Consider the following 70,805-nt stretch of genomic DNA (forward strand, 5'->3'; position numbering starts at 1 on the left):
TAAATGGAGGTGCTACATCTTCAATTGACGCTCATTTACCAGCATATATCTGCCGATGTAAAAGGGCTCCAACAGACATACTATAAGTCAATGGGATCTATCAGCCTTCCTTGGTATCCATGTGAAGGTGATGGATTTGTTGCTTAATAATAATAAAATGTTAAGTATTTATCTATGAAATGTCCCATTTATTTCAGCACATGAAAGCTGTTCTTATTATTATTGCTAATGCTGCGTCTACTCAACCTTCTAAAGTTTCTGGAGACACAGCTGAGACTCTATTGTCATTTGTCCTTTTGTGCCAGTTGTCTGCCATAGCACTGCTTTTTTCTCATCACAGCTGGAGCTTTGTTTCATTTACTTTGTAATTCATTCTAACATTGGGTCTTGTGTCTAATCTAGGATACTATTAAACTGCTAATTTGATGATTTTATATGTATCAATGAAAATATGAATAGAAAAAAAAATTAAGCAAATTTGTTATGTTATTCTTATAATTATAAAAAAAAATTAACAAGCAGATGCTATAGATCTTGTATTGATGTTTTTGTTTTAATGAACTGCATTATAATCACCTAATGAATAGGGGCCTGTATTTACATTGCTGCATCCAAATACAACATGTATTTACATTGCAGCATGCCGGAGGTGTCAGGGTTGAAAGCAGTACTATGTACAGTAGTTTCAGGGTAGGGCACATTGAAACTATATATTGAATCTATAGTGCAGCCATTGATATGATAAAAATTTCTATATGGAATTTTGGTGTGCTTAGCCAAGATTTTTAGAATTCAACATATGAATGGAATTTAGGATTCTTAGTCAACGTGCCCAATTGTGTCACTTTATGGTGATCAATATATTTTTAGCATGAAGTGTGACAATTTAACATGATGGATCTTTGTGTCAGAAATAACGAACTTACTCTGAAGTAACATCTAAAAATGCATCAAAATAGTGACTTGGCTTAGCATGCAGACAATATAAAAAGCATTTAAAATAAATAGGGGTGTTTAGGTTCCATCCTGTAATTTCTTGAGATATCCCTTGTGTTAGGGAGTCTTGCGATTGGTTGTTTAAATTTTAGCGTTTGTGGTGTCTTTTTTTAAATCTATTTATGCTAATAAAGTTCTGTAAACATTTGCTGCAAATTTGTCTCCAATATATGTTTAGTAGGGCTGATTTTTTTCTCTTTGTAAATGGTAGAATCAAAAGGGTGTTCCTTTGGCATACGTTTGGCTAGCATACCCCGGGACCCCGCTGCCCAATTGTATTAAAAACCACAGTCCTAAGGGAAGAACAAGTATAATGTAGGTTTGAGTTGGCATTTCCTCTTCCTTGCATGTTGCTAAACTTCAATACTGAGTGGTGGAGAAAAGGAGGCAGGCAACCTAAGTTCATATTGTAACTTCCATGGCCGCGGACCATCGGGATTACTCACCCCTCGACGGCCGCAGCCATGGTCTGTAGAGCACTGGCCTGCATCTCCTCCCCAGGAGACACCAGCGTTCACTTCCACTCCACTCTGCTGTGTCCCGTAGGGCAAGTGCGTGCACATGTAAAACATCAATAATTAGCCCATGATCACCCTGGACTATAAGAAGGCCCCTGCCCTTTTGCTCATTGCCTGAGCGTTGTTAGTATCCCCATGTTAGTCTTGCAAATGGTCCTTTAGTGTTATCCTGTTCCCGTTGTTACCCGTGCCCTGCTACCTGTATCCTGTATTCCGTGCTGTGTCCTTGTTCCTGAGCCTGTTAGTGTTTGGAGTCATGTCCTGCTGTCATCCGCCACGTCTGGCACAACCTGCTGCACCCACCACCAGCCGTGCTAACACCTCTGCCACTGTCTGGACAATTCAGGTACCCTAGTGCGGGACTTTGTATTGATTGGGTGCTCTGCTGTTCGGCCAGCCGCCTCCCCGCTACGGCGGTGCGGCCTAGTGGGTCCACATACCCACAGACCATGACACATATGATCTAAACGTTTGTAACTTTCATTTGCGGATGTCCTTCTTTATGTACATAGTGTATTTGTGCCTCTATTTAATTTTCTTACATATGTATAAAATATATTGTATTGAATTACAAAATGAAGCCTGTAATGGGTGCATTGTACTGTTCCTTTACTTTTCCACAAAAAATAATCACAATTAAATTTAAAAAAAGGAGGAGTACTAAGTGTAAGATGCTTATCAATAGATGAGCCACTGAGTTTATCATATACTCCTGTACTCCTGAATAGCTGGCCACTTCAGATGGTTGTTTTCCGAGTTGAAATCCTAAATCTCTTCCTTGATCTGTGGCCTGGTCTGGGCCATTGGTGGGATGCAGATCTGTTTGCCATAAATTACTTTCTAAGGACTGTACTAGACAACGACTGAAAAATCTTATATATCTTCCTTCAGTGGGCATCTTTCACGCTCATTCATGTAACGATAAGGTGCCAACAGATGGAAGGAAGTGGTCTAAGTTGGCCTTTTCAGCCATCTCTAGTGTAAGCCCAGCTTATGTATTTGTCTAGCTATTATAGGATGCCTGCTTTTAATGACATATCTGGGTCTTTACTAGGCTACATTCAGACGAGCGTGTGCAACCTCGGACATGAAAAACGGATGTTTTTCACATCAGAGGTGCATCCATGCGGGACGCATTATCATGGATCCCTCATAGAATAGAGTCTATGGAGGGATGCATGAAAACGCAAGAAAATAAGACATGTACTATTTTTCCACTGACCCCTTACACGCTCCGTTGAAACAACGGCCGTGTGAACGGCCCCATTGAATTACATGTGTCCGTTTAACAGCCGTCATACGGCTGAGTTGCACCCTCATCTGAATGAGCATTTACTTGTGAAGAATGTAAACACTTCAACAAATCTTCCCTTCACAAAATTCTCCAGGCTGCACATATAAAAGCAATAAAACATTTCAACCAACTGTAGCCTAAAAGTCTAAGTCATCATAATGTCACTTGTATGTGTCACCGATGCTTTAGGGCCAATTCCCTTCAAAGCCATAGAAGACAGAATGCTCAGCACAGTTATCATTGCTGTTGTAATCTATCAATTTCAATGACAATAGAGAAAGCGTATGTTTGTGTTAATGTGGTGGGAAGAGTTTGTAGTCTCCAAGGGTGAGAACTTTCCAGTTAGCTCTGTTCCCAAACAGACCAAATGAGAGGTGAGATTGTTGTGAATTATAACATTAGGAGTAGGACCATAAACAATGCAACTGATGAACAACGCCATTTCTGAATAAAGTGTTAATCTACCCAAGGTCTCCAAAAGACACAAAGGGTCCTTTAACACCAGCGCATTTTGGTCGTAATATCAAGTGTCGATTAACGAGACAGCTCATTGATCGGCGCTGGTTTGCTCCTTTCACAAGGAGCTATGTATGGGGATGAGCGCTTGTTACTACCATCGCTCGTCCCCATACATTTCCAGCATGTCAGCAGCACATCTCCCTGTTTACACGCCAAGATGTGCTGCCGATAACGATAATATTTTAGGCTGCAGAAATGATACGATCAGCCGATGAACAAGCGTTTGTTTGTTCATCAGCTGATCATTGCCCTGTTTACACGGGGCAGTGATTGGGATGGAGCGTACTGTGAACGCTCGTTTGCCCGATAATTGGCCCGCGTTTGCTCATTCATTGTCTGATCGTTGCCCCATTTACACAAGGTAATGATTGAGAATGAGCTTACTGTGAACGCGCATTTGCCTGATAATTGGCCCGTGTAAAAGGGCCCTTAAGTCCCTTTTCCACTGGCCAATTATCGGACAAACAAGCGTTCATATGAACACTCGTTCCTGATCATTGCCCTGTGTTATCAGGGCAACGATCAGCCGATGAAGGAGCAAGTGCAAATTCATCAGCTGATTGTATATTTTATGCAGCAACAAAGATTATCGCTGTTGGCAGCACATCTCCATGTGTAAACAGGAAGATGTGCTGCCGAAATTATGTAAATGGGGGCGAGCGATCGTAGCTCCTTGTGAAAGAAGCAAACGAGCGCGATTGACAAGTTGTCCTGACGATCGCCGCTCATTTTCACAACCCATAACGGACAGTGTAAAAGGACCTTTTAGGCTTGATTTGAACATTCTTACACATAACGGCAGTGTATCAGATCCCTTGCATCCTAAAAGGATCTGACCACTTAGTAGTTTTTCATAGTATATACATGGTGATTAGATAGTAAAGCCTTATTGAAGGAAATAGCAGGAATTTTTTTTTTGCTACAATATTTTTTCTTTTGCTACATTAAAACATTTAAATGTAAATATGGTTTCATTCTAGACCAATATTTCAATGTGGCAGACCTTAGGATCATCCTTCTAATGAGATATCAAAATGTCTGTGTAATTGGGACCAAAATCTAAACCCAGCCTTATCTATCTTCCTACAAAAATGTCCAATAACTGGATCTGCAAGTCTCTGCTGTACTCCCGTTGTTGCAGGGGTCTTATGGATAGCACATATAAGGACCCAGATATGATTTCATCCTCTGCACTCCAATTTCTATATTACAGTCCTTACCAACCATTTGCTTCACCACCCACAATCACCTCACAATCCGAATTTTTGAGATCACATTGTTAACCCGTTATGTCTTGAAGTAAACACTCTGGCAGTTGTTAATGATTTCACATTCACTTTTTTCTTTTACCTTCCAGTGATCTGCCATCAGCAAAACATGCGTACTTAGATAAAATGTCCTACTGGTCATATTTCCTGCTGGCTGTATGGCTATTAAAATTGCAGTGATGTGGATTAAGGGCCTTTTAGATGAGTCGATTCTCGTGCAAATAATCGTTAGATTGAGCAAAAGTGATCAATCAGCCTAGGTGTAAACACTGCAAGTGATCGAACGATTAATGATATATCCTTCGTATTTCGTCGATCGCATAGTTTTAAATGGGAGAAATCTTATTGTTCGTTGTCACTAAATGTGCAAGTTTAAACAGGTATCATTCGTCTTCCACCAAATGCAGTAATTGGTTAGTTGCCAGACAAGTGACCTAAACACTGATCGCAATAACAACTATTTCAACTATAATAGATGCAATTAAATAACGATCGTTCGCTACGGAACGTCTCGCTAACGAATCGCTAATCGTTTGATCGTTGCAATTTCTGGGCTCATCTAAAAGGCCCTTTTGTCCTCAGGCACCGTACATACACAGATAGTATTCATGCTGGAATACATACAAATAAATACATTTTACTATGTTGCCTTGTGTATATTCACCATAAAGGTAGCATAGGCAGACCTCAAATATAAATAGTAATCCAGCAGTACAACTGTTAACATGATAAATAACTGTAATAATGTAATCTCCTATAGATGTACACAGTAGTCAGAGATATGTAGTGGATCAGTGGAGGGATAATGAAGAAAGAGAGGGAAATCTGCCAGAGGGGCATGGGGGTAGTAGTAGAATTGGAGGCATATCTATAAAAAGAGTGGGAAAATGAAAGGGATGGAGATGGAGGGGCGTGTAGACAAGTGCGTGGCAAAATAAAAGAGAGGGTGGAAAGGGTGGAGAATGGGAGGGGGACGCAGGGAACAGCCAATTTCTATAGTATAAAAGAATGTAAAATGTTTAACCCTTTGCATTTCCACTTTCATCAAAGATTGTCCTAGATCAGTATCTATTGCTATAAACCTCTCTGACATTTCCCACACTTCTCTAGACAAGAGGACATGATTCCAGATAATAAGTGCAGGGGCTGAGAGACACTTGAGATGGGCAGCCCATGATAAAATAATCTACCCTGCACTATTGGGTAATTATTTGTCCTATGACCAAAGGATGACCCACAGATACTCATCTTGGTGAAGATAAGCATCTCAAATAACCATGGGACTGTATATTGCAATAATGTACTGTACTGCTCTACCCTCAAACATAATAATAATATAAATTATAAGTCTTTACTGCATCTGTTTATATACATCTAATATCTGCAGTTGTCTGAGAATATTGAGACATAGACCATTAGTTGCCAATCATAAAATAACAATCATGTTATCGAATATCAACAACTGGCCACAGACTAGACAATTTTCATCAAATATAAGAAACAATACCCAAAAAAATGTAATCGGCATAATATACATAAAATTCACAATAATCAGGTATCTCATACCCAGATAGAGATTTTGACTATATGGACAATTTTGCAAATGGGATAACGATAACATAAAATCAGTGTGTTTGGTAATACATAGCATTATCAGACAGTCCTTTCTATTAGTGATAGTCAGAACATTTGTAGATTTCCCAAGATGAGGTTATATTGACTTTCCGACTATGGAAATTGCTTCTTATTGAACATTGATATTTTCATCATATTATCATATTTTACTCACAACAGATATGGATCCCAAAGATTTAGTTGATTTACAGATATCTTGCTCCAGTTAAGGGTCCTTTTACACTGGCGAGCGAAGTTTACCGTGACAGCTCGTTGATTGGCGCTCGTTTGCCCCTTTCACAAGGAGCTATGTATGGGCATGAGTGCTTTTTCCTCCGATCACTCGTCCCCATACGGTCTCATGATTTTGGCTGCACATCTCCCTGTTTACACAGGGAGATGTGCTGCCAATACGATAATATTTTAGGCTGCAGAAACTATACGATTTCACAAGGTGCTATGATCAGTAATGTATAGGGACGAGTGATCGTTACTACGATCGCTTGTCCCCATGCACTACCATCATGTCGGCAGCATGTCTCCCTGTTAACACATGGAGAAGTGCTGCCGACAACAATAATATTTTCTGCTGCATAAATAATACGACCAGACGATGAACGAGCGTTTATATGTGAGCAAAGATCGGGAACGAGCGTTCATATGTGTTGGTGAAAGATTTACCATCTAGACCAGGGGTCGCAAGCACGCGGCACGCGGGCCGCATGCGGCCCCTGGGGCTGTCATCTGCGGCCCGTGGACACAGAGCCGCTAGTATCGGCTCTGCTCCGAGACCCTGGAATTCCCTGACATCGCTGCCCATATATGAACAGCGATGTCTGGGGCTTCCCAAGAGCCAGAGTTGCGGGCAGAGCGCTAGTACAGGCTCTGCTCCGGGACTCTGTGGAATTCCCTGACATCGCTGCCCATATATGGACAGTGTGTCAGGGTCCTCCCCAGAGCGGAGTCCCAGGCAGAGCGCTAGTACAGGCTCTGCTCCGGGACTCTGTGGAATTCCCTGACATTGCTGCCCATATATGGACAGTGTGTCAGGGTCTTCCCCAGAGCGGAGTCCCGGGCAGAGCGCTAGTATCGGCTCTGCTCCGAGACTCTGTGGAATTCCCTGACATCGCTGCCCATATATGGACAGTGTGTCAGGGTCTTCCCCAAAGCGAAGTCCCGGGCAGAGCGCTAGTATCGGCTCTGCTCCGGGACTCTGTGGAATTCCCTGACATCGCTGCCCATATATGGACAGTGTGTCAGGGTCTTCCCCAGAGCGAAGTCCCGGGCAGAGCGCTAGTATCGGCTCTGCTCCGGGACTCTGTGGAATTCCCTGACATCGCTGTCCATGTTTGGACACACGATGTCTGGATCTTCCCCAGAGCCGGAGTCCCGTGCAGAGCGCTAGTATAGGCTCTGCTCCGGGACTCTGTGGAATTCCCTGACATCGCTGTCCATATATGGACAGTGTGTCAGGGTCTTCCCCAGAGCGGAGTCCCGGCAGAGCGCTAGTATAGGCTCTGCTCTGGGGAAGCCTCTGACATCGCTGTCCATACATCGACAAGGATGTCAGGAGTCCCAGTGATGTCAGGAGCACAGCTGGAGTCCCAGGAAGAGCCTACTAGCGCTCTGCCCGGAACTCCAGCTCTGGGGTTGCCCCTGACATCTCTGTCCATATATGGACAGTGATGTCAGGAGCAGAGCTGGAATCCCAGGCTGCACTCACAACTCTACTATTATATCATGTACTTTACTCCAGTCACATCCAGAGCTGCAGTCACCACTCTACTGTAACATGTTATACTCCAGTCACATCCAGAGGTGTACTCACAACTCTACTGTAACATCATGTACTATACTCCAGAGACATCCACAGCTACACTCACAACTCTACTGCAAGATCAGTAGATGCAGAAGCAAACATCTTGTCTTATACTCCCAAAAAATCCAGAGCTCCAGTCACAACTCTACTATTATATAATGTGCTATACTCCAGTCACATCCAGAGCTGCAGTCACAACTCTACTGTAACATCATGTCTTATACTCCAGCCACATCCAGAGCTGCAGTCATAACTCTACTGTAACATCATGTCCTATACTCCAGTCACATCCAGTGCTGCAGTCACAACTGTACTGTAACATCAGGTCCCATACTCAATACAAATCCAGAGCTGCAGTCACAACTCTACTGTAGTTCGAGTGCTAGACGTGGCTCTGCTCCGGGACTCCAGCTCTGGGCAAGACCCTGACATCACTGTGGTAGCATCTGCGGAGGGCACTGTGGCCTTGTCTAGGGGTGTGTTGCATTATCTACACAGGGCACTGCGGCAGCATCCACAGAAGGCACTGCGGCAGCATCCACAGAGGGCACTGCGGCAGCATCCACCGAGGGCAATGTGGCAGCATCCACCGAGGGCACTGCGGCACTATCTAAAAAGGGGATGCCCAATCTTGACATGTATGTCTGCCAAACGCTGCTAACTGAGCCTCCGGACTGCATTTAGCGACACTTAAACTGGAAAGCTGGATTGTTGAAATAAGCACGTGGAGAAATATCTCAAATTTTAAACCTAGCGGTATTATTATAGTAATGTAGTATTGTAGTAATGTGGTATTATTATTATAGTAATATAGTGTTATTGTAGTTCAAATAATGAATTGATTAATAATAATTTTGTATTGTATCAAATTTGAAAGTAATGCGGCCCGTCAACTTCCCATTTTTTCTATATGCGGCCCACTTACCCGGCAGAGTTTGAGACCCCTGAACTAGACTGAGCTCCCTCCAGAACAAAAATGATCCAGGTTAAATGTTATTAACCCCTTCCCTCTTTAGCCACTTTTGACCTTCCTGACAGAGCCTCATTTTTCAAATCTGACATGTTTCACTTTATGTGGTAATAACGTTGAAATGCTTTCACCTATCCGGGCGATTCTGAGATTGTTTTCTCGTGACACATTGGACTTTAAGATAGTGGTAAAATTTGGTCGATACATTTAGTATTTAATTGTGAAAAACACGAAAATATTGTGAAAAATTGCAAAAATTAGCATTTTTCTCAATTTAAATGTATCTGCTTGTAAGACAGGCAGTTATAACACACAAAATTGTTGCTAATTAGCATCCCCCATGTGTCTACTTTAGATTGGCATCGTTTTTTGAACATCCTTTTATTTTTCTATGACCTCACAAGGCTTAGAACTTTAGCAGCAATTTCTCACATTTTCAAGAAAATTTCAAAAGGCCATTTTTACAGGGACCAGTTCAGTTGTGAAGTGGTTTTGAGGGCCTTATGTATTAGAAACCCCCAAAAAGTCACCCCATTTTAAAAACTTCACCCCTCAAAGTATTCAAAACAGCATTTAGAAAATGTCTTAACCCTTTACACATTTCACAGGAATTAAAGCAAAGTAGAGGTGAAATTTACAAATTTCATATTTTTTTACAGAAATAAATTTTTAATACCATTTTTTTTATAACACAGAAGGTTTTACCAGAGAAATGCAACTCAATATTTGTTGCCCAGTTTCTGTAGTTTTAGGAAATATCCCACATGTGGCCGTAGCGTGCTACTGGACTGAAGCACCGGCCTCAGAAGCAAAGGAGCACCTAGTGGATTTTGGGGCCTTATTTTTGTTAGAATATATTTTAGGCACCATGTCCGGTTTGAAGGGCTCTTGCGGTGCCAAAACAGTGAAAATCCCCCAAAAGTGACCCCATCTGGGAAACTAGACACCTCAAGGAAATTATCTAGGGGTGTAGTGAGCATTTTGACCGCACAGGTTTTTTACAGAAATTATTGGAAGTAGGCCGTGAAAATTAAAATCAACATTTCTTCAAAGAAAATGTAGGTTTAGCGATTTTTTTTCTCATTTCCACAAGGACTAAAGGAGAAAAAGCCCCGCAAAATTTGTAAAGCAATTTCTCCCGAGTAAAACACTACCCCACATGTGGCAATAAATGGATATTTGGACACACGGCAGGGCTTAGAAGGGAAAGAGCGCCGTTTGGCTTTTGGAGCTCAAATTTAGCAGGAATGGTTTGAGAGGCCATGTCACATTTACAAAGCCCCTAAGGGGACAAAACAGTGGAAACCCCCCACAAGTGACCCCATTTCGGAAACTACACCCATTGAGGAAATTATCTAGGGGTATAGTGAGCGTTTTGACCCCACAGGTTTTTTGCATAAATTATTGAAAGTAGGCTGTGAAAATGATAATCTAAATTTTTTCAAAGAAAATGTAGGTTTAGCTAATTTATTCTCATTTCCACAAGGACTGAAGGAGAAAAAGCACCGTAAAATTTGTAAAGCAATTTCTCCCGAGTAAAACAATACCCCACATGTGGTAATAAACGGCTGTTTGGACACACGGCAGGGCTTAGAAGGGAAAGAGCGCTATTTGGCTTTTGGAGTCCACATTTAGCAGGAATGGTTTGCGGAGGCCATGTCACATTTACGAAGCCCCTGAGGGGACAAAACAGTGGAAACCCCCCACAAGTGACCCCATTTTGGAGACTACACCCATTGAGGAAATTATCTAGGATTATAGTGAGCGATTTGACCCCACAGTTTTTTTGCAGAAAATATTGGAAGTAGGCCCTGAAAATAATAATCTACATTTTTTCAAAAAAAATCTAGGTTTAGCTAATTTTTTCTCATTTCCAGAAGGACTGAAGGAGAAAAAGCACCACAAAATTTGTAAAGCAATTTCTCCCGAGTAAAACAATACCCCACATGTGGTAATAAACGGCTGTTTGGACACACGGCAGGGCTTAGAAGGGAAACAGCACTATTTGGCTTTTTGAGATCACATTTAGCAGGAATGGTTTGCGGAGGCCATGCAGTGGCGGATTATCATATGGGCGTTTCGGGCGGCCGCCCGGGGCCCGAGGCTTCCAGGGGGCCCATGGCAGCCCGAAACGCACATTATCTCGTAAATCTATTCAGCGCGCTAGCGCTGCTAACGGCCGAAGATGGGGAGGAGCAGGGAATTCGCCGGGATCCAGGGGTAGGACACGCCTCCCTGACAGTGCGGGCCGCCGCCATTGAGTAACAGAACAGCGACGGACGGCTGTTCTGTTACTCCAAAGCAGCAAGAGAAGAGCCGGCGGGCGGTCACCGGCGCTGAGGTCAGTACAGGATTATCCTCCTGCCCAACTAGTTCCCGACCGCTGGCTGTATTTTTACGGCCAGCGGTCAGGGACGGGTGCTTAAAACCCGAGCCATAGACTTTTTACGGCTCGGGTTTTAACTTGCTGCCCGCGCGATCGGGCAGCTGAATGTCGGGTCTCCGGCTGTCAGTGACTGCCGGGGACCCTGAGGAGAAGACAGAAGCAGCTTTCGCTGCTTCTGTCTTCTCCGATGTCTTCTTACACAGCGTTCAATGAACGCTGTGTACAGGAATAGAGACAGCAGCAGCGGCGCTGTCTCTATTCCTCCCGGTGATCATGTGACAGGTCACATGATCGCCGGGTGCCGTTAGTGGCAGACTGTTGCTGGGTCTTACTAGACCCAGCACAGCCCTATTAGTGACAATCGTCACTGTGAGAGGGCTGATTTCCCCTGTAACTGGGGCTGCTGTGCAGCTCCAGTTACAGTGGAAAAACATGGTGTAAAACAAAGAGAAAGTAGATATAAGGTTCCCCAAAGGTCTTTTTTGACCTTTGAGGATCAGAACATAGTAATAAAAAATAGTAAAGTGCAAAAAAAAAAAATAATAATAAATACACATAAAATACCCACCCCAAAAAAAACGTTCCCCCCCCGCCAATCATTGTTGTAACGCTAGCGCTGACCCAATTACCCTAATATAGACATGTAATATATTAAAATTTACGGTAGACAATGACGATCACAGATAAAAGGTCTATTTTAGGGTAAAACAATGTTATTACCAAAAAAAAATAGCTGAAACGTAAAAAAGCTTCTTTTTTTACTATTATTTTCAAACTTTATGAATAAAAATTCTAAAATGGCAAAAAATGTGTGCATAAAAACGATAAAAAACGAAACCTGCATTGTCTACGGAAAAAAACGTCGCAAAAATAACGTCGGTTTTATTTTTTTTTAATAAAAATGTGTGTTTGGTGCAACTTTGTAATTACGTTTTATTAAAAAATATTTTCACTTTTTGAGATACAGCTGCTTTGTATCCTGTATCCGTCAGGTCAGCAGGACTGACGGGATCAGTGAAACGGGCCCTGCGCTAAATTATAATCTTAGATGTGATAGATTTGAGGTGGATCCTGCGTGTCACTGATCCCGTCAGTCCTGCTGACCTGACGGATACAGGATACAAAGCAGCCGTATCTCAAAAAGTAAAAATATTTTTTAATAAAATCAATCAATCACACTGATACACAGACATACTATATATATATATATATATATATAATTCTAATATAAAGTTTTTAAATGTGTACATAACCTTGTGGCACTATATACAAGGGGGAGCGCTGTGTGGCACTATATACAAGGGGGAGCTCTGTGTGGCACTATATACAAGGGGGAGCGCTGTGTGACACTATATACAAGGGGGAGCGCTGTGAGGCACTATATACAAGGGGGAGCGCTGTGAGGCACTATATACAAGGGTGAGCGCTGTGAGGCACTATATACAAGGGGGAGCGCTGTGAGGCACTATATACAAGGGGGAGCGCTGTGAGGCACTATATACAAGGGGGAGCGCTGTGAGGCACTATATACAAGGGGGAGTTCTGTGAGGCACTATATACAAGGGGGAGCGCTGTGAGGCAAGGGGGGGCTGTGTAGTGCTATCCACCGTGGTATGTGTGTGGCGCTCTTTATAGGGGGGGCTTTTTGGTGCTATTTACAAGAGGGGGAGGGCTGTGTGGCGCTCTCTACAGGGGGGCTGTATGGCACTATCTATAGGGGGCTGCGTGTAACGCTCTCTACGAGGGGGATGTGTGATATATAGAGGGGGCTGTGTATGGCGATATCTATGGGGGTGTGTAATATCTACAGGGGCTGTGTGTGGCACTATGTACAGGGGGCTGTGTGTATGGTGTTTTACAGTGTGTGGTATTATATTCAGGCGCGCAGTGTTTGGTGCTATTATATTTAGGGGTACACTATGTGGCACCATGATAACTTTATTTTCGTTTATAGGTGTGGAAATGTTGGAAAAGTGAGGAGACGTCTAAGTGGCAAATTCTGCAGAAATGAGTCATGGCCGGGAGAAGTCGTCATGAGCGCTGGACCGGATGGAGAAGAAAAGAGGAAAAAAACTACTAGAATCTGAGACGTCGTCACCTGTGAGTCACTAGATTTATAGAGAATCTGTCACCTCTCCTGACATGTTTATTATAGGAAATCCTTGTATTTCACAAAAAGTCTTTCTGCGGTCCAGGACTGATAGACAATTCCCCTTGTCAGAAGGTTGTGTCCCTGCACAGTGTGATCCTGTCAGTATGTAGGGACACCGCGCTGTGACAAGGGGAATCGTAACACTGTTAATGCTTGCCCAAAAAGGTAGTGTTAAAAATAGTTACGGTGAGGAAGGGGGGCCCAAGTTTGGGTAACAGCCCAGGGCCCATGGTCTACTTAATCCGCCACTGAGGCCATGTCACATTTGCAAAGCCCCTGAGGGGACAAAACAATGAAAACGCCCAAAAAGGGACTCCATTTAGGAAACTACACCTCTTGAGGAATTCATCTAGGGGCGTAGTAAGCATTTTGACCCCACAGACGTTTCATAGAATTTATTAGAATTAGGCAGTGAAAATAAAAACAGTCCTTTTTCTTCAATAAGACGTAGCTTTAGCGCAAATTTTTTCATTTTCTCAACAAATAAAGGAAAAAAAGAACCCAAAATTTGTAAAGCAATTTCTCCAGAGTACGGCAATACCCCATATGTGGTCATAAACTGCTGTTTGGGCAAACGGCAGGGCTCAGAAGGAAAGGACTGCCATTTGGAGTGCAGATGTTGCTGGATTGGTTTCTGGGCGCCTGTGGCCCCAAAACAGTGGAAACCCCCCAGAAGTGACCCCATTTTGGAAACGACACCCCTCAATGCATTTACCAAGGGGTGTAGTAAGCATTTTAACCCTGCAGGTGTTTTGTAGAAATTAGTGTGCACTCGATGTTGCAGAGTGAAAATGGGATTTTCTTCAATAGATATGCCAATATGTGGTGCCCGGCTTGTGCCACCATAACAAGACAGCTCTCTAATTATTATGCGGTGTTTCCCGGTTTTAGAAACACCCTACATGTGGCCCTAATCTTTTGCCTGGACATATGACAGGGCTCAGGAGTGAAGAGTACCATGCGGAGTGGAGGCCTAATTTGGCGTATTGGTTCACAACTGCAGAGGCTCAGATGTGAAATAATAAAAAGAAACCCCTGAGAAGTGACCCCATTATGGAAACTGCACCGCTCAAGGCATTTATTAAGAGGTGTAGTGAGGATTTTCACCCCACAGGTCTTTTCCATAAATGAATGCACTGCGGATGGTGCAAATTAAAAATTTATATTTTTCCCTAGATATGCCATTCAGTGGCAAATATGTCATGCCCAGCTTATGCCACTGGAGACACACACCCCAAAAATTGTTAAAAGGGTTCTCCCGGGTATGACGATGCCATATATGTTGAAGGAAACTGCTGTTTGGGCACGCTGTAGGGTTCAGAGCCGAGGGAGCACCATTTGGCTTTTGGAGAGCGGATTTTGCTTGGTACTAAATTTGTTTGAGTATTGCTGGTGTTTTATAATGTGGGGGTACATGTAAGCGGGGTGGAGTATATAAGGGGCATAGTCAGGTGGTATGAAAAAAATAAAATAATCCATAGATGTGTGTTACGCTGTGAAGCAATCCTTTCCGCACAGGCCAGTGTCGCACTGATAAATGGTGTAATTTCTTATCCCCCTTTTGGTCCACACTCTGCACCTTTGTAGTTTGAGGAATTTTGCTGGGAAGTGTTGTCCTGGTATAATACAGGCACCGTCGCTTCCAGCGGATATGTTTGGGCCCAACCTTTCCTGGTTCCCTAATTTTAGGTCCTTGATAAGTCGCCTCTTCAAACTGAAGAAATGTTCCCCTCGGGCACAACTGCATATTTTTTTATTTCCTGACTTATTGGAGCCATAACTAATTTTATTTTTCATAGACGTAGCGGTATGAGGGCTGGTTTGTTGCGGAACGAGCTGTAGCGATTATTGGTACCATTTTGGGGTACATGTGACTTTTTGATCACCTTTTATCCTATTTTTTGGGATGCCAGGTAAACAAAAAATGCAATTCTGGCACAGCTTTTTTCGTTTTTTTTATACAGCGTTCACCATGCGTTATAAATTACATGTTAACTTTATTCTGTGGGTCAGTACGATTCTGGCGATACCTAATTTATAGCACTTTTTTATGTTTTACAACTTTTTTCACAATAAAATTACTTTTGTAAAAAGAATGTATTTTTTTTCTGTCGCCAAGTTGTGAGAACCATAACGTTTTAATTTTTTTGTCGACGGAGCTGTACGAGGGCTTGTTTTTTGCGGGACCAGCTATAGTTTTTATAGGTACCATTTTTGGATACGTGCGACTTTTTGATCACTTTTTATTCTAATATTTGTAGGGCAAAGTGACTAAAAAACAGAAACTCTGGTAAAGTTTTTTACGTTTTTTTTTTACGCTGTTCACCGCGTGCAATAAATAATACAATATTTTGATACCTCAGGTCGTTACGGTCGTGGCAATACCAAATACATATGGTTTATTATTATTTTTATTTTTTGCACTTTTTTTTACACTTTTTTTACACTTTTTTTACACTTTTCTTCAAGTCCCACTAGGGGACTTGAAGGTCCAACGGTCAGATTTATTTTTTTCTAATACATTGCACTACCTATGTAGTGCAATGTATTAGATCTGTCAGTCATTCACTGACAGCAAGCCGATTAGGCTTTGCCTCCCGGCGGGGCCTAAATCGGCTTCCGTAATGGCAGAGCAGGAGACCATTGTGTCTCCTGTTGCCATAACAGCAGTCGCCAGTCCCGATTGCCTGTCAGGGCTTGCGATCTGCTAGTAACCGCTACGATGCAGCAATCGCATTCGATTGCTGCATCGAAGGGGTTAATGGCAGGGATCGGAGCTAGCTCCGGTTCCTGCCGTTACAGGTGGATGTCAGCTGTACAGTACAGCTGACATCCACCGCTGATGACGCCGGATCAGCCCCTGACCCGGCGCAATCTTGCCGGCAGCTACGGAAGCCGATCAGGCTCCGCCGCCGGGCGGATCTTGACCGGCTTCGGTGCTAGGCAGACCGGGAGGCCAGTATTAGGCCTCCGGTTGCCATTGCAGCCACCGGAACCCCGGCAATTTCATTGCTGGGGCTCCGATGAGCTGCAAACACCTTAAGTGCAGCGATCGCGTTTGAGCGCTGCACTTAAGGGGTTAATGGCGGGGATCGAAGCTAATTTCGGTCCCCGCCGTTACAGTCGGATGTCAGCTGTAAGATACAGCTGAGATCCGGTGATGATGGCACCGACTCAGTTTCTGAGCTGGTGCCAAACATTTGACGTACATGTACGGCATTTTGCGGGAAGTCAATGCTTTCCATGACGTACATGTACGGCAAATGTCGGGAAGGGGTTAAACCATATTATATATTTATAAGAACAAAAAATATATACAGTAGATATGTATATACAGTATATAAGCCCCAGTTTACATACCCATTCAAAGACAACCATTGTTATTAGTTTGTTCATGAGCTGTCCCTTGTTCTACACAATAACTATACCTTTTACCATGGGCAAACAAGTACTGACATTACTTAAGATTCAATTCTTAACCAGTTTAAAGTCTTCATAGGCAAACCATCAGAAACTGTCGATAGAGCAGTAAGGCCCCATTCACACGACAGGGATTCCTGGTCGTGCGATGGGCGTTTTTTTGCCCGCAGTAGGAACAATAGACCCCAAATGGGGCTATTCACACGGGCGATTTCTTTGATGGCCCGGTAACCCGGGCTGTCAAAAAATGGAGCATGCCCTATTTTCGACCGTACTCCCGGCTGCACGGCTGCCATAGAAGTCTATGGGGCCGTGTAAAGCACGGCTAACACTTGGATGCGATCCGAGTGACGGCCAAGCTTTATGCCGCTCGTTCGCTCTCTTCTCCTTCTCACAGTGCGAAGTGCATGTGAGGAGGAGGGTATTTTTTTGCTCCCTGTAGGAGCGGAATCCCCAATCCCCGGCCACAGCGTTGCCGAAGCAGGATTCCGCTCCCTAACTTCCCTATCTATATATGGACAGTCACTTCAGGGACTTCTCCTGGCGCGGTCCCCTACTCCTGAAACGGATTCCCCGTCGCTGTGGCCGGTGATTCTGATCCAGGAGAAGTCCCTGACTTCACTCTCCATATATGGACATTGAAGTCAGACTTCTCCTGGAACGGTCCCCTACAGTGGCGCTATCTACAGGAAGGTAGGGGGTGCCATGTAAAAGGGTGCTGTGTAGAACTACCTACAGGGGGCTGTGTGGCACTACTTACAGGGGGGGGCTGTGTGGCACTACCTAAAGGGGGGGCTATGTGGCACTATCTACAAGGGGGGGCTGTGTGGCACTAACTACAGGGGGCTATGTGGCACTACCTACAGGGAGGCTGTGGCAGTATCTACATAGGGCAGTGTGTGGCATTATCTACAGAGGGAAGTGTGTGGCAAAAAATGTACAAATTAAATTCATCCGTTTTGAGAAAAAAAACCTGATGCAAAACAGGCCAAAATCAGCCGTTAAAAACAGAAATACGGCCCGGAATGGAAACGGAATGGATGCAAAACGGATGCAAAACAGCCGAGAAAAACGGACCAAATCGGCCGTTTTTATCGGCCGACACTCGGACCCTGTCGTGTGAATAGACCCTTAATAAAATTCTCTACTGAAAATTCAGGCACGTGTCGACAAGAGTCCCATCACTGCATGAAGAGTAAAGTTGGCTTCAACTGCTGAAGTTCGTCCAGTCTCTCAGTCTACCCCTAAGTTCTGCTTTTTTTTACAAGCTCCCCCATCTAGAGCTAAATATCTACCTGTGAACCATTACCTTAAAATTACCTTAAGGATCTGATCAATGCACAATATTTAGAGGTTAGTTGTCATATTTGTTACCTTTGAATTGGCTTTTCAGAAGATAATCATGAACGGTCATTCTGTCAGCATTTTCAAGTAATGACAAAGTAAGGCTTCGTTCACATCTGCGTCAGGGCTCCGTTCAGGGGTTCCGTCTGAGCTTTCCGTCAGGGGAGCCTATGAACGGGAACCCTGACTGAAACAAACGGAAACCATAGGTTTCAGTTTCCATCACCATTGATTTCAATGGTGACGGATTCGGTGCAAATGGTTTCCGTTTGTCACCGTTGTGTAAGGCTTCTGCAGTTTTGATGGAAGCAATATTGTAGTCGACTGCGCTATTCATTCCATCAAAACGACGGAACCCTTGCACAACAGTGACAAACAGAAACCATGTGCACCGGATCCGTCACCATTGAAATCAATGGTAATGGAAACGTATACCTATGGTTTTAGTCAGGGTTCCATTCTGTTTAATTCCTGCAGCCTAAGGCCTGGTTTACGAGCGTGTGCGTTTTGCGCACGCAAAAAACGCTGCGTTTTGCGTGTGCAAAAGGCACTTAACAGCTCCGTGTGTCATCAGCATATGATGTGCGGCTGCGTGATTTTCGCGCAGCCTCCATCATTATGACACACCGTTTGTATGTTTGTAAACAGAAAAGCACGTGGTGCTTTTCTGTTTACATTCAGAGTTTAACAGCTGTTGCGCGAATCACGCAGTTCGCACGGAAGTGCTTCCGTGCGGCATGCGTGGTTTTCACGCACTCATTGACTTCAATGGGTGCGTGATGCGTGAACAGCGCACAAAGATAGGACATGTCGTGAGTTTTTTTCAGCGGACTCACGCTGAGCGAAACTCACGGACTGTCTGCATGCCCCCATAGACTAATATAGGTGCGTACGACACGCGTTAAAAGCACGCGCGTCGCACGCACGTATATCACGCTCGTGTAAACTAGGCCTAAGGAGAACCAGAGATTTAACAACAAAGCGCGTAATAAGTACAATAAATAGGAGGGCTAAAAGACTGGAAGAAAAAAGACATACATGTGTATATTTTGTGCTTATTTTAGCAGATTATTTGAATTGTAGAGTGATTTGTGAAGGGCCATTAACTGGAATTGGTGTTTAATGACAGTTGCCATTGTGGATAGATAGACTGTGTATCTTCAAACAGCCAAAGACCTCCCTCAGCTACACCCGAGGCTGTTAGCTACCATCGTTCAGCCATTATTATGTCACAATAGCCCTGTCCAGAGTATGTAATTACTATAATGATGACCCTCAGTGGCTACAAGAGGAGGAATAGTTACATTTTAGATGCTAAATGTTGCACAATATTCCTCATAATTATCTATATCTGCTATTTGTGTTGACAATACTGGATATATATATAACCATTCCCTATTAATCTAAATATGGAAATAGTCTATAATTAACTTACATTATTAACCCCTTAAGGGTACGGTCAATTTGTATTTTTTAATTTTTGTTTTTTCCTCCCCGTCTATCTATCAGGTGGCAAAAACTACATGTTCACTTTATTCTATAGGTTAATATGATTACGCCGATGCCAAATTTATATATTTTTTTAATGTTTTACTACTTTCATAAAAAAAATTGTTTTGTGTCGCCATATTCTGAGTCAGAACTTTTTTATTTTTTCGCCGAAGAAGGGATTGGCTTATTTTTTGTGGGGGAAGCTGGAGTTTTTATTGGTACCATTTTGGGGTACATGCAACTTTTTGATCACCTTTTAAAAAATTTTTGTGGGGAGCTATGGTGTCTAAAAAACAGCAATTTTGGTTTTTCTTTTTTTTAGGGCTTTCATCAAGCGGGTTAAACATAGTTGTATCGGACGTGACGATACCAGTTATGTTAACTTTTATTTTTTTAACATTACTTTAGGGAAAACATGGAAAAATGTTTTTTGTTTAAACTTTTAATATTTTTTTTTAACATTAGAAAAAACCTTAATTTAACGGTTTGTTACTTTTTTTTATTAGTCTCCCTAGGGGACTTGAAGCAGCGATCATTGGTTTGTTTATATAATATACTGCAATACATTAGTTTCCAACAGTCTCCTATGAAGCCTGGAGGCAGGGCTTTATAGAAGTACAAAGATGGCAGACTTGGGGGCCTTCTTTAGGCACTCAGGCTGCCATGACGACCATCGGCACCCTGCGATCGCACCATGGGGGGGGTGATAACACGTCGGAGGAGTCCGCCCCTGTATTTTAACGCTTTAGATGCCGCGGTCGCGACTGGCCACGTCAACTAAGGGGTGAAACGGGCGGAATCAAAGTGAACTTTGATTCCGCCCCTTACAGTGAGGTGTCGGCTGTAGCATGCTCCATATTTCCCCTTAACGGCTGCCACATACATGTACGTGGCATGCCCTTAAGGGGTTAAGTGCTTATTTTTATGCACCTTGTGCTATTTTCATGCAATGTCTGCGGATTAGTTTAGCGGGACCATTTGAAATGATCTGCTCAACATTTATATGTCCCAGACATATGCAACTGTATGTCTATACAATCGCATGTGCCTGCCATCGAATCCCTATTTTTGCATTTAGTTATATTTGAAAGCATTTCCGAATACACTTTTCCCTTCACAGTTGAGGCAACGGTTTACTTTCATTGTCATCCTAGTTATCATTTTTAGTGGTGAAGATTAAACAAATATATAGATTTTTTTATTTATTTAAAGGTAACTTGTCACCAGCATTTTAACTATTGAACTCTTCTCACCCCTCGTTGGCCGCTGCTGTCAAAAGTTCGTTGGCGTTATCCCATCTCCAAAACTCCTCCTCTGACCGTAAATAATGCCTTGCAAACAGTTCACGCCTATTATGGTAATAATCTGTCAGTCTCGTTCGTTCCTCTTCTTATGCCTGCCCACCGCCAAAAACTGGCCTGTCCTGAATGCCGAAACCTCGTCTGAGATAGAGTGCATGCGTCCATCATGTATGGTCCATCACCCTTCTCTGCTTCGTCCGTACCTCAAATTAAGTTACTGTGCATGCGCCGCTATGGTGTCCCATTGTGTGCACGCACCAGAACAGGACATCGATGCACAAGCATGGGATTTTATGTGTTGGGGGAGATGAGGAGGTGTCAATCAAAGGTAAGGAGGCGGGGTTAACTCAGAAAGGCTTGAGGAATGAAGATATAACTCTTTTCAAACAAAGATATAACGGTTTTATGCTCATCAGCATACGCGACACTAAAAAAATGAATACTAAAGGTACAGAGCCTTCTTAGAAGATAATTATAGGTTACATAAGAATTATTTTTCACCCACTTCCACCAGGTATTCCTGGTTTCATAAGTGAAATGCTGATGACAGGTTCCCTTTAAAGGTTTCTTCCGTCTCAGAGATTTATAGGCAAATTCACAGGAAATTGCATAAATGTCTGATAGATGCGGGTACCAGCACTTGGACTCGAACCAGAACCTATATTGAAAATGGGGGTCACCCCTCCCCGCAATTCCAGACGGAGACTATATGCAGAGGTGGTTACACATGTTTTATGGGAGTTACGGAAACAGCCGAGAAAGCACCATAAACATAAACTAAAGTTGATATCAGGAAAGTATCTACTGAATATATAATTCTATGGATATCTTGGTTTCCTCATGAAAATAAGCCTTGACAAACAGCTTTTCTAGTCTTCTGAATGATAACTCTGTCAAGTTATTCAGGGATACATGAAAAATTTACGAACCTAGGAAAGCTGGATGGCAACAAAAGACTAACTTCATTGTCACCCAGCTCTCCTATAAACAAATGAATCAAATTTTTAACAGTTTGACACATGATAAGAACAGTAGGATATATATTTACTTGTGATTTTTTATTTTATTTAATTTTTATTTATTTTATAGAGAAAAATAATTAAAACAGTAGTTTTTATGATGACGATGATGACTGTTATTTTTTTATACATTTTGTCCATATAAATAATTATTTAAAATATATTTGACTACATTGTTTATTTGGTTACATTCACATCGTCCACAAACATCTGTTTGGGTATGCTCCATTGTAAATGTAGTGCTGTATGCCGGCATATATTAATATATAAAAAGAAAGGGACAGACAACAATCTGACATAGAACTATCTTTTCCACACATAGTACATATGTTCTATGTGAGTCAATTAAACAAAAACATGCTATATAAAACCTATAGCAAGTTCTCATCCCTTCCCTGGTCATTTCTGATGGTGACAGATTTGGCCATTGTTTTCCAAAACACTAGTGTCTAAGCATACCGATATACTAATACCTATAAGAGTGGATATGTCAGTGTCACTGGGTCCCAGGGTCTCTGTATATATACACCAGACTGTGTGTACCAGTAAACATGTATACACATCACATTGTTTGATGACCATTGTGTATACAAATCTTCCTGAGCAAAATAGAAAAATACAATCTGAGGAAAAAGGATCAGAGAATCGGTCGGGTGAACAGCCAGGACAACAAGCTCACTGCAAGCCTGTGCTTGTGTGTCCCACAGAAACTCATCCAGCCCAAGATAACCCATCTGCTGGCTGACTCACAGACTCTGCCCTTCTCTATTGCATCAAACACAGAGTACAATTTATGGTCCCATACTACTTTTTAGCATTTCCCCTGCTTTACACACATTGTGCATCTGCTATAACATCATACAGACATGGTTTGGATCGTTGTTTTTAATTTTTTTTTAATTGAATTCAGATCTAAAGTGTGAAAGAGGTGTATTCCCTTCTGAATCTATTACCAGTTTGGACAAAAAATGCAATTGCAGAGTGTGAAACCACCCAATGGGCTCATGCACACAGCCCAGTGGCGGATTAAGTAGACCATAGGCCCTGGGCTGTTACCCAAACAGTGGGCACCCCTTCTCCACCGCCGCCCTGCCGCGCCGTAACTATTGTTAACACTACCTTTTTGTGCAAGCATTAACAAATCGGTGTTACAATTCCCCTTGTCAAAGGGCTGTATCCCTACATACTGACAGTATCACACTGTTCAGGGACAAATCCTCCTGACAAGGGGAATGGTAACACCAATTTTTCTATCAGTCCTGGACTGCACAAAGACTTTTTGTGAAATACCGTACAAGGACTTCCTATAATAAACGTGTCAGGACAGGTGACAGATTCTCTATAAATCATGTGACTCACAGGTGACCACTTCTCAGATTCTAGTAGTTTTTTTTCTCTTTTGTTCTCCATCCTGTCCAGACTTCATGACGACTTCTCCCAGCCATGACCCATTTCTGCAGAATTTGCTAGTCAGATGTCTTCGGCTCCTCACTTTTCCAACATTTCCACACCTATAAATGAAGATAAAATTACTGTGGTGCCACACACTGTGCCCTAAATATAATAGCACCATACACTGTGCCCCTGAATAAAACTGTGTCAAACACTGTAAAGCACCACATACACAGTGCCCATGTACATAGTGCCACACACAGCTCCTGTAGATAACATCATGCACAGCCACCTGTAGATAGCATCAGACAAAGCCCCCTGTAGATAGCGCCACACAGCCCCCTGTAAATAGTGCCACACAGCTCCCCTGTAGATAGCGCCACACACAAACCCCTGTAGATTGCGCCACAAGCAGCCCCCTGTAGATTGTGCCACACCACCCTCCCTGTCTTGTAAACAGTGCCACATAGCCCCCCTATATATAGTGCCACACAGCACCCCTTATATACTGTCACAGCCCCCCCTTGTATATAGTGCCACACAGCACCCTTGTATATAGTGCCACACAGCCCCATTGTAAATAGTGCCATACAGCCCCCTTCCCTTGCATATAGTGCCACACAGCTCCCCCTTGTATATAGTGCCACACAGCCCCCTCCCTTGTATATAGTGCCACACAGCTCCCCCATTGTATATAGTGCCACACAGTTCCCCCTTTTATATAGTAACACAAACCCAGCCTTGTAGATAGTGCCACACTGTCCCTCCTAGTATATAGTGCCACACAGCTACCCCCCTTTATATATAGTGCCATACAGCCCCCCTTGTAGATATTGCCACACAGTCTCCCTTGTAGGGAGTGCCACAAAGCCCCTCTTGTACAGTGTGCCACACAGCCCCCTTGTAAAGAGTGCCTAACAGCCCCCCTTGTAGAGAGTGCCACACAGCCCCCCTTGTAGAGAGTGCCACACAGCCTCCCCTTGTAGAGAGTGCCACACAGCCCCCCTTGTAGAAAGTGCCACAAAGCACCCCTTGTAATGAGTGCCACACAGCCCGCCTTGTAGAGATTGCCACATAGCCCCCCTACCGCTCTGCCTGACGTGACTCACATTATCAGGTCACTTACGCGGCGGCGGTCTGAGTCGGTGCCGGCCCAGGAGTGGACCAGTCCAGTCATCTGACCTGAGTCAGTCACCTTACCTCAAGTAAGGTGTGGACTGGTCCACTCCCGGCACTGACCACACTCAGAACACTTACTCACTCGGCCTCAGTCTGCATATTTTCAGATTCCGCAGAAGTCAAGTGTGTGGCACTATCTACAGGGGGCTTTGTGTGTGGCGCTATCTACAGGGGGCACAAACATTATTACTGTGTGGGGGCATGGTTGCTGATGGGGCACTTTTATAGTGTCGAGCACTAAAGGATCATTATTACCATCTGGGGCACTGTAGAATACGAGTTTGTTTAGATGATGGGGTATAGGTAGGGAGGGTGCTGGAAAAGCGAGAAACCAATATGTCTGTGTCTCAAGTTCTGCAGAAACTAGTTGTGGCTGGAATAAGACGTCACAGTGGTATGGGCCGGATGGAGAAAAAAAGGGAAAGTGAACCACTAATCAGAGAAAACATCACCTGTTATAGTCACTGGATATAAATGTGCTGTAATCACTTATATTGTCTGCAGAGCTCCTGTGTATAACTGGCATTTACCACTATATGGTCACTATGTGGGGATAATATTGGTCTTTGTGTAGTGGTTTGTATTCAGTAACAGTATGGAGGTATTATTCAGTCACTAGTATGGGGTATTATTTAGTCACTATCTGGTTATGGTGTGGCAGTGTTATTCAGTCACTAGTACGGGGTATTATTTAGTCACTATGTGGTTATGATGTGGTGGTAATATTCAGTAACAGTATAGGGTATTATTCAGTCACTATGTGGTTATGATGTGGTGGTATTATTCAGTAATAGTATGGGGGTATTATTCAGTCACTATGTGGTTATGGTGTGGCGGTATTATTCAGTAACAGTATGGGGGTATTATTCAGTCACTATGTGGTTATGGTGTGGTGGTATTATTCAGTATCAGTATGGGGGTATTATTCAGTCACTATGTGATTATGGTGTGGTGGTATTATTCAGTAACAGTATAGGGTATTATTCAGTCACTATGTGGTTATGATGTGGTGGTATTATTCAGTAATAGTATGGGGGTATTATTCAGTCACTATGTGGTTATGGTGTGGTAGTATTATTCAGTAACAGTACGGAGGTATTATTCAGTCACTATGTGGTTATGGTGTGGCGGTATTATTCAGTAACAATATGGGGGCTAAGTTAGGATGGGAAAGCTATAAGTAAGGCTGTGATTGGTGAGTCACTCCTAGCACGCTGCACAGTGCACAGGCAACGATTTTGTCTGTGATTTTTAGCTCAGTTGTCCAGAAATGACTGAAGTGGAGGTTGGCAACTGTCACGGTCACAGGGTATGTGGACCCACTAGGCCGCTCCGCCGTAGCGGAGAGGCAGCTGACAAGGTCACAGTCTATACGAAAGTCAATAGCAGATAGCAATGTTTGGGTACCTGAACTAGTCCAGACGGTGGCTGTGGCTTCAGCACGAATGGAGGTCGGTGCGGCAGGTAGCGCCAGACGTGGCGGGCAGTATCCGATGTAGCAGAAGACACTGGATGTGGCAGAATTCACTGGACGTGGCAGAAGACACTGGACGTGGCAGAAGACACTGGACGTGGCAAACGACAGCAGGTGCAGTAGACACGACTCCAACACTGGTAGGCACAGGAACAAGAACAATACGGAACACGGGAACGTGTAAAAGGGCACGGGTAACAACTGGAACAGGGAAACACTAAGGGACCATTTGCGAGACAGACTGGGAAAGACTAACAACGCTCAGGCAAGGATTAGAAGGCCTGGGGCCTTCTTATAGACCAGGAAATCGTGGCAGTTGATGATGATGACGACTTCCTATTTGCGCGCGCTGGACCTTTAAGGCTGGGCACGAGCGTGCGCGCGCACCCTACGGGGCACAGCAGAACGGAGCAGAAGTGAGCGCTGGCGTCTCCTAGGAAGGAGATGGGGACCAGCGCTCACGGATCTATGGCTGCGGGCGTCGGGAGGTGAGTAAACCCGACGGCCCGCGGCCATGGACGCTACAGCAACCCTGCATGTGGCTCCTGGACAGAGTTATAATATGGCCATGCTCGCAGTGCCGAAAGCAACAGATACAGATGTCCAGATGGATGGATAGTACATACGTTATAGGTGAACTGTTTTTTCTCTACCTACAAAATGCAATTTCTCTGTGATGAACGATCCCTGTGATATCTGCAACAGAATGCAAATACTAATAATACAGGTGATGTTTTCGGTGCATTAATATTTGCATTTGTGTTGCTTAAAAATTATTCTCTGTTGCAATTTATTGTCATTACATTCGTAGCTCTTGACAACAATCAGCCAAGAATTTTCTACACAAAAGTGCATTTTTTTTTTTGCTATGTTCATATCATGTTAATATTCTGTTCAATATTCATCTTTACAATAAAAATCCTACTTTCTATGTCAGTGATTCCCAATCTTTCTACCATGGGTTAGGCCCTGAATTGTTTTTCCCTTCAAGGAAACCATACTAAATATCTTTACCTAACCTACTTAAATGAAGCCTGGTGTGGGGACAGGCAGAGAATTATATAATTTGTTGACTACTTTGCTTGCCAAGCCTCACAGTAAATCACCCAATGATTGTATGGTTAGTAATCACAAAAATGTGTCAAGTACCATTTTTATGGGTAGTAGTTTTATAAGAAATTGAATTCATTTATCTTAATTTTACTCCTTATATGCCTTTGTACAGCAGTTATTAAAGGGGTACTTTTATGATCAGAAGTAATAGCATAAACGCAGTAACGCAACCCGACATTCCTCAGAATGCAGCGCCGGTTTATGTATTTCCCTGCTCAACGATGCTACCAGCCCCTTGCTATGCAATGAACTACAAAAAAACGCCCCATTTACTTGAAAGGGGCTATGTTGTAGTTCCCTGCACAAGGAGTAGTCGGGAGTGCTGTTGTGCATTGAATAAAGCAAAAGGACCCCGACTCCTTTGTTCTTTTGATAGGCAGGTACAGACCTCCACGGATCATAATGTTATGCCACATCCATAACATTATAAGATGGGAATATCCCTTTAAATCTGGACACGGACTTCAGATAACTTTCTTCACTCTTTCATAAACATGCAACATCAGACTAGCCAATTATCAATTATTGATTATTGATTATTTTAATTGGGACAGGCACCTCTGTCACTGCTTCTCTCCTGGGAGGAAAAGGGATTCAACGGGCTAAAACTAAGCGCATCTAATCCTTCCTTGCCCCAACAGCAGTGATGGGGGGGGGGGGGGGCATCAGGCAGGGATTATAGATATAACATTTTTGCTAGTATCTGCCAACAAGTCTATGACCAGTTTAAATAGAACCTGTCACCAGTTCAGTAAAGCCCAATCTTTACCTCATGTGATAGGCACTGTCACGCTGATGATGTTAATGTAAATTGTATCCCAATCTGTTTTTTTCTCTCCAAGTTCTGAGCTATTTTCTTATTATGCTGAGGTTTCAATGGCGGCGGTGTCTGTATTGGCTGTTCGTGATAGAAGCTGATATGAGGGAAGGGGAGAAGCTCTATGATGCTGATAGGACAGCGTCATACATTTAACACAGACACTCAGCCTTACCGCCCCCTTGGCTAGTATAGCTTAATTAGCATAATAAGAAAATGGATCAGAACTCGGAAAGTAAAAATGGTTTGGGATACAGATTACACTGGCATGATCAGCGCCAATGACAAAAGGTAGGAAATTGGCCTTTACTGAACTGGTGATAGGTCCCCTTTAAAGGATTTATTCTTCTTCTACACAGATTGAAAATAGAAGTGATTTATTTTTTTTACTGCTTATGACTTTTCAATCATCTTCTATATTGAACTCAATGATCACCATGTAAAAATGTCAGGATATAGGAACAGTTTCTCTCTTTTTGATGAAATCACATTATGGTAAAAATTCCACATTACTGGAGCTGCTATAGCTGTTGGATCATCCAGAAGTGTCATACGTATATACCTTGTAAAAAGGGAAACATTTAAAAAAAAAAATTAAAAATAATAAAGTGAACCTATCTATACCCCAAATAAAGTATGTTTCACATATATAAATTAAAAGTAAAGCTAAGACATTACAGAACCTATTTCAGTGGACAATTTTACGGACATTATACAATTGTCAGGAGCAATAACCCTAATAACTGTAAAAAGCAAAGATAGAAGTTCTAAAGATATAAAGACCTGGCTAGACCAATGAGTTAGTTATAGACATTACATTTTGGTATTAAGGGGTTAATGTACAGTCTGAATAAAGTTCAGCACCATTTTCTGCTTGCTCCAATTTTCTGGACTAAGAGACAATTTTATGGATAAAGGAACAAATTGGTCAGATGTAAATTTGTCGGCTTACGCTTCATGCTGGGCAGACAGACCACCTTAATGATGTCACAGCTAATCTACTTACAGGGGTCATTTACCATATAACAGTGCTAAGTGTCCTGCAATATAAAGAGTAGTTAAACAACTCACCAAGAAAGTACATAGTGTTTTTGTGTCCTTTCCACGATGAACTTTAGCAAACTTTTTTTCTGTGTATTTAGTAAAAATGAAATAAATTCTCAGCAAAAAATGACAAATGTAACCATACCCAAAAGAGCACTTTAAAATAAACAGAGGAGTGCTATTGGATCAACAGTTGGAGCACCATCTTATACACTATATGAACAAAAGTATTGGGACAAGCCTCTTAATCATTGAATTCGGGTGTTTTATTTAGTCCCATTATCACATGTGTATAAAATCAAGCACCTAGCCATGAAGTCTGCATTTACAAACATTTGTGGTAGAATGGGTCATTCTAAAGAGCTCACTGAATTCCAGCGTGGTACTGTAATAGGATGCCACCACTGCAACAAGTCAGTTCCTGAAATTTCTTCCCTCTAGATATTCCACGATCAACTGTGAGTAGTATTATTGTGAAAGGGAAGCATTATACCACTTTTGATTTGGCTTATTTTGAACCAGAATTATGTGCCAGTTTTTAGTTCGCTTTTGGCGCATTTGTTAATGCGCATTGGCACATTTAAGCCACACCCATTTTGACAAATACCCAGGACATGCTCTGCCAATCCCCCTCTTAGCTCTTAAAAAGTGTCTATCTAGTGAGGTGCAAACTTCAAAATGGCACCAGACTGTGCAAGTCTATGGCAAGATTTCTCTAGACACAGTAGTAAATCTACCCCACTGTGTTTATTTCGTTAATAATTTTGTAAAGTGTATTTCACATTTTCAGTTCTATAATAACAATAATATTTTTTTTTATTTATCCACAATGACCTGGAAGTGTTTCATTCGAGAGCAAGATACCTAGTGATCAAATTGAATCTCTAAGAATTGTATCTATGTACTCCATGTTATGTAATGGACGTATTCTATTATATACATACGTGTAATGTTCATAATAATATCACTATGGGAGAGAGAAGTAACACTAATATCGCTTACATCCTACCAGAGTCTGCTGTAAAAGAAATACCTCATAGATTAATAAAATTCATTTCTGGCCAGTATTTAGACCCCTGTGTTAGCATTTAGAATCCATGCCTGTTATTTTTGGTAAGCATTCATAGATCTCCAACTCAGAGAGTGAGAATTAAGCTGTTGCTAAATCTTTTTTATTATTCAACCACAAGCCTACAGCAAGCAACGACATGTCTGTAGTTTTGGTTAAGTTTCGCCTGAAGTCTGAGTTTCTTTAAGACTTTTTTTTTTCTACCTGTCTTGGGGGAGGTGTTTGCTTAGCTATGGTTCATTCATATGTGTATGCTGGCTTACGGAGAGTTAAGTACTGCACCTGCTGAGGTGTGCCTGTCTTAAGGCACCTGTTTCATCAGCCAATGAGATACATCGCTGTGCAAGAGCCCACCTGTCAGAGAAAATACCTGTACACAAATCCTCCAGCATAAACCCAACACTTCATTCTACAGGGGATGTCTGAGCTTAACCACAAATAGAAGATAAGAAGTCACAAGACGTTGTATCACAGTTACTGCTTAGTCTTGGGAGACAATGTCTAATGAACTTGAGTAAGTATTGACTCTCCTACTAATATAGTGAAATATAAATATATATATATATATATATATATAGATATATATATATATCTCAAAGTACCACAATGCGACCTGATAATAGATTGTGATCCATTTTGATCTGCAGACAAATTCATGATAGTTTATCATGATGACATTAGTAGTATAGTATGAGGTTTGTTATGTTGTTGTTTGTCTGTTAAGGTTTGGCCTATTGGGTATTTCAAGTATACACTATGAGAGTATTGAAAAATGTGGATGGGCAAAAAATATTTATTAGGAAATATTAGAACTTTAATGTGTTCCCTATGTTTCTATGTACCGGTTGCACTGAATAAATACGTTTTTTGTTTTATGGTTTTCTTAACATTTGTAGTAGATAGTATAATTATTACCAATGATTGGAATTACTAGTGATCAATATATACTCATATGCTGGAAATATCTTCAAAATGTATAGATTAGATAGATAGATAGATAGATAGATAGATAGATAGATAGATAGATAGATAGATAGATAGATAGATAGATAGATAGATAGATAGATAGATAGATAGATAGATAGATAGATAGATAGATTAGATAGATAGATAGATTAGATAGATAGATAGATAGATAGATAGATAGATAGATAGATAGATAGATAGATAGATGAGTGTACAACAATGACAAATATTGGTAATCTTGAAGGTGGGGTAGGCATCAATTATATTCTGTAAATTACAAAGAAATTCTTTAAGAATCATATATCATATTAAATAACTATCTGTAACTGTATTTATTTCCAAATGAGTTGAGCAATTTTTTCGTTCTACATAATGTATTCATGAATGATATTGCATTGTATAATACATATATGTAGTAAAGCTGAGATGTAGTAAAACGCAGTTTTCAATTTTTTTAATTATGTGATATCCCAAAGTACTATCTGTGAGTTTATAATAGACCAGCAAGTAAATCTACTATTCAAGGAACAAACAGGGCAGTGATATACAGTAAAATGTCAAAATCAGCACTGCTACATCTGTAGCTACCACTGAAGTGTTTTGTTGTGTCACCTGGAATAGTATCAGAGTGCAGGTGAATGAATAGATAGTGGAAAAGTTGGTTGAAGCTGGAGGTATTCAAGCCATGGAGGGCAGGAAAGTATTGGTGAAGTGATGTATATGGCTGAGACCTGGATTGCTCAAGGGATGACCTGGGTTTTAAAGAATTTTTATGTGGAGTTACTTGTACTCAACTGGAAATTTATTTGAATTCCAGCAATAAAACAAATCCCAATAAAATAAAGAGAGTATAATCCATCTAATTGGAGCCTCTTAAAAAGACGCATGCAACAATTAAACCCTTTGGTGTGGCACTTTTAGAGGGGTATTAACGTGTGTTTTTTCAATATTTTCTGAAGTACAAAAGACACAAAAGTGTTCAAGTGAGCAAGTGTGTATGTGTCCTTAATACAAAAGAGTTTAGTAGGCTTGAGACAAGCTGGCACCAGGAATACAAAAGTTTGGGTGTCTGCTGTAAGTTTCAGTCTTGCTGTACTTAAGTTTCACTCCAAACATCTTACAGAATCGTTTACTTTTATATTCATTACCTTAGAAATTGTGTTCATTTCCATAGACAGAGGTAAAGACAAAGCTATCTTGTGGTCGTATGCTAATACATGCAACTGCTTTACATGTCTGGAACCTCCTTAAGGGGCTTTAATGTGCTATGCATATCATTATTGCTGTAATTGGTTTTATTGTAATGTGACACAAATCCTTTATTAGATCAATGGTGCATTATAGGACTATGACTGAATCCCTGCTCATTTAGAGCCATAAATTGCCTCTATTCATTTTCTGCTTAGTGGTGACATTTGGTGTAATATGGGATATGTCCCATTTTTGCTATGTATGTTTGTATGTATATATGACTTTTGAGACTATAAACCGATCAATAATTTCTTGCTACCAAGCATCTGAATTCCAGTTCTAAATATTAAAATATGTTTTAGATAAGATTTATCCGGATTGGGTTATCAAAACCATTGCTTCTCAACTCCAGTCCCCAATTACCAACAACAAGTAATGATATGAGGATATCACAGAGGAAGGACACCTATTCTTGATGCAAATTATCATGTGTGCAATACCAAGGAAATCCTGAAAACATGACCTGTTGGAAGACCGGAGTTGAGAAACATGAATCTAAAATATGACTCAAGGTCTGTGCTATGTGATATAAAATTGGTCCATTTAAAAATATATAAGATAATAGTGTAGCACAGATTGTAGGTACTGCAAGCTCAATGGTTTCTTATGCAAGAACATGGAAATATTAAAATTTATCGGCTATGAATAGTCAGCTATTAAAAATTAATATGTGAAATTTGAATATATGTCTCTGTGTATAATATATATATATATATATATATATATATATATATATATATATATATATGGGCTAATCTGTGCTATTATAAATAAACACCACGAGTATATGAAAGACAAATGAGTTGGAGTTCCCCTATAGTTCTTGCTATAAAAAAGTATGTATTTATGCAAAGGTAAATGTCCAAGTATAAAGTTACACCTTCTATTGATACAACATAGGGTAAACTACATTTAAGATACCCTAAACAGTTATATACAATATGTATCATCAAGGCAAGCAATGCTCTACAAATACTCTAGGATTATTGACAAAGTCCTGTAAATATTTGCTGCTCAGATATTGTTAGTTTACATTATTCTACTTGTTTGGGTAGGTAATAAGCAAGAAATACATGCAAGAATTCGGATAGATGAATTTGCCATTTCGTGAGAACATTCATGTGGGCTGCAAATACGGAATCCCAATGAAGCATTATAATTGTCCTGTCACATCCCTGTGTTTATTATCCAGGTATTGTCACTTCATGCCTGTGCTACACATGGTGTCACCCTAATCCAGATAGTCACATGAAGCAACAGGTTAATGGACATAAGTTGTTTCCTTAGTAACAGATAATTCGACATAAGTAACTAGATAAAACTAGTATACACCATTGTCTCTTTAAAAGATATGGTTGATTTTTTTTATCACGTGTCACCAACTACTAAATATACCGTTTTAGATGTACTATAAGAATATTTATGCATGACTCAGCATATGATATGACATGACAAGGGCAAAGTAGTGTAGGCACCTGCATAACATAGCAGAATTAGGCTATGTTCACATCTGCATCAGGGCTCCGTTCCTACGTTCCGTCTGAGCTTTCCGTCGGAACGGAGCACTGACTGACACAAACTGGAACCAAAGGTTTCCGTTTCCATCACCATTGATTTCAATGGTGACGGATACGGTGCCAATGGTTTCAATTTGTCTCCGTTGTGCAAGCGTTCCGTCGTTTTGACGGGATGAATACCGTAGTCGACTGCACCATTGATTCCGTCAAAACAACGGAACCCTTGCACAACGGAGACAAACTGAAACCATTGCCACCGGATCCGTCACCATTGAAATCAATTGTGCTGGAAACGGAAACCTTTGGTTTCAGTTTCTGTCAGTCGGGGCTCCGTTCCCAACGGAAAGCTCAGTCGGAACGGGGCTCTGACGCAGATGTGAGCGAAGCCTAAGGCTGGGTTCACACGACCTATTTTCAGACGTAAACGAGGCGTATTATGCCTCGTTTTACGTCTGAAAATAGGGCTACAATATGTCGGCAAACATCTGCCCATTCATTTGAATGGGTTTGCCGACGTACTGTGCAGACGACCTGTTATTTACGCGTCGTCGTTTGACAGCTGTCAAACGACGACACGTAAAAATACAGCCTCGTCAAAAGAAGTGCAGGACACTTCTTTGGACGTTTTTGGAGCTGTTTTCTCATAGACTCCAATGAAAACAGCTCCAAAAACGGAAGTAAAAAACGCCGCGAAAACGGCGCGAAAAACGCCGCGAAAAATGCGAGTTGGTCAAAAAACTTCTGAAAAGCAGGGTCTGTTTTCCCTTGAAAACAGCTCTGGATTTTCAGACGTTTTTGGTCACTACGTGTGCACATACCCTTACATGGATTGGTGAGGCTCAATAAAACAGTGGTCATCCTCTTAGCGGTCTACAAGCTGTTCGGAACCTAAAGCATGATAACACCTTTCAAATGGCCAGAAGATGTTCACCTGTTCAATAGAAATAAGCTGAAGATTGACACTAAGCACTATAAGCCAAGAATAGCTTGCCTCTTCAGCAGGTGAGAAAAGAGGAGATACACCCAACAGTGCATGAACATTTCAGTAGTTTAGCCCACCTACACAATGTTCTTGAGGTAGCACACACCCTCCGCTCTCAGCCCACACCTTCAGTTAGTCCATCAAACACGCAATGACTTCATTGCCTGCCTTTGTTGACACCAGACACAAGTGTGATTGTTAAATCCATGCGAAGTTGGTCCCATACAGTGACCTTTTGGTGTAAAGAAACAGTCACATGTTTTTTTTCTATTCAGTAATGACCATTTCATGAGAAATAGTATAATATTGCTCATAAGCCTAACCCAGTACATGTAGAACATATGTATTGAACTCGTAATACAAAGTATTGGTAAGAAGTCACATTGGTTGTACTTATTGTTTTAGAGTTTCTTCATGCTGCAAGTAATTGGATTATTATATTGGGAATTATATGTTCTTTGTTAATTTTATAAAACTGCAGTGTGCTCAGATCCTGTGGGCAACGCACTGACCAGGGGGAATTTTTATACTGTATAGTAAAGCTTATATTTTCTAAGTTGGTTGAACTATAGGCATATGTACAAAGTACATATTTATCTATTTCATAATGCTGGAGGGACTGAAAATAGTGTTTTCCTGGAAAACAAAGGGAGCAAGTTAGGTGTGGCAAAAAGTACAAAAATGACAGGCAAGAAAAATCTATAGAGTATATATGAAAGGAAAAATGATTGAAGATAGAAGCTAAGGCATTAAAATAACACAGGCAGGTGCCTTTCCACTTGATTTAACCTGTAACCTCCCTAAGCAGAGCTGGCAGCCCTGAGCAACCTATGTTTGCTTTAACATAAAGGTTTAGCTTGTGGTCCCATAGAAGGAGAATTAGTAACAATACAAGCCTGTCACCCTCATCAGCAAGTGTCTGAGGGTGTGTGGTAACCACACTCCCCTTCTAGGGATCATGTTTAGCACAGACATGGGGGCACAAAAGCCAGGGATCCATTGTGATAGAGAGTGCCGAATTATTACTATACGAAGTATACATTGCATACATTTTGTAAAACTAATTTTTTTAACTAATATAACCGTTTCTCTATTTTGCATATGTCTAAAAATATATATATATATCCATAATATTCTTCTTTTGTCCCCAGTTATCGGCCAGTCATGCTACTACAGAATGACAGCATAAACCTTCAGAAGTATCCCTACTCCAATGAAGACGAAGCTTGGTCTAAGTATTTGGACAACCCTATGACAGCAGCTACCAAAGCAATGATGAGAGCAAACGGGGATGATGATGGAGTTGCTGCACTGAGTCTTCTCTATGATTATTACAGGGTAATTCATTGTTCATTTATTCTCAATAATAACAATACCTGTTATGCCCTGACTAGACTGAAAGGACATCCATGATTGAGCTAACATTAATGCTGAATTCTTTCTATTTAGAAGTCTCAGACAAGTCTAATCCATCTCTTGTTTTATAGCGTTACTGATGCGTTTTGTTGTTTTTTGTTCCATTTTTTTTTCCTAACACTGTAATATCTAAAAGCCAATATGAGGGTGGAATATATTTTACCTAAAGATATTGATATTTTATGCTAATGATTATGATATTTCTTAGGTACCAAGAGAAAAAAGAATAATTTCACCCAGTTCAACAGAACGCTGTGAACAAGTGAAAAGGTGAGGCTCGATATTTCGTTTTAGAGTATTAGGGCATGACCACACATGGCGGAATTCCTCCGCAACTGTCCGCATCAATGCCGCACAGAATCTGCGTTGCAGATTCTGCAGCGGATCTGCACAAAATGTGCAGAAAATTGATGCGGACTGGCCGCTGCGGACTGCAGGAAAAGTGCTTCTCTTCTCCCTATTCAGTGCAGGATAGAGAGAAGGGACAGCACTTTCCCTAGTGAAAGTCAAAGAAATTCATACTTACCGCCCGTTGTCTTGGTGACGCGTCCCTCTTTCGGCATCCGGCCCGACCTCCCTGGATGACGCTCCAGTCCATGTGACCGCTGCAGCCTGTGCTTGGCCTGTGATTGGCTGCAGCCGTCACTTACACTGAAACGTCATCCTGGGAGGCCGGACTGTAGACAGACGCAGGGAGTTCTCGGTAAGTATGAACTTATATTTTTTTTTACAGATACATGTATATTGAGATCGGTAGTCACTGTCCCGGGTGCAGAAACAGTTACTGCCGATCGCGTAACTCTTTCAGCACCCTGGACAGTGACTATTTACAGACGTCTCCTAGCAACGCTCCCGTCATTACGGGAGCCCCATTGACTTCCTCAGTCTGGCTGTAGACCTAGAAATACATAGGTCCAGCCAGAATGAAGAAATGTCATGGTAGTAAAAACAATACGCTCCGCAGCACACATAAGATCTGCGGACTTCATTGCGGAATTTTGACTCTCCATTGTCAATGGAGAAATTCCGCCATGAGTCCGCAACCAGTCCGCCACTGCTCCGCAACAGACAGAGCATGCTGCGGACACCAAATTCCGCTCCGCAGCCTATGCTCCGCAGCGGAATTGTACGCATCGTGTAAACGAACACTGCTAAATTAAAGTGAAAGTCAATGGAGAAACGGCTCCGCTGCGGATTAACGCTGCGGAGTGTCCGCAGCGGAATTTAAGTGAAATTCCGCTATGTGTGAACCCGCCCTTAGAAATTGCATATATTTATGTTAATACTGAGCATTAGTGACTCCTATTTGTCTGTCTCTGAATCATAGAACAGTCTTTACAAACTCTGTTTCGAGAACAAATTTATAGTAATACTTATTTCATAGTAATAGTATATGTAGTATAGTAGCTTATTTAGGCATACATGTAACTGTGATAGAACTTTATTTTATATATTTTTTTTATTATTCATAGGAACTGCATTGAATATGATTCAGACATTTCATCCTTTGAAAATTCTACCCAGCTTCTAAAGTTGTTCACTGATAGTTCATCCTCTGCTCAAGAATATACAGAAACACATAAAAAGAACAGTTATCTAACATTGGACTGCCTCGTTAACCCGAACAAACTGACTTTACCGGCAAGTAACAGCAAACTAAACAACGACACACACGAAGATTTCATGATAACATCATGTGATGTGTATGAAAAGAATCCACTCAACACTCTCTTCGAACCACTACATGTACCACAAACTCAGCAGAGATGGCAGCCAGACAGTACCTTCAAAGAGGACTCACCAGAGGTACATATATTACCCTCATTTTAGCTCTGTGTACTGTACGTAAGACTACATTTTCTTTGTATTAAAGCATCTTTTTGTTTTGTAGCCCCTTATATTCAGTGACATACTTAGGAGTCAAGCAGAGTCTACCTGCCCTGAAGACTACCTACCTGGGAAAGCAAATCGGTAAGTCTCTTTCAAAGTTTATTAGAATAATTTTTTACTCTAAGTAATCTCTAAACTGCGTTTTCTAAGAACTATTAATGTTGCAGACATATGAGCCACATTGTGTTCCAAACTATTTCCTAAGATCCGTTGGAAAATGGCCACCACTTATCTGTAAATAAAAGAGATAATTCGATTACTGGTATTCTGTAAAATGGACTTTCTGTTTAATCCTAATTTCTACATCATGCGTAAGAAATGGACATCTTGATTGAAAGTATAAAAGCTTGTGTTATTTCTGCAGTGACTTTGAGTACACACTGGAATCCCCCAAAGCTATTCATGTGAAGTCTGGAGATTCTCCAATGGCATATCTCAACAAAGGTCAATTTTACCCTGTCAACCTGAGGATGACAGACACCAGAAAATGTTTGCAGTTGTCTTCTAATAAAGTCAAGGTATGTCTCAGGATTACCAATTGTTCTAGCAATGAAACTTAGACCCATTGGCTGTTATTAATTCTGTATTTAACAAACAACACAATCATAGACGTTACACACAGATTTTACTATCATTTGAGAACATGGTAGATGGTAGACTATGCTTCTCAACAGTTAAAAAAAACGTATTTAACTGCATTGAAGGTATAATAATCGGGTAGAAACATAGCAGACATTGATAAATAGGACCACACAATAAACAAACTGAGGGACAAAAAAACATTATGGAATGGAACAAATGCATCTATTTCTGAAAGTCTAGTAAAATGACATGAGTCATTGAGAATACAAGCTTCATTCTCCAAGGCAAACAGAATGAGTCCACAAGTGGCGTTTACATACAGAGATGTGTCTCCACTGACAAACTACCCGCTTTTCAGCCTTTGTAAATGCCCCTTTTAGATGTTAAGACAATCTATAAAGAAAGACTAATGAATATCAATAGCCGCTCATGTGTACTGAGCAAACTATGCATGTTGTCCTAGTGGGATATGACTATGCATTTGGAATCTTAACTCATGATAAACCTAGTCTCCCATAAAGGAACATTTTTTTGCACCAACCTGTCCATGGAAGCCAGAAAAGCTATGGAAAGCTCACAAGGGTTATACTAAGCTATATATACACACCTTACATTAATTTCACAAACATAGTTTAATACAGTATATATATATATATAGTACTTGTCTATATATATATTTGTCTACATATATATATATATATATATATATATATATATATATATATATATATAAAACACTACGAAAATCCAAAGACGCACTGTAAATTAGTCGAAGCTTATCCCTTCACTGGTCAAGAAGGTTGGTTAGTCAGACAAATAACATGAGGATTTTTTTTTAGATCACATGGTTCATTGTGTATCTAACAAAATATATATTCCTTATTAGAGCGTTGTAATGGTAGTCTTTGACAATGAGAAGAACCCAGAAGAACAGCTAAAACGTTGGAAGCATTGGCATTCCAGGCAACCAACAGCTAAGCAGAGGGTCATAGATGTCGGTAAGTTGACCTAACTTCGAATGTATTAAATGATGGTAATTTTTTTACTTTGAATGTTTGGGATTCAGATCATTAGACTTATATATATCAAATGTTACTCCTCTCAGCTGACTACAAAGAAAACTGCAACACTGTAGAGAGTATTGAAGAAGTAGCATACAATGCTCTGTCCTTTATGTGGAACATCAATGAAGAAGCTAAGGTAGAGTAACATGTATGCTTTTTATGCTTCTTTATAGTGATACCATTAGTAATCTACAAGCGTTTGAATGTACGAACTAAAGTATAAATTTTTCTGTACAGTAAGTACCTAGTAACCTAATGACAGGCCCAAGTTGGAAGGGGTTTTCTCACTTAAAGGGAATGTGTTGCTAGCAAAAAATGTATTTTTTTTTTTAGTTAAACAATTAGTGTGTAGGTGATTAAACATTGTTCTAATTATTTTTTATTTTTTCACGAGTCAGGAAATATTATAAATTAGATTCTAATTTATAATATTTCCCAGCACTGGTCACTAGATGGAGCAATTCCCAAAATTGCAGCATTGTATGTGGTAAAGCAACCACATTGCTTTATGCTGCAAAATTGGAAAATCCCTCGCTCTAGTGAGCTCTCAGAATCCCCCCCTCCTTTATCCTGGCTAGTGCCGGGAGAAACGAGGGGATTGAACGGTCAAACCTCCTACACTGTGTGTCGCCATTTTTTGAGCTAACACACAGTGTAGAAGGTTTACATACACTAGTAAACACACAAGTCCGGAAGCCGCAACCGGAAGTAGTAATCTTACTGTCCGGCCGCGACTTCCGGTCTACAGGAAAATGGTGCCGGACGGCGCTCAGTTCAACTTGGACTGTGTGGGAGCGGCGCATGCGCCGTTCCCACACAGACGGCGTACACCATAGTGGATGGAACGGGCCCCGTTCGCATTCACTATGGGACTGGAGCTGCCGTATTCCATGTCTGTATGTGTCGTTAATGTATGTGTCGTTAATACAGAAATGGAAAAAAAATGGCAGCCCCCATAGGGAAGAAAAAGTAAAAGAATATAAAAAAGTAACACACAAACACACAAATAAATACAAAAGTTTTTAATAAAAACACTAACATCAAACTGATATAAAAAAAATTTTTTGGGTGACACTGTTCTTTTAAGACTTTGATACTATGTATCGCTAGAATATGTCATAAATGTTTGTTCAGTGGGGTTTGGTTATTGACTATAATGGGCTGACCATGAGGCCTCCAAAAAAATCTAGTGAGTTGCTATCAATGCATTAAGTGAGAAAACCTATTTAAATGCTATATAGAGACTAAAATAAATATTTATTATTTTATAATGATAAACTCAGCAATCATATATCACTGGATTGAAACTATAAACAAAAAGATAGATGTGGTTGATGCCATCTCTCTGAAGACGAAGTAGAGAGACAGTTACTTGGCAAAGTAAAAAAAAAATCTGTAAAACCGTTTTTGATACAATCTTTGTTCCCACGGTGAGAAGAGGTTCTCTCTGGGTGGGTTTGGTGCCTCAGGCAAGTGTGAATTGTTAGGATTTGTGGGGATTATCTCTAAGGGAGGAAACAGTTGGAAACATTGGCATAAGGTCAGGTGAATTGACTGTGTTTAACGTTTATTTTTAGTTAGCAACAAGACAGGAGTAATTCCTGACCGATCATGCTGGGTATAGTAATGCAGCACTACATGTTTGGCTACCAAATATCTAAAAATGATGAACAAATTAGGATATTAATATAATAATAATATAAATTATTATTCCATTGAATTAAAGTGTCGTTTCATGCTCGCTTTCAGATATTCATTGGCATCAATTGTCTAAGTACAGACTTCTCATCTCAGAAGGGAGTCAAGGGTGTGCCTCTAAACCTCCAGATTGACACTTATGACTACGACACTGGAGTGAAGAGACTCATTCACCGGGCCGTCTGCCAGATCAAAATATTCTGTGATAAGGTATGACTAGTAGCAAATGAAGCATGTAGTGGTTATGTTCAGATGAATGGTATGCAAATAGCATGACTAGTATGATGACCTACCTAACAGAACTAGCAATCTAATTTGGTAACCTCTACGAAGACGAATGCTTACATTTTACTATACCTACTTCTTGATTTTTCAGGGCGCGGAACGTAAGATGCGGGATGAGGAACGGAAGCAGTTCAGAAGGAAAGGAAAGGTTGCAGAGCCAAGCAAAGGTATATATACTGAAGACTATACTCAACAGAAAGAAATTAAATGTGTTAAAAGCGTTTCATTTTTTATTTCTATTGTGATAAACACTAGTGCTGTTTTTTTTTAAGTTGTGATTTTATTGAGTTATAAATCTTACATAAACACAGTATTTACTCAGTGCTTACAATAACTTCAGAATATCTTAAAATATAAAACCATGACTAACCTCAGTGATATTGCTGAGGATTCTCTTTTCTTTCACACGTGCTTACAATAACTTCAGAATATCTTAAAATAAACTTTAAAAAAAAAGTCATTTCAAGATGTGTATAATATATCAGTTGTGCTATGAATACTGATCGATGCCTTCATTTTACAGATATTAAAACAAATGTTCTCCCAGGATACAGAGGAACAGATATTACATATTTCAGACCAGTGACGGATATGGAAAGCCAACCAGTCTTGTTCATCCCAAATATTCACTTTTCCAATCTTCAAAGATGTGGAGTTGTAAGTATCTATTTCTATGAAAACATACAGGAATATTTTTTTTTGTTCAAAAAATTGTTATTGCGAAGAGTTCAGGGGCATAGCTACAGAGGGTGCACCCAGGCCTTGTTGCCTGAGGGGGCCAAAGGCCCATCTTCCGCATGAGAAGACATCAGAATTATAAATGGCGCATGCTGCGCCTTCAAGTTAAACCTCTGATAGCAATTATACAAAAGTTGCTGTTATAATAATAATATAATATATAATATCTGTGTCATGTATGTAGCTAAGATAGGAGCAGGTCTTGTTAATTGTATCAGTTTCGGTTAGTTCTTCTATCTTTTGTTTAGAATGTCGACAACTTGTGTTCAACCATCGTTTGAGTCAATAGCAGCCACAGGAATTCAACAAGACAAACACATCTTTCAATGTAGGATTTAGCTAGGAGAGTTATGGACAAAATACAATGGCTGCCCTTTTAAACACAGACTGCATGGAAACACTAGAGAATGTGTTATAAATCTCAAATTATTTCAGCATTTCCATGACTGTGACATAACACATTTCCTTTTGTATTGATTGTAGGTACTTCCAGTTATTACAGATAATAATGACAGGTAAGGAATTCTTCATGTTATGCCACCGTTTCTCTAAATTTCCAATTCTAAGACTCTGTATAAATTTTAAAGTGTATTTAATGACATTCAAGGTCATGCAACGAGTTTCATGAGTATAATTTGCAATGATTTGCCGTTTGCAGGTTAGCATTGAAGAGAAGTTGTCCATCATTCACAGATGCTTTTGATGTGCCACCTTCCAAACAACATCCAAAAGGCAGCTCTCAAAGAGGTATACATTTTTCTAAAACGTATAATAATGTTATGTTAAAGAACTACATGTTAGATAATTTTATGAAATCTATAACCAATATATAAATGTAATAATTCTGATATATTATTACAATGGAAGCATATACTCAGCATATATGGAAAACAACATATTTTCAGAAACCTGCTTTTCATGAATACATCTATTTAAAGCCAAATATTAACCATTAACCCCTTCGCACACCTGGACGTGCCATTACGTCTGGGTGTGGGGGTGATGTTTGGAGCGCGCTCCATGTGCAGCGGGTGTCAACTGTGTTTTACAGTTGACACCCGGGACTAACAGCCAGGAGCAGAGATCACGCTGTTCCTGGCTGTTTAACTCCTCAAATACTGTCAATCGCGACTGCAGCATCTGAGGCGTTGAAAAGAGGGGGCGGCCCCCTCTGACAGCTCATCGCCCTCCCCAAAATGAGATCGGAGAGTGACGACGGTTGTCATGGAAGCCCAGGGGCCTAATGAAGGCCCACAGGACTGCTTCATTCTGCCTCTGTTAAGCTCTGCCTGTGGCCTATGGCAGGGCTTAACAGAAGCCTGTAAAAATGACAATGTACTGCAATACATTAGTATTGCAGTGTATTGTACCAGCGATCTAACGATCGCTGGTTCAAGTCCCCTAGGGGGGCTAATAAACGGTTTAAAACAAATTTAAAAAATTTTTTAGTAGTGTAAAAAAAAAAAATATTAAAAGTTAATAAGAAACAACTTTTCCCCTAAAGTAATGTAGAAAATAAAAAAATCAAACAAAATTGGCATTGCTGCATTCATAAAAGTCTGAACTATTACAATATAGTATTATTTAATGTGCGCCCTTAACGCCGTAAAAAATAAAACATGTACGTCGAAATTGCTGTTTTTTCGTCAACTTGGCTCTAAAAAAAATGTCATAAAAAGTGATCAAAAAGTTGTGCATACCAAAAAATGGTACCGATAAAAACTACAGCTCGTCTCGCAAAAAATAAGCCCTCACACCACTCAATTTATGAAAAAATAAAAATGTTATGGCTGTCAGAATGTGGCGACACAAAACATTTTTTCTTTAACAAAAAGTTCTTTATCAGTAAAAGTAGTAAAATATAAAAAAAAAAACGTATAAATTTGGTATCACCGTAATCCTATTGAGCTACAGAATAAAGATAAATTGTCGTTTTTACAGCACGGTGAAATCCGTGAAAACGAAACAAAAAAACAATTGAGGAATCGCAGTTTTTTCCAACTTCAGACTGCAAAGATTTTTTTTTCCGTTTCCCAGTACATTAGATGGAACTATAAATGCTACTAATAGAAACAACAACCCTTCCCACAAAAAATAAGCCCTCACACCACTCTTTAGATGGAAAAATAAAAAAGTTATGGCTCGCCGAATGCGGGGAGTGAAAACCGAAAATGAAAAAAATCAAAAAATGGCTCAGTCCTGAAGGGGTTCATCTAGAAATGGAAAAAATAAAGGGGTTTTCTTGGAATATACATTGACGGCCTATTCTTAGGAACTAAACCTCCCACTGATCAGCAGAACGAAGGGCTATTCTGTGGTTGCTTCATTGTTTATATAGGCACAGCAGCTTTGCCATATGCTTGGGTGTGCCTGGTACTGGTGGGGACCATTAACACATTTACAGGCCATATTCCATTTAATATCCTTCATCATCCTTGAGGAATATGTGTTGTCTGGCAGCACATTACAATATTCATAACTGCAATAAAGTAAGGCTCCTTTCACACTAGCATTAAGCTCCGCTTAGCTCTCCTCCGTCAGAGGAAGACATGAACGAGAGTCCAAACAGAAAGAATCGCTTCTGTTAGAATTACCAATGATTTCAATGGTAATTGCTTCGTTTCAGATTAATTCCGTTTGTCTCCGTTCGCTAGGTTTAAGTTTTTTTAACGGAAACGAAAGTGCTGCAGACTGCACCTTTGCTTCTATTAAAAAAATTGAAACCTAGCGAACGGATGCAAACGGAATGAATCTGAAACAAAGCAATTACCATTGTAATCATTGGTAATTCTAACAGAAGCGATGCTTTCTGTTTGGACTCTCGTTCATGTCTTCCTCTAACAGAGTGCTAAGTGGAGCTTAACGCTAGTGTGAACTAAGCCTAATATAAAGACAACAAAAGTCCTTATTTCATAGCTTATTGAAATCCTTTTTAAATCTTTTATCCATAGTGTTATTGTATGTACGAAGGGAAACCGAAGAAGTTTTCGATGCCCTGATGTTGAAAACACCAGATCTCCCGGGTTTACGGAAAGCGGTAAGTGTAATTGTTAACTTACAATAAACAGAGATCTTCAAAAGGACTTCAGTAGCACAGGTTACCTCTTGAAGGTCAAATACACTGTTACTACCACTTTATTAAGTAAATAAGTTAAATAGTGTCCCTATGTTATCTATAGATCATTGTAACGCTTCAAAAAGGCAATGTCACAAATGTTAGCTGTAAACTAAAATACTAGACCTCTTTTATAGATCTCAGAAAAGTATGGCGTACCAGAAGAAAGGATCTGCAGAGTTTACAAGGAATGTAAACGAGGGTAAGATCTTGTTCTTTCATCATATCCGTCTTTTTTGTAACTTGTACAGACATATTGGCTTTCTACTAGAAAGCTTTTTTTTTCCTCGTTGGAACTACTCTGTAATTTTCAGACTAGACCTTCCCAACAGATAAGGGCAGGTAGAAACAGGAAAACTTTAATAAGGTAAATTTATATAAACTGAAATACTGTATTCTCAGTATCTTTGGCAGATGAGATATGTGTGTTTGAAAATCAAAGGTTATGTTTGAGTCAGGTGGAGGTTTAAGAATGTTTAACCCATAAAAAGCCTATATCATGCTGGCAAGTAAAGTACTGTCTCTGGGAATGTCATTCCTTCTGCAATATATTAACTTAGTGGTTTCTTGTAAATGTGCACTAAAAAGGGAAAATACATTTACATTTCTGTGCGGTTATTATATATGAAGTAAACAAATGCAAATATTATATGTTTGCATGATATATTAACGTGTTTGTTCCAAAGTATAGTCTATTACATTTTCCTATGCCACAAAGAAAGATGTAGAAAAACGCAAATATCCAGAAAACCAAAGGTTAACTACCAAAACTGTATATACCAGGAAGTACAGAATTCTAAAAAATATGAATGTTTGTTGAACACAGAAAGATATAATCAGGTTGCAAGCCCCGCTGACTTTGTTAGAATAGCTAAGGTAATGTTGTTCCTGGCCACCAGCCAGAAGTTTGCTTCCCAATAGTATGAAACTGAAGAATGAAATAAGTAGTTAGATCCTTGTGTTACACAATCGGCTTCACATGAAAAGTCACGTACCCTAAATACATCTTGAAGACATGGAATTATTATATGGGGTCTGAGTTGTAACTTGAATATGATAGAAATTCCTATTGGTTTTACCTGGAATCTTTTCAAAATCAATGACACTGCTTAGTTTCCACTGATGTAGGGCAAACTTTGACATAGTTAGTACTATTGTTATTGAAATGATTCATTATATAATTTGTTTTATGTTTTGTCTTCTTCAGGATCCTGGTGAATATAGATAACAACATCATCCAGCATTATAGCAACCATATGGCTTTCCAGTTTGACTTGACAGACATAGATGGGAATATTCAAGTTACACTTAAAGAATTATAACATTCCTTTTGGACACTCATAAAAGACTAGAGCCGAGGGATGAGACCCCAGAATAAGAGACCTCAAAACATTGCTCAATGCTTGCACTTGACCCAAGTGAACAGAGCATCATACCACCAAGTATTGTGAAGCCAGTGCTTCTTGGGAAAACGGACATGGGACTTCCGTGTCACAAAAGTCTGTCATATGAAAGAGACTTTGTAAAATATGGAATTATTGTTTTATGGTATCCATAACTCTGGTGGATTCAAGGTTTGAGAAGACAATTGAGTGGACATTAGCAGCGCGTATATCCAGCCTGAGCAGGAAGATGAATGCTTCCAAAAAGTTTAGTTGATGTTTCGACAAGAGTTGCCCTTAAATATGCACCAAGAAAAGAAAGTTTTATGAAACCTCAAAGTCTACAGTACTATTGTGGTGTAGTCTTAAAACTCTATACAACATAGCCTGCTTAGGTAGAAAATGACCATATCGCATAAGCTATGTGTTGCTTTCATGCTAGCTAGCCATCTGTGCATATCCAATGCTGTTCAATCAGCGGCAATCCCATGGGGTCACATGCTAATTTGACATACCACACAAATAACGCTGCTTATATCAATACAGAAGTCTGGAAGCTCATCAAAGTATGTTACATCACTGTACATGTTTGCGTGCTGCTGATATTAATGTTATTACATTTTTAACCCTTTTTTTGATAAATAGCTGCCAGTTTTGCCTTGAATGCCCTTCTGATTTTTTTTTTTTTTAAAGTATACTGTTTTATACATTTCTCATTGCTGGTTTATAATGTTTTTACAAGAATATATATATATATATATATATATATATATATATATATATATATATTTGCTCTTTTATGTTATTTGTATTTTTAACATGCAGAAATGCATTTTTGCCATTTCAACAATGTCTTATCACATTTCTCTGTCTTTGTATATTTTGTTCTGGTTATTTTATAACTTAGATTAAGATAAAAGGGCAAATAAATATGCCTTGAAAGTATAAAAGTGTCACTTAAAATATATGTCTATAAACCACATACAAATGCATAAAATAGTCTGAAAAGTTGAAAGGAACTGTGGGGGAAACCTGTATGACAGATCTCCTATACTGTCCATACACTAGGTGATAAGACTGGTGTAATACGATATTACATAGGCTGAAAGTATGCAACTGCTTAGATATCCTCCTTAAAGGGGTTATTCCACTATTAACATTTATCACCTATCTACATATTTGACCACTGAGACACCCACCATTCCTTTGAACAGCCGCAGTAGGAAAGAGTCATAGGGAGCGACTATTGAGAATTAATATGGCCCACGTCACGCAAGTGCATGGGTTATTCGTAAACAGCTGAGTGAGAAACTACATCATTAGAAAATTATTGGGGAATAGGCCTATGGGTCATGAAAATTACGCGGAGAAGTAAACAAACACCAGACCCTTCTGTCCTGGGTAGCAAAACCCAGAGCCATAATGGGGGGGGGGGGGGCTCAGTTTGATCTCTGTTATGGGGCTTCTCTCTATGCACACCACTTCTGTAAACATTATTGTGTGCTCTCTCTGGTAACAATCAGTGAGTCTCTGTCAGTTAGATATAATCTGGACAGGTTTTCAGCCTCTAGATGTAAAACAAAACCATTTTCATTCATTGAGAGTAAGCAGGGATCTTAAAAATGAATTACATGAGAAAGAAATGTTCTGAATGGCAAAATGTAAGGTATTTTTGCTTTTCTACCTCAGGATCTTCAGATTCAGTAGAGTATTAAAGGTCTGGTTACATCCAGTTGTAAGCTTTTAAGAATGACTCTTAAAAGGCTTTGTACATTTCACATTGCAGAATGTAAACCAATAATTTGACTTAACATCAACATATCTCATCAGCTTCTATTCTATTAATGTTTTTTAAACATATAAAAGGGAACTGTTATTGCTGCTAAAGTTAAGGCGTTGCCTTATGTTGCTGAAATATCTCACAATGTCATATTTTCTCGAGATCAAGCCAGAATAAAAAATATTGAAATGTGATGGGGAATTCAGAGCATTTCCCTTACAGCAAAAAAAAAAAAAAGAAGAAAAATAAAAGGAATTCACGTGTTTTACTTGAAGATCGACTGACAAAGATAAAGAGGGTACAATATCAGTAAATAGGTACAATTTGTCAGCATACTGTTTTGGGTGAATTCCATTGTCAGGTGGGGTACATTTTCTAGGTTCAGAGGACAAGAGTTAATACCTAGATTTATATACATCCAACAATTAATACTACAATAGTAAAAGAACAGTACAGCATTTAAAAATGTAACTCTACAGAAGATATATGATTGGTTTGCCAACAGTCATGCGAAAAAGTAAGGACTCCCCATGTAAAGTTTTTTTTTTAATGTGAACATCGATATTTGTCATTCAAACAGTGTGTAAACATATTTAAAGGTGCAGAATATAAAGATGACTTTTCACTAATTCCCAGAAAAATAATAGTAATCTTCTCAACTTAGTTGCATCTCAGTTGCTGTGTCATGTGCTCTCATTCTGACCACCAGAATAGACCATGCTCACATGTGTAGACAGGAGGTCATTTCTCCTGTGTGGCTGACTTCCTGTGTACTACAAGATTACATTATCATCTATCACATTCCCCCTGGTAGCACTGAGACCCCTCCCCACCCAGTTCCCCCCTCCTTATGTTTTTGTATGTCCCCCATACATATAGTGCTGCTGAAGATATTATTTCTGCTCTATCTGAGGGAGCAGGAGTGTAGTGACATAACAGGTCCATACAATGATTAGCTGCAGCTATATAACTCCCCTGACTTACACTGACTGTCTATACTATCTGTGAGTGCTTTGTATAGAATCTCCTGTATATTCCTATGTGATGCAGCTTCACACTGCTCTCCCCTGTCTCCTGCTTGTGAGGGTTGACATGGAGAAATCTATCACCAGCAGGAGGCAGAGGAGACAGGCTGGAACTGCATCACATAGAATTTACTGGGACTTCTGTGTGAGTACAGAACTTCTATGTCATTAGTATATCAATTGGTGCACTCAGATAGGATTAAATGCAGAGCAGGTGCAATGTGATGAGACTCTGCCCCGTCTGCCTCTGAAAAGCCAGAAGCATCATGGAAAATGTAGGCTGCATTAGGGGAACCATATCAGAGGGGAAGAAGGAACCAAGATGGCAGACAAGCTGAAAATGGCACATAAACTAAAACAGGTATACACCAGGCATATACAAAAGCCCCTACAGTATTATTCATTAATAGCCTGTGTTGCACTATACAGGCAAAACAAATACATAGCTAGAGTGCTTTCCCACTCCTACATGTTTTAAGCTCTGCAATGTTTGAGGGGTTTATTGCATGCACAAATCCACCTACAGCATCTCAATGTGATCTAGTTTTGGGATTCGACTTACAATAATTGAATGTGAGCGGTATTAGTAAATGTTCACCAGCTGCACACCAAGCACCATAGTAAAAGATGTCTCCTGCAACACACAATAGTCAAAACAAAGATATACCTCCACCTGCTCTCACGTTTGAGAAATGTTCATCCATGTACCTGTGCAGCCTGAGAGCATCTTGGGCTAAGTCACTGCTGCATCTATCTGAGTGTTTTTTTTAACTGTTATGCTCGTATTAGGTCCACAGAATGGATATTGATTGATGCTTCTGAATGAATAATAAGTGTTTACCAGGCCTTGGCTTGACCATTTAAGAACCCTCCATTGCCATGCTTTACAGTTGGTATAAGATTCTTCTCGTGAAATGCGATCTTTGGTTTTCCCCAACATGTCTTCTGGTACTATGGCCAAATAACTCTATCTTTTCCCTGTCTATCCGAAGAACATTGTTCCAGAAGTGCAGGTGTTTGCTTAGAGGTTCAAGGAAAAACGTTTGTCTTGCCCTAATGATCTTTCTGAACAGCGAAAGTTTCCTCCTGGCACAACTTTTATGTTAATCTAATTTGTGAAGTTTTTTCTAATGGTAGACTCATGCACTTTGACCTCAACAGCTATATGCCATGTGATATAATTCTGGGGTTTTTAGAGACCGCATCTTGTGCTCTGCTCTCCGGCTGAACTTGCTGGGACTACCAAGACTGGGCAAGTTGGCAGCCATTTGAAATCTTCCCTTCTAGATGATTTTCGTGATAGTGAAATGATTGATGTCCAGTTGTTTGGTGCTTTATCAATCCTTTGCCAATCTCATAGACTTGTAAAGTCTTCTTTCTAAGGGCCTCAGAGAGCTCGTTGGATCTAAACATGGTGATAGCACACATGTCTACAGTACTTTTGGCATAAGTGTGCAGTATGGAAGTCTATGGATACTGTACGGTATACATCCAGATAACATTTTTTGTTCTAGTCATATACATCAAACTGTATGGAAAAACGTGGTGTAAATTTAAGACATGTTGTATTTATAAAACACACATATCTACCTGTAGTACTTAGCTGTTTATCTAATATGTGTACAAATTCAGGGCTTATAAAAAGTACTTGACACTTTCTATGTGCACCCCTTTATTTCATATTTGTCACACCAAACAGTAACCTGAGTGGGTATATAACATAATTTTTGTTGTCCAATACCCATATAGCCTTTATACACAAGAAACTGCCTCCTTAATATAACTGTTTGCTCCAACTTTAGCAATTATGTATTCTGGATGCACACACAGGGTGTAGACCCATTACGGTGGTGTTTTTTGCATAGTAGTGAATGGCAGTTACGGAAGCAGTATAGCATGTGAGCTACGCTGTTTCCGTAACTACCATTCAGTTCTATGGGACTTACAGAATCAGCGTAGCTCAGTGAGCTACGCTGTTTTCTTCTTGATGGTCGGAAATCACATGCTTCAGCCACAACACAATGTGGTAGAACGGGGGTAGGGGGTCCAGTTCTAGAGATAGGTGCGGGTCCCATAGGTGGGACCCGCATCGACATTTATGACATATCCTGTGGATATGTCATAAATGTCCCTAATGGGAAAACCCCTTTCAGTATCATGGGATTGACAGCAAAGCAGAGAGGAAGAGAAAGCTGGGGAAATCTAAGAATCAAGATGTGGTATACAGTCAGGTGGGGAATGCAGACATGGAATGTCGTGTTTCTACTGGAGGTCTCCTTTAAAAAGTAAATGAATGAGCTTTACTTACATCAAATTAGAAAACAGAAAATTAGAAACATTTAATTTCTCCAGTCTCAAGATCTGAAGGTGGAACTGCCTGAGTCTTTGTTTTTATGTACTGTTATATATGGATCAGTTAATATTAAATTTTTGTTGCTCCAGAAATTATACATTTTTTAGGGAACATTTTTCTACTGTGTAATCATCACAGATTATTGCATATAGACCAGTAATTAGTTGATGATTATAACTTTGGAAGGATTAATCAACATATCATATGCAATCCAAAGTGGCACAATAGGGATAATAAAATGTTTATGAGACTGCTTGTTTGTATTTTGCAGTAGACATCAGCTGTTGTACTAAAAATTAACCTTTTATCTGCTAACAAACCACAAACGCAGTGCACCAACAGTTGAGATATTGCTAACTTGGGGATGATATCAGGAAATACAAGTGAGATTTCATGAGATCTGGATGTAATGCAGACAGTTTGGTGCAGTGGTCTCAGCCTGTGGCTTTACAGCTGATAAAAAAATAAAATTCCCAGAATTCCCTTGTTCCAGGGGATGCTGGGAGTTGTAGTTTTGCAAAACATGACGAGTCACAGGTTGGACACCATTAGTGTAATAAACAATTAATAATATGTTAGCCTTGGCCGTATAATTTAGAAAGCATTTCATGAACACTTAGGGGGGCACTTATTAAGACTTGCTGTTCATACGCCAGTATTAATAGAACGAAAGTTGGAGTAAGTTGGTATACATTAGGCGCCTCCTTGGCCGACAATGCAACAAAAAGTCAAATCTACTCCAGCTAGAAGTAGACATAGATTTGCGGCATAATTTACACCAGCTTCTGGCGTAAATCATGGTAAATTTAAACCGCAGTGGGCGTGGCAAAGCCAAATTTTAAAAAAAGTCGGGGAGGACGAAAAAGTGAAAACATTTCGCAGATTTTTGCGCAAAACAGACATGCGACAACATTTTAAGACTTATTTACACCACTTAAGTGGCGTAAACCTGATACTAAGTTCCTCTCTGAAACATTTGACAATGTATGGTATATATAGATGTAGCAGACCATCTGTTTTTACCAACAATTAATTGATGTTTAGGTTTCTGAGGCTGCTACAATATTTTAATACAGGGTCAGTTTATTGCTGCATCATGAAAAACAAAGTGTTTCCAGTTTCTCATGATAAATTTATCATTTCAATATTGGGCAAACTATATATTTTTTTTCAGTAATGATTTTAAGTGAGATGTAAATGTGCAGGAGAATAATCACTATAGAGCAGGGGAAGGCAATCCTAGCAAGGTGGATTTCCACTGTTGTAACTTCGGAGCGTCTTGAGATCTACTTGTTACTGAGTTATGACCGAACCATGGGTCCCAGGATGGATATTGCTTTTTAAATTGAATTTAGCGCTACAAAACAAACAGGAGAATACAGCACTGATCAGACGCAGTTACAGGCAAAAAAGACAACAATTGCATCCAGTGACTCAGAGGTGACGTCTTCTCTGATGTAGATGTTTTTTTTCCACTTCTTCTCCACACGACTCAGACCGCGATGAACACTTTTATCAGCCATGACTTATCTCTGCAGAGTTTGCTGTCCAGATATCTTAGGTTCCTCACTTTTCAATCATCCTCGACACCTTCTCAACATAAATGCCCCTGTTGCTGTGTCTGCTGTACTGCCCAGTGCCCCCAAATACTGTGCTACAGAAATACTAGTGCCGTACAGATAGTACGCCTGAAAACACTAGTGCCACACAGATAGTGCCCCTACTGTAATTACTGCCACACAGTGCCTTAAAAAAATAATTCTGCTTAGCATCTGACATTAATAATGCCACAGACATAGTATCCTCAAAAAATTGTGCCCCATGATAATGATGCTTCCCCACAGTGCCGCCATTATTTATAGTGGTCCCCCACACTGCTCCTATTAGTAATAATGCTCTCTTACAGTGCCCCCGTTAGTAACACTGCCCGCCGTAATTCCCTTAATTGTAATAGTGCTTCCCAGTGTACACACATTAGTAATAGTGCTCCGCAACAGTGCCTCATTAGAAATAGTGCTCCCCTACAGTGCCCTATTAGTAACAGTGCCGCCCATAGTTCCCTCAATTGTAGTAATGCTCCCGCCGGAGTGCCCCCATTAGTAATAGTGGCCTCCAATAGTAATAGTGCACCAAATTAGTAACAGTACCCCATAGTACCCACAAAAGTAATAGTACTCCCTCATAGTAATAATGCTCGCCCACAGTGCCCCCACTAGTTACAGTGCCCTAATAGTGCCCTAAATTGTAATAATGCACCCCGGAGCGCACACATTAGTAACAGTGCTCCCCCACAGTGAACCCATTAGTAATAGTGCCCCCCATAGTGCTATTAATTATAATAATGCTCCTCCATAGTGCCCCCGTTAGTAATAATGTTCCCCAGAGTATCCCCATTAGTAATAGTGGCCCCCAATAGTAATAATGCTAGCCCAGAGTGCCTTATTAGTAACAGTGCCCCATAGGCCCTCAATAGTATTAGTACTCCCCCATAGCAATAATGCTCTCCCACAGTGCCCCCATTAGTAATAGTGTTCCTATACAGTGCCCCCATTAGTTATAGTGCCTCCCCATAGTGTTCCTATAGTATCAGTGCACAACCTCAGTGCCCATATTATTACCAGGGCCCCATAGTGCCCTTAATTTAATAATGTTCCCTAAGAGTGCCTCCATTATTAATAGTAAATCCCCCACAGTGCCACCATTAGTAATAGTGCTCCTCCTTTATGCCCCTATTATTACCAGGTCACCCATTAGTAATAGTGCTCCCCATAGTGCTCTCTTAGTAACAGTGTCCCTAAAGTGCCTTGAATTCTAATAATGCACTGGCTGGCGATCTATGTTTTTCCGACCCCTGCAGAATAGTGAAGAGTCAGAAAAGCAATACCAAAAATTAGTGGCATTAAGTAAAGGCATTTGTCATTTTTCTATTCAATTGTGGCTGCCATTGTTTCAAAACGGAAAGCAACAAAAGCAGCCATATTGGACACATTTGAATTTAACTCATGGTAAACTGTCATTCTGTCATAAGATTCTATTAATAACTAAGTGATAGCACCTGTCTGTGCTTGATATTCCAAAAACATACAGGTCAGTTAACCTCCTATGAAACTGGCCCTGGTGCATAGGTATTTGTGTGCTTGTGAGTCTGACACAAAAGATATTCGATTGCGAGCCCTAGCTCATGCCCAACCATTTAGTGCTGAATGGCAGGGCAGAATGACTTGCCCTGCCAATCGGCGCCTTTCAACAATGCAAGCTGCGCGACAACGTCATTGCGCTGCTTTTGTCGTTCAATCCTAGCGGACATGCTCAGAAGAGAGCAGGCCTGCATTAACACAGGACGGTGCGGGGACGGGATTAAGGTGAGTATGTAAAATTGTTGTTTTTTTTACTTAAAAGTGTGAGTGGCATTATCTACAGGGAGGAGCTATATGTGGGGCACAATCTACAGGGGAGGCTATATGTGGGACACTATCTACAGGGGGACTATATGTAGGGCACTATCTACAGGGCCACTATATGTGGGGCACTATCAAAAGGGGGGCTATATGTAGAGCGTTATCTACAGGGGGCTTGATATGTAGAGCGCTATCTACAGGGGTCTATATGTGAGGCACTATCTACAGGGGGGCTGTATGTGGGGCATTATCTACAGGGGGGCTGTGTGTGGGGCACTATCTACAGGCGGCTATATGGCGGATACTATCTACAGGGGGCACTATGGGGGCCCTACCTACAGAGGGCTCTATCTATACGAAGTTGGGGGCTGTGTGTGTGTGTGTGTGTGTGTGTGTGTATGTGTGTGTGTGTGTGTGTGTGTGTGTGTGGGACACAGTGTATGCTGCTATTATAATCAGGGACACAGTGTATGGTGCTATTATAATCAGGGACACAGTGTATGGTGCTATTATAATCAGGGACATAGTGTATGGCGCTATTATAATTAGAGGTGCAGTGTATGGAACTATTATATATAGGGGGTAGTGTGTGGCACCATTAGAATTTTATCTCCGCTTATAGGTGCAGAAATGTTTGAAAAATGAGAAGCTGAAAACATCTGAGCGGCAAACTGCAGAAATGGACTGTGGCCGGGAGAAGTCATCATAGAGGTCTGGACCGGATGGAGAAGAAAAGAGAAAAAGAACAACTAGAATCTGAAATGACGTCACCGGTGAGTCACTTAATGTAAATGTTTATTTTGCAACTAATCAGCACATTAGTCACTGTATGATCTGCAGCGAGATGTTGGGTGGTATGATTTTTTTTTGTGAAACAGCAACTCCCAGCATATCCTTACCATTGTTCGGGTCATGCTGGGAGCTGTAGTGTTATGTCGTACAAACCTATACGGCAGGGGTTGTACTAAATTGAGCTGTATTTGTGCTGTTGTTTTATTTATGTGCTGAGCTTGGTTCTGATGCTATATATATATATATATATGTACTGAGCTTGGTTCTGGAGCTGTATATATGTACTGAGCTGGGTTCTGGTGCTGTATTTATGTACTGAGTTTGGTTCTGGGGCTGTACATATGTACTAAGTTTGGTTATGGTGTTGGATATATGTATGAGCTTTGTTCTAGAGCTGTATATATGTACTGAGCTTTGTTCCAGTATGTACAGTATTTATGTACTGAGCTTTGTTCTGGTGTTGTATATATGTATTGAGCTGGGTTCTGGTGCTGTATATATGTACTGAGTGTAACGTCCACGGTCACAGACCGCAGACTCCTATCATCCTGCAGACGTCTTCCCCCCACAGAGATGCAAGCACATGCGGCCGTCCTGTCCTGCAGTGACCACTAGGGTGCATGCTCAAGCTCATTCCCGGCCTTAATGAGTCAGAGCACACACATATTTTAGATTGACTGAGTGCTCTCATGATCACCCTAGACTATAAGAAGGACCCTGCTCCGACCTTCATTGCCTGACCTTTGTTGTGTTACACGTGTTAGTTTTTGCAAATGGTCCCTTGGTGTTTTCCCGTTCCCAGTTTTCCCGTTCCTGCTACCTGTATCCTATGCAACCTTGTTCCTGTGCCATTGAGAGTTGGAGTCGTGTTGTGTCGTATACTACGCCTGCTGTATTTCACCACGCCTGGTGTCTGCCTGCTACCAAGGTCCCATCCGAGCCTGCCATCGTTACTGTCTATATTGCCAAAGGTACCCATATTCGAACTATTGACTTTGCCTTGGTATCCTGTTTGGCCAGCTGCTATCCCGCTACGGCGGTACAGCCCAGTGGGTCTACACACCCATCGTGACACTGAGATTTGTTCTGGTGCTGTATATATGTACTGAGCTTGGTTCTTGTGCTATATTTATGTACTGAGCTTTGTTCTGGAGCTGTATATATTATATGTATGAGCTTTGCTCTGGTGCTGTATATATGTATGAGCTTTGTTCTGGTGCTGCATATATATATATATATATATATACTGAGGTTGGTTCTGTTGTTGTATCTATGTACTGAGGTTGGTTCTGGTGCTGTATATATTTATTGAGCTGGGTTCTGGAGCCATATATGTCAGAGTTTGGTTCTGATGCAGTAATTATGTAAGATATATTTATAATAACAATATTGCAGGGCAGTTGGAATTGTTTTCAATTCATTGTATATGTATTGGGAACCTGTCAGGTAATTTTTATCCCCTTGAACCACCACCATGCAGTAATACGTAACCTGACAATATTTCCAAACATTCCCCAGTGTGTTTTTTTCAGATGCAGCAAAATCTATATAATCAACTTTTAAAGTGGCACACGCTATATGCTAATTACTCATCAAAGGGTCATGGAGCGGTGCCGCTATCCTGAAGAGTCACATAGTCATGCCTCCAAACCCACCTTTCCATGCTTGTTTGACATCCCCTGGCTGTTATAAATCACAGCCAGTATCCTCTAACTTTCTCGGTTGCGCCATTGCCTTGTACTACTTGGGCACGCATTGTGCAGCGAGGTGTACTCTGCCCAGCTGCACCGTGCATCCCAGTACAAGGCAATGGCACATCTGCAAGAGTTGGAGGAGGCTGCTAGTGATGAAGAACAGCCAGGGGGATGTTAATCAAAATCTGGGGGGCGCCATTTCAATTTTCGCCTCAGGCAGCAGAAAAGCTAGAATCGGCCCTGTTAGTAGATACGCTCGGCGTACAGAGCAGAGGAATACTTATTTCATGAGGAGAGCATATTTTCCCCAATGAAAGTTTAAGTCTATGCAATACCCCACCAGAAAGCTTGATTATATCCTGAATCTTTATTTTAAGTAGTTGTATGCTACTACTATCAATACTTTTATCCCTCATCTATCCGTCCTAGGCTCTGTTCACACTTGCGTCAATGTTTTCATTTATAATCGAAACCTCAAAGCATTGCCAAATCCATCTTATTATGGTATGTTCACACAGAGTTTTTTGCAGGCAGAAAACTCTGCCTCAAAATTCTGTTTGGAATTTTGAGGCAGATTTTGATCTGCCTGCACGCCGTTTGCAGTGTTTTTCGCATCGTTTTCCGCCCGCGGTCATTGAGCGCCGATGGGCATAAATGCCGCGAAATACGCTTTCTCTGCCTCACATTGATGTCAATGGGAGATCAGAGACGTAAACGCCCGAAGATAGGGCATGTCGCTTCTTATTCCCGCAAGACGGTTTTTCCGTTCGCGGGAAAAAAAACGCCTTCACCTCCCATTGAAATCAATGGGAGGCATTTTTTGCGTTTTTTTGGCACATTTTCCGCGTAAAAAACTTGTCAAAAAACTCTGTGTGAACTGACCCTAATGGGGTCTGTAGTGTTTAGTCTTGCCGCGATATTCTTCCTGTCAAATCAGCTTTGAAAGAGCCTCATTATTGCATATTGTTCTGTTGAAAATTATTATTATATGATAAGTATTTAGCGCTGTCAGGTTCATTATCTGGCTGTACTTGTGTAGAAAGAGTAGAATAGTGTAGATTGTATTCTTACTATTCCTACTTAAAGGGGTTTTCCCATCAGAGACATTTATAACATATCCACAGAATATGTCATAAATGTCAGATAGATGCGGGTCCCACCTCTGGGACCTGCAGCTATCTGTAGAATGGATATCTACAGAGGGGGCTGTTTGGCGTTATCTACAGGGGGGCAGTATGGCGTTCTCTACAGGGGGGGCTGTATGGCATTATCTACAGTGGGGCTGTATGGCGTTATCTACAGAGGGTGCTGTATGGCGTTATCTACAGAGGGGTCTGTATGGTGTTATCTACAGAGGGGGCTGTATGGCGTTATCTACAGAGGGGGCTGTATGGCGTTCCCTACAGGGGGGCTGTATGGCGTTATCTACAGGGGGGCTGTATGGCGTTCTCTACAGGGGGGCTGTATGGCGTTATCTACAGAGGGGGCTGTATGGCGCTAACGCCATACAGCCCCCTTGTAGAGAACGCCATACAGCCCCCCCTGTAGAGAACGCCATACAGCCCCCCCTGTAGGGAACGCCATACAGCCCCCCCCCTGTAGGGACCGCCGTACAGCCCCCCCCTGTAGGGAACGCCATACAGCCCCCCTGTAGGGAACGCCATACAGCCCCCCCTGTAGGGAACGCCGTACAGCCCCCCGCCTGTGGGGAACGCCATACAGCGTCCCCCCTCCCAAAAAAATGCGACCTTCAGTGTGTCCTACAAAAGACATGTATCCCCTATCCACAGGATAGGGGATACATGTGTGATCACTGGCAGCGATAGGGAGAACGGTGGGCCGAAAGTCCCCCGAAGTTCTCCATGACTAACCTCTGACTTCCGGCGTCTGCGCAGCTCAATAAAAATGAAAGGAGCGCTGGTCACGCATGCGCACAAGCGCGACCAGCGCTCCATTCATTTCTACTGAGCTGCCGACACAGACCCCGGAAGTCCGAGGTTTGTGATGGAGTACTTCAGGGGACTTTCAGTCCCCCGTTCTCCCTATCGCTGCCAGCGATCACACATGTATCACCTATCCTGTGGATAGGGGATACATGTCTTTTATTTAATGGCAGAGCGGGGAGATACCTTCCTGCTCTGCCGTAGTGTTCAGTGGCGTCCTGCTGTAGCAGCCATAGCGGCTGCTAGCGGAGCTTCCGGCCATGGTGGGGGCCCGTGCCGGCGGGCGGCACGGGCCCCGTCATGCCGCGGGCCCCGTAGCAGCCGCTATGGCTGCTACGGCGGTAGTTACGCCACTGGCTCACATGCTATGCTGCTTCTGTAACTGCCATTCACTACTATGGGAGCTACGGAAACAGTAATTCATGGTCGAAAATCACACGCTAGAACAGGGTTTATGGGGCCCTGTTCTACAAATAGGTGCGGGTCCCAGATGTGGGACCCACATCAAACTGACATTTATGACATATCCTGTGGATATGTCATAAATGTCTCTGTTGGGAAAACCCCTTTAAGTGACTAAGTGGAATTTAATAAACCTGCTGAATTCCTTAGCTATAGGTTTAATTTTATGTTAAGCAGAAGGAGTAGGTGCGGTTATATATTTTTGTACAACAGCTTCCAAGAATGTCAGCTCAATTACTCTCCTTGTTTCAAGTCACTAGATGTAAGTAGTGAAAATGAGTCATACATCTATCACAATACCTTTCTGAAAATGCTAGAGGAAATAATTCTAATAAGGCAAAAAAACAATGTAAAAAATAAATAAATAAATAAAAATGCATTTTAGCTCCATAACTTTCTGTAACTTGGGAGAGTCTTGAGATCTACTTGCTACCCAGTTCTGACAGGACCATGGGAGGAATGGTGTATATGTTTCCACAAGTTTCTATATGAAGGCATAGGCAACAGGAAAGCAGGATAGCGATCCCAAACTATCACTTTTTTTTACAAAGTAAATGATATTATTTTTTAATATATTTTAGTTGTTATTTTTAGAATTTTTTATGATCAGTTTGAGACCAAGAAGAAGAATAAATGAATGAGGAAGACAATAACAATGTAATTTTTAAAATGTTATTTTTAAAATGTTTGGAATTTGTTAGTGATCAGTTTTAGTCTAATAATAATAATAATAATAATCTTTATTTATATAGCGCCAACATATTACGCAGAACTTTACAATTTAGAGGGAACATAAACAGACAATATCAGACATTACATAGTGACAAAGCTAATTTACAATTCAGACAGGAGGATTGAGGACCTGCTCGCAAGAGCTTACAATTTATGAGGAAATAAGGGAGACAGAAAGTGTAAAAGTGTTTGTTCAGTACAATGGTCCAACCATCTTTTATACACATGTGGTGGTAACATAAAGCTGCATGAGCCGGTCACCAGCCAGTATCCGTGTATGACGGACATGAAGTGCATTAGGATGCAAGGAGTGTAAGGAAATCTTATTCTGATGACTAATGGGGCCAAGGAAAGGAGTCAGATTAGGGAATGTTATAGGCCTGTCTAAAAATATGTGTTTTCATGGCACGTTTAAAACTATGGATATTGGGAATTAATCGGATTGTCTGGGGTAGCGCATTCCAGAGGACAGGTGCAGCATGAGAAAAATCTTGGAGACGGGAGTGGGAGGTTCGGATTATGGAGGATTTTAATCTAAGTTCGTTGGCAGAACATATGGCGCGAGTAGGCTGGTAGACAGAGATAAGGGAGGAGATGTAAGAAGGTGCAGCACTGTGGAGAGCTTTGTGGTTGAGAGTAATAAGTTTGAATTTAATTCTGAAGGGGACGGGCAACCAGTGTAGTGCTTGGCGCAGGTTAGAGGCGTTCATGTAGCGGTTGGTCAGAAAGATGAGCCTGGCTGCTGCATTGAGAATAGATTGGAGAGGGGAGAGTTTAGTGAGGGGAAGACCGACTAATAATGAGTTACAGTAGTCAAGACGAGAGTGAATCAAAGCAGCAATGAGAGTTTTGGCTGTTTCCTCAGTAAGAAAAGGGTGGATTCTGGAGATGTTTTTGAGGTGAAAATGACAGGTGCGTGTAAGTGATTGAATGTGAGGAGTAAAGGTAAGATTGGATTCAAAAATAACCCCCGAGACAGCGGGCGTGTTGCTTAGGAGTTATGGTTTAGGTAGGTTAGTAGATGGCGGGAACACAAGGAGCTCAGTTTTAGAAAGATTCAGTTTCAGATAGAGAGAGGACATGATGTTAGAGACAGCGGACAGACAATCACTGGTGTTTTGTATTAGAGCAGGGGTGATGTCATGGGAAGAGGCATATGATTGAGTGTCATCAGCGTAGAGACGGTACTGGAAGCCAAATCTGCTGAAAGTTTCTCTAATAGGCACTGTGTAGAGAGAAAAGAGGAACGTACCTGGGACTGATCCCTAAGGATAGCAAGTGGAAGAGGAGAAGAAGTAGAACCAGCGAATGGAACACTGATCGAGTGGTTAGAGAGGTAGGAGGAAAACCAAGAGAGAGCAGTGTCTTTAAGGCCAATAGAGTGGAGCATGTTAAGTAGGAGTTTGTGGTCAACAGTGTCAAAGGCTGCAGAGAGATCAAGAAAAATCAGGAGAGAGTATTTACTGTCCTATTTAGCCGCCAAGAGATCATTTGAGACTTTAGTAAGGGCAGTCTTTGTGGAGTGTAGAGTGCGGAAACCAGATTGTAAGGGGTCTAGAATGGAATTAGCAGAGAGATAGAGTGAATAAGGCGAGAGTAGACCAAGCGTTCCAGGAGTTTGGAGATGAAGGGCAGATTAGAGACTGGTCGGTAGTTAGCAGCGCTGGATGGGTCAAGAGTTTGTTTTTTCAGTAATGGGTTTATAATGGCATGTTTAAAAGAGGAGGGAAAGATACCAGAAGATAGAGAGAGGTTAAATATTTTAGTCAGGTGACTAGTGACAGCTGGGGAGAGGGACTGGAGCAGGTGTGAGGGGATAGGATCACTAGGACAGGTAGTGGGACGAGAAGAAGAGAGGAGCTTAGTGACTTATTCTGTTATTGTGTCAAATGCTGAAAGTGAAGAGGGAGTGCGGGAGGGAAGGGGATCGATGATACTAGGGGACTACGAGATAATAGCATCCCAGATGTTGTAAAATTGAACTTTAACCTCTTTACGCGCTGCGCAGCAACTGTACGTCCTGCAGGATGCATCCCGCATCAGGAAGTACAGTTGCGGAGTAGTTCCCGGCGCACACTGTCTTAACGGACAGTGTCCGGGAACCGGGAGGTCAGCTGTCCCCGACAGCTGACACTCCAGACTTGCCGGTCAGCGGACCATCGCCGCTGATTTAGGCAATTAACCCCATAGATGCGGCGACAGATTGCGTTTTCCGCATTTAAGGGGTTTGAAGCACATCGGCTGCCAAAGCTTGTAGTGGCAATCGGAGGCCAGACAATGACCTTCGGGTTGCCATGTACGGAAGCCTCAGAGGAGAAGCCTCAGGTCAAACCTTCGAGGCTTCCTGTTAGTGTGACTGTCACGTCACAATGACAGTTAGAAGACATTACACTATGTAGGTAGTATAATGTACTCTAGCAGCGATCAAAGCTGCAAGTCCAAATGTCCCCTAGTGGGACAAGTAAAAAAAGTAAAAAAAAATAATCAAAATGTTTTAAAAAAAAAGTGTAAAAATAAAAGTTATAAGTTATATAAACAAAAAATGCTTTTTTCCTATAATAAAATTTTCATTGTAGGAAAAAAATGAACACATTAAAAAAAGTACACATATTTGGTACCGTCGCGTTCATAACGACCCAAACTATAAAATCATAATGTTATTTTTCCCGCACGAGGAATACCCAGAAAAAAATCAATAAAAAACTACACCAGAATCGCTATTTTTTGGTCACCACCCCTCCCAAAATAGAGAATAAAAAGTGATCAAAAAGTCGCATGTACCCGAAAATAGTACCGATAAAAACTACAACCCGTCCTGCAAAAAACAAGCCCTTACACAGCGTTTTTGACTAAAAATGAAAAAAGTTATGGCTCTCAGAATATGGTGACACAGAAAATAAATAATATTATAAAAAAGTGATTTTATTGCGCAAATGCTGCAAAAAAATAAAAAACCTATATTCATATGGTATCGCCGTAATCATATCGACCCGCAGAAAAAAGTAAAACTGGCATTTATAGCACACGGTGAACGCTGCAAAAAATATTGTCAGAAGTGCTTGTTTTTGGTCACCCGCAACAAATAAGCCCTCACACAGCTCCGGTGGTGAAAAAATAAAAAAGTTCTGCCTTTCAGAATATGGCGATGCAAAATGTGCAGAGTGTTCCAAAATCGGATAAGATCAGGCGCCATTTATCAGTGTGACACAGGCCACATATCTATGAATTATTATTTATTTACCGCATTATTATACCCTCTTATTATGCCCTGATATATCCCGCACAGCCTACATATGCCCCCACATTATAAACTGAAATACCAGCAAAACCCCAAACAGAACTACTACCAAGCAAAATCTGCGCTCAAAAAGCAAAATGGCGTCCCTCCCTTCTGAGCCCTGCAGCATGCCCAAACAGCAGTTTGCGCCCACATATATGGCATCGCCATACCTGAGAGAACCCGCTTAACGTTTTATGAGGTATTTGTCTTCAGTGGCACAAACTGGGCACGACATATTATGCACTAAAATGGCATACCAGTGGAAAATTGCAATATTCACTCCATCCGCTGTGCATTAACCCCTTTGCGCACTATGACTTAATAGCACATCATGGTGCGGGGGTTGATGTATGGAGTGGGCTCACATGCTGTGTTTCAGTCCATTAGCGCACTAGTGCCACATGTGGGATATTTCTAAAAACTGCAGAATCTGGGCAATAAAATATTGAGTTGCATTTCTCGGGTAAAACCTTCTGTGTTAGAAATTTTGGCAAAAAAAAATAAAATTTGTACATTTCACCTCTACCTTGCTTTAATTCCTGTGAAACGTCTAAAGGGTTAAAACACTTTGTGAATGCTGATTCGAATACCTTGAGGGGTGCAGTTTTCAAAATATGGTGACTTCTGTGGATTTTCTAATATATAAGGCCCTCAAAGCCACTTCAGAACTGAACTGGACCCTGAAAAAATGGCCTATTACAATTTTCTTTAAAATATGAGAAATTGCTGCTAAAGTTCTAAGCCTTGTAACGTCCTAGAAAAATAAAAGAACGTTCAAAAAATGATGCAAACATAAAGTAGACATATGGGAAATGTTAACTAGTAACTATTTTGCATGGTATTACTATCTGTTTTACAAGCAGCGTTTAAATTTAGAAAAATGCACATTTTTTAAAAAAAAAATCGACATTTTGGTATTTTTCAGAAATAAATACCGAAATTATCGACCACATTTTTTTACTAACATAAAGTACAACATGTCATGAGAAAACAATCTCAGAATCGCTTGGATAGGTAAAAGCATTCTGATGTTATTACCACATAAAGTAACACATGTCCGATTTGAAAAAATCGGCTGCATCCTGAAGACCAAAACAGGCTGAGTCCTGAAGGGGTTAAAATAAGTGGCCAGGTCTTCAGCACTGAGATCTGTGATCGGTGTCTGCACTTTAGGACTAAGGAGTGAGTGAAAAGTATCAAAGAGGCGTTTTGGATTATTAGATAGTGCGGAGATGAGAGAGGTGAAATAGACTTGTTTGGCGCGGTGAAGGGCAGAGTTGTAAGTTTTGAGAATACATTTTTAATGGAGGAAATCTGCAGCCAAATGCGATTTTCGATATAAGAAACTGAGGAGGAGAAGAAGAAGAAGAAGAAGAAGAAGAAGAAGAAGAAGAAGAAGAAGAAGAAGAAGAAGAAGAAGAAGAAGAAGAAGAAGAAGAAGAAGAAGAAGAAGAAGAAGAAGAAGAAGAAGAAGAAGAAGAAGAAGAAGAAGAAGAAGAAGAAGAAGAAGAAGAAGAAGAAGAAGAAGAAGAAGAAGAAGAAGAAGAAGAAGAAGAAGAAGAAGAAGAAGAAGAAGAAGAAGAAGAAGAAGAAGAAGAAGAAGAAGAAGAAGAAGAAGAAGAAGAAGAAGAAGAAGAAGAAGAAGAAGAAGAAGAAGAAGAAGAAGAAGAAGAAGAAGAAGAAGAAGAAGAAGAAGAAGAAGAAGAAGAAGAAGAAATAACCTAAAAAGACAATCAAAATGTAATTTTTCAAATAGAATTGTTTACATTTCTGGAATGTGTGATCAGTTGGAATTTGTATGGACTTTTAGTGGGAAGCTTGGCATTCACTTGCATCGACTAATTTCCTGATGTTTGGTCTTCTGCAGTAGTCCAAATGGGTCAATATGCTTTTGTATTTATTTTAGGCGACGGTCAAATTTAAAAATGATGACTCACGTAAGTATGTTAAGTAACAAAAAAGATTTCCCTCGATTACCTAATGGGTGTACGCAGGAGCGGACATATCATTGGTGCAACTTGTGCAGCAGCACAGGGACCCAGTAGGTAAGGAGTCCACCGTCACCTCAAAGCAGCCTTCCTATGTCTATTAGATTGCATGTAAATGCCTGAGCTAATTAATTTTCTGGCTAACAATTACTGGTGGCTTGTTAGACAGACATAAGAGGGTGATTCTTGATGAGATTTTGTAAAGTAAGGGGCCCATATACGGTTCTTAAAGTGGGCCCTCAGCTGTCCTTGTCCACCACTGGGGGTACATTTGTTGAGGAAACACAGGCCAGATATTATTTAGATCAGCAACACTTTTCAGGACCAAGTAATTCCGTAAGTAAATAAGTTCTCGTTCTAATGAATGGCCATCTTCATGGAATTCTCTAACTATTGTAGTTGACAACTCTTCAGCATTGTGAGTTTATCAGACAGATAAAAATGTGGGTATAACTTGAGTTAGTTGCGCCAACCTTGCAATGTTGTCCATGGAGGCACAACATCTCGTAATCACTTTATTATGTATCCCCTTTATGAAGCTGCCAGCAGTTGGTCCTTCCTGGTGTTTCCATCTGGGGCCAGGGTAGAAAAGTGTTTGTCGATAACGATGAAATTATATGAAAGGTACATTGTTTTTATTTTAGGAGCGGTTTGGTTCCGAAACACGTTATCTTGTAAACACTGATAATAATAAAATATTTACACATAAAGAGGATAAATATCGGAAAATGTTTTTTTCTGTTAGAAATCATACCTACAATAGATTTCTCTTTACCCTGGAGCGGCAAATTTAAATAATTAACTTTTTCAGTGATATCCTCCAAAAAGGCCAAATTTAGCAGTCTTTGAGAATCCTCCAGGATTTCCACAAATGTTTTCTCACCTCGTTCTTTGAAAACTATTTCTATTGCTTGCAGAAGCTGCTTGAAGCAAGAAAAATGCTTCCTTTGCTGAGCCAACGAACCTCTTTATGCAGGAGTAGTTCTCCATACTCCATGCCTAAATCCTCATTCAACTGTTAGAACAGCCTTCTAGAAAGGGAACAGGCCTGAATTTTGTTAACAATCTTGATAACACTTAGGGCATGACAAGACGTGGCGGAATTGCTCTGCAATTCCGCTGCGGACAGTCCGCAGCGGAAATCCGCAGCGTACACGTTTCTCCATTGCCTTCCACAGCTTTTTAGTAGGGTTCGTTTACACGTTGCGGACAATTCCACTGCGGAGCATAGGCTGCGGTGCAGAATTTAGTGTCCGCAGCATACACTGGTTTTTGCGGACGTGTATCGGACTTGTTGAGGACTCATTGCGGAATTTCTCCATTGACTTCAATGGAGAGTCAAATTCTGCAGATGTTATGTGTGCTGCGGAGCGTATTGGTTTTACGAACATGACATTTCTTCATTCTGGCTGGACCTATGTATTTCTAGGTCTACAGTCAGACTGAGGAAGTCAATGGGACTCCCGTAATTACGGGTGACTATGTGTGTGCACCCGTAATTACGGGTGACTACGTGTGTGCACCCGTATTTACGGGTGACTACGTGTGTGCACCCGTAATTACGGGTGACTACGTGTGTGCACCCGTCATTACGGGAGCGTTGCTAGGCGACGTCAGTAAATAGTCACTGTCCAGGGTGCTGAAAGAGTTAAGCGATCGCCAGTAACTGTTTCAGCACCCTGGACAGTGACTTCCGATCATAATATTCATCAATCTGTAAAAAAAATAGAAGTTCATACTTACCGAGAACTCCCTGCTTCTTCCTCCAGTCCGGCCTCCCGGGATGACGTTTCAGTCCAAGTGACGGCTGCAGCCAATCACAGGCTGCAGCGGTCACATGGACTGCCGCGTCATCCAGGGAGGTCAGGCTGGATGGCGAAAGAGGGACACGTCACCAAGACAACGGTCGGGTAAGTATGAATTTCTTTTTACTAGGGAAAGGGCTGTCCCTTCTCTCTATCCTGCACTGATAGAGAGAAGGGAAGCCCTCTTCCCCTCAATACGCAACGGCTAGTCCGCATCAATTTAATGCCCATTTTAGGCAAAGCCGCAACAGAATCTGCAACGCAGATTCTGTGCGGCATTGATGCGGACAGTGGCGGAAGAACTCCGCCACGTCTGGGCATGCCCTTACATGACTTCAATTTTACGCAAAGGGCAGGGCCAGATTAGCCCCTTAATGACACGGCCAATTTTAGTTTTTCTAATTTTAGTTTTTTCTTCCCTGCCTTCCAAAAGCTAGAACGATTAAATTTTTTCGTCGACATAGCCATATGATGGCTTGTTTTTCACAGGACAAGTTGTAGTATTTCATGGCACCATTTAATGTACCATATAATGTACAGGGAGATAAAAAAAAAAAAAATTATGTTGTGAAATTGGCAAAAAACGGCGATTGTGACAATTCTTTTGGGTTCCGTTTGTACGACGTTCATTGCGCAGAATTTAGTGTAATGAGGGCGTGAAAATGAAAATCTAATTTTTTTCCAATAAAATGTAGAAAAATTACCTCAACATTTTAATAGCAATTTCTTTCAATTACGGCATTACCCCATATTTGGTAATAAACTGCTGTTTAGACACATGGCAGAGCTCAGAAAGGAAGGAGCTCAAGTTTTGCTGCAATGGTTTTCGGGTGCCATGTCGCATTTACAAAACTCCTGAGGTTGAAAACCCCCAAAAGTTACCCCATTTTGGAAACTACACCACTCAAGGAATTTATCGAGTGGTATAGTGAGCATTTTAACCCCACAGGTTTTTTGTTGACTTTAGTGGAATTAGGCCGTGAAAATGAAAAACTACATTTTTTCCAATAAAATGTAGTTTTAGCTCAGTCTTTTTCATTTTCACAATAAATAAAGGAGAAAAAGCACCCCAACATTTGTAACACAACCGCTTCTGAGCACAGCAATACCCCATATGTGGTAATAAAGTGCTGTTTGGACCCACGGCACGGTTTAGAAGGGAAGAAGCACCATTGGGCTTTTGGAGCTCAAATTTTGCTGGATTGGTTTGCGGCACCATGTGACATTTGCAAAAGTCCTGCGGGACCAAATAGGTGGAAGCCCCCACAAGTGACCAATTTGGGAAACTACGCCCCTGGAGGAATTTATCGAGGGGTATAGTGATCACTTTGACCACAGAGGTGTTTTGCTGATTTTAGTGGAATTAGGCCATGAAATTGAAAAGCTAATTTTTTTCTGATAAAACGTGGACATTTTCAATTTTTACAAGGAATAAAAAAGAAGAAACCCTCCAACATTTGAAAAGCAATTTATCCCGATTATGGCAATACCCCACAAATTGGTCATAAACTGCTGTTTGGACACATGGCAGGGCTCAAAAGGGAAGGAGCACCATTTTGTTGACTTTAGTGGAATTAGCCCGTGAAAATGAAAAGCTACGTTTTTTCCAATAAAATGTAGTTTTAGCTTAGTCTTTTCCATTTTCACAATAAATAAAGGAGAAAAAGCACCCCAAAATTTGTAACACATCATCTACTCTGAGCACAGCAATACCCCATATGTGGTAATAAACTGCTGTTTGGACCGCGGCACGGTTTAGAAGGGAAGAAGCACCATTGGGCTTTTGGAGCTCAAATTTTTCTGGAATGGTTTGCGGCACCATGTGACATTTGCAAAAGTCCTGCGGGACCAAATAGGTGGAAGCCCCCACAAGTGACCAATTTGGGAAACTACACCCCTGGAGGAATTTATCGAGGGGTATAGTGATCACTTTGACCACAGAGGTTTTTTGCTGATTTTAGTGGAATTAGGCCATGAAATTGAAAAGCTAAATTTTTTCTGATAAAACGTGGACATTTTCAATCTTTACAAGGAATGAAAAAGAAGAAACCCTCCAACATTTGAAAAGCAATTTATCCCGATTATGGTAATACCCCATAATTGGTCATAAACTGCTGTTTGGACACATGGCAGGGCTCAAAAGGGAAGCACCATTTGGAGCTTAAATTTAGGTGGAATGGTTTTCGGTTGCCATGTCACATTTGCAAAGCCCCTGCAGGGCCAAAACAGTAGGATCCCCCCAAAAGTGACAACATTTTGGAAACTATACCCCTTAAGGAATCTATCTAGGGGTATGGTGAGCATTTAGACCCCACTGGTCTTTTTCAGAATCTATTTGAATTAGGCGGTAAAAATTAATATCAACATTTTTTCCAGTCAAAAGTTGCATTTTTTTCATTTTCACAAGGGATAAAGGAGAAAAAGCACGCCAACATTTGAAAAGCAATTTCTCCAGAGTACAGAAATAT

General features: G+C 40.9%; 1 protein-coding gene across 1 annotated transcript; it reads left to right on the plus strand.

Moving 5' to 3' along the window:
• The first annotated feature begins 30,696 nt into the window (after window positions 1–30,696).
• Window positions 30,697–47,025, plus strand: GRHL3 (grainyhead like transcription factor 3). The gene is made up of 17 exons (XM_075851138.1): window positions 30,697–30,713; window positions 36,067–36,253; window positions 36,540–36,601; window positions 37,065–37,070; window positions 37,804–38,137; window positions 38,223–38,302; window positions 38,586–38,739; window positions 39,690–39,801; window positions 39,909–40,003; window positions 41,617–41,775; window positions 41,942–42,017; window positions 42,374–42,507; window positions 43,072–43,103; window positions 43,247–43,335; window positions 45,540–45,625; window positions 45,841–45,905; window positions 46,911–47,025. Exons 1-17 carry the CDS (start codon window positions 30,697–30,699, stop codon window positions 47,023–47,025), a joined length of 1,803 nt encoding a protein of 600 aa, XP_075707253.1.
• Window positions 47,026–70,805: the final 23,780 nt, after the last annotated feature.

The sequence above is a fragment of the Rhinoderma darwinii genome, chromosome 2 (genome assembly GCF_050947455.1).
Source record: "Rhinoderma darwinii isolate aRhiDar2 chromosome 2, aRhiDar2.hap1, whole genome shotgun sequence".
In the NCBI taxonomy this organism is placed as follows: domain Eukaryota; kingdom Metazoa; phylum Chordata; class Amphibia; order Anura; family Rhinodermatidae; genus Rhinoderma; species Rhinoderma darwinii.

Excerpts from the sequence above, each read along its gene's own strand:
- GRHL3 (XM_075851138.1), top strand. Across the intron at positions 41,776-41,941 it reads TCAAAATATTCTGTGATAAG|GGCGCGGAACGTAAGATGCG; the intron begins GTATGACTAGTA and ends TTGATTTTTCAG. Across the intron at positions 43,336-45,539 it reads AAAAGGCAGCTCTCAAAGAG|TGTTATTGTATGTACGAAGG; the intron begins GTATACATTTTT and ends TTTTATCCATAG.